This window comes from Nestor notabilis, unplaced genomic scaffold (genome assembly GCF_000696875.1).
Source record: "Nestor notabilis isolate BGI_N333 unplaced genomic scaffold, ASM69687v1 scaffold7640, whole genome shotgun sequence".
Lineage (NCBI taxonomy): Eukaryota > Metazoa > Chordata > Aves > Psittaciformes > Psittacidae > Nestor > Nestor notabilis.
The window spans coordinates 9,421-80,672 of NW_009909672.1; the positions used below are offsets into that span (position 1 = coordinate 9,421).

Consider the following 71,252-nt stretch of genomic DNA (forward strand, 5'->3'; position numbering starts at 1 on the left):
CAGGGTAGAGATGCTATTTCATCAAGGGTACAGAACTTGTGTCCACTCCACCCTAGGGCATAATGTCTTTGCCTTTGTACAGTATCTGAGAGATTTTGGATTATTTGCACTCATTGAGATGATTTGCTTGAAAATTATTTTAAACTCTTCTGTCTTGCTGCAGTGTGCAAATACTGGAATAACATCAGGATAGTTCGGAATGATTTACACTTCTCTTGTAAAAAGTAAATAATGCACAGTCCTGTGGCTAGATTTTATACAAAAGACACTGGGGGTGGTCTGAGGATTGTTGACTGTCATGAAGTGAGCAACAGATTGAGGCAGATGAGCACACCCCCGCCCCCCATTGTTCTTTTCTATAGATTATGCTGTCCAGATTTTCCACGATGCCATGAAGACTGGCAAATTTCAGTGCTACCTAAAGCCAGGCACTCGTCTCCCGATGATGTACATTGATGACTGTCTGAAAGCAACTTTAGAAGTCATGGAGGCCCCTGCAGAGGCACTGAGCATGAGGACATACAACATCAGTGCCATGAGCTTCGTTCCTGAAGAGCTGGTGCAAGAGGTGCAGAAGCATGTTCCTGAGCTCCAAGTTACCTACAAAGTGGATGAAGTAAGGCAGGCCATAGGTTAGTATTGGCTTCTTTGGCAGTGGGTAAGAAATAAACATTAGACTGCTATAGGTTAAGGGCGGAACAAAGTTTCTTTTCTTTGTAGGCGCTTGCAAATTGCTTCTGTACAGTTCAAGTCTTACGGATTGAAATTCAGCTTTAGTAGTTCAAGTGGCCAGTGATGAAATATCTTAAAGTTTAAAGAAATTCTTCTTAAACCTCATGCTCCTTGTTTCTTCTCTCTTTTCACTGCAGCTGACAGCTGGCCAATGAACTTTGATGACAGGAACGCCCGGAGGGATTGGGGTTGGAAACATGATTATGATCTCCCCGAGCTGGTGACTACGATGTTTAGCTTCCTTGGGTCTGACTCCAGGATTGCTCAAGTTAACTGAAATACTTCATAAGATGTTTCCAGATTTCCACGGAGGACCGGGAAGAAATGGCTAAATTAGTTTATATTTTTCTGAGTCTTAGAGCATGTCAGATATTAGTTTTCATAAGCAGCAATAGAGTTGGGCAGAAACATGCTGTAGCTGGAATGTACTATTAGATAAACAGCATCGTTTGGTACTCTCTGCAAGTAGTCAGCACTGAAGACAAACACAGATTTCTTGAACTTTCACACTTAAGCAGCTATCAAAAAAGGAAAAAAAAAAAAGGCACTTACTCCTGGCTCATGACTCTTCAATCATGTGTTTTTGGCAAACAATATGGGGCAGTACTTTCAAACCTGGTGTGCTGGGCATATCCCGCCAAGTTAACGATAGGTTTCTCATGTTTCCTGGTGGAGGATGTTAGATCTTAGTAAGATACAATCCTTTCTACTCTTTGCTTACAAAAGAGAGCTCAGAAGAGCTACTTCATGTTTCCAAATTGCAGGGGTTGTTGCAATTTTAGTTTGAATTCAAACTTTGCTCATAGTTCCTTTATATATATGTGTGTATATACTGCTGTAAACATTTTTCTATAGGGCATGCAAGGTAACATTATTCTTATAATGCTTATAAATGTTAAGGGGAATAGGGCTTGAATTCTCATTATGCTTTTATAAAACACAGAGTTTACAAGCTAAGTTTTGTCCTACTCTGAAAGTGCTGCTGCCTCCAGTTTAACCTCAGAGGAGCTGTTATGTGTATGTGAATCTGGGGCATATTTCAAGCAGGCAATGCCTACGTATGGGTTTATTACTAATTAGCAACACTTTTGGTCTCCCAGTTGTTTGCTGTGCTAGCACGATGACATACTGCTTGGAGCAAGTTTTCAGGGTGGGCTGATGACGGAACCTTATGGTGGAGTCCTGTCAGTTGTTGTAATCTGTTTGAGTTCACTACATTTTCTGCGTACACTGTAAGTGTATTTGTAGATGCTATTTATGTCTAACTGTCATACGCTTTTATTCTTTAGAGAGGGATCCAGAAGATGAAACCACCTTCTAGCTACAGTTAAGGGCTGTTCTGCTCATTGAGTTTCATGCACAACAGATTCTGGGATTAACAAGGGAATCTTAGTAGATATGCAAGGAAGATATGTCGATTCGAAAGCTACTTAGGAGACATTGAGAAATGACAAACTGGAGAGACAGAAAAGCCAGTTTAGGTAAAATATCCATTTCCATGGATGTGAATCTGAGCCATCAGCTACTGTAGCTGTAGCACACCTTGAGAAACAGTATCTGGGAACTTTGGATTTTATTTTTTTCAAAGTAAGAATACCTTTCATTTTCGAAATGACTGGAAATTCCCTGTATGAAGCTCTCCATCTTTTTTGTCTTGTATACTCCAATAGTGTGTGTAGGTAAATGTATTCAAGTCTTGTTTTTTGCCTACAACTTGTTTGCTGTGTTTTCTGTGACAATGCTTTGGTAGTTGCGAGTCTTAGTCTCTCTGTAACCCTGAGGTGTTTCCTCGGTAAGTGGATAACTGACATGACCAGATTTCTGTCTCTGTGTGAAGGAGTCTGCATGCTGCAGGGAATATGTTTTCTCACGAAGGGAACCTTCAAATGAAGATCTGTGGTGAAACCCAGTTATTTCAAACGTTTGTTAAGCTTGTTTCTCTGGGGTTTGTTATGTATTTTACTGTTTCATCCACTGGCAAAGTATGTGTTTACCAGGTCCTTAAGCTCAAAAACCTCTAGGGTTTTGGCCTGTTACTGAAACGTTTTTATATTGTTTACATTTCTGAAATGACAAGTTTTTAAACTTTGGCTGTTGTAACTATCACATTGTTCAAGCATAGTAGTTGGCTCAATGGGCCAGCAATATTGTGGCCCTCCATTTGTACCCTACCAGGAAAGACTCGCTCAGGTTTTGTCCTCTGCCCTGCCAAACCTTTCCTGGTGAACCTTACACTGAGCTGTCAGGTGAAGAGCTTTATGAGGTCAAGTGTCTTGTCCATTCCAGCCTTTCATAATTCACACCCTGAGGACTCCTCATTGTCTCCATTCCACAAGATGTGCAAAATAGTCACTGATGAGTCTCACTCCATTTTGTTACTTCACTTAGTTGGTTTAGGAGCAGCCATTTAAGAAACTTATATTTTGCAAATCTGAAATAAACCATATTACAATAGACAGTCGTTTGGAGGTAACAGTGTGGTGTTAATCAGGAATGTGATTACATGTGTCTAAATAGTCTGGAAGGTCTGATTCCTGTTTGAAATCCTGTTTTTCAACCTGTGATGCATGTGTTTTTTTCCACATCTTCCCCATTAACTTCTGTTGTAACAGAGTCTTGGGTGACATGGTCTAGGGTGAAGCATCCCTGCTCATGTCAGGGGGGTGGAACTAGAGGATCTTAAGGTCCTTTCCAACCCAAACCATTCTGTGATTCTATGATACAGTATTTTCTGTATTACACAAATTTGATGTGGTATGAAACGTCTAACTTTTGCTACCAGTTTGAAGTTTGACTTCTGGGTAGAGACTTCTCTCATGACACTTGAGCACTGTAGCTGTTAAATTACCTATTCGGGGAAAAAAAAGTTGTTTAAAATATTTTTTTTCCCAAATATTGTCAGTTGTGGATGATGCCTACTTTAATAAAATCCTATGCAGATGTATCCTTGTTTTGCCATCCTTGTTTAGAGCACATAAGAGAGTGATGAAGGATGTCAGTGCTGAAGCCTTTTAATCAGCTGCAGAAGCAATGCATGATTTTAAGCAGAGAGAAAGATACAGCCCTCCCAGTCTGTGTAGTGACTCTCAACCATTTGTATGACCCACCTGCCTTGTTAATCTATAAATTAACACTTCCTTCAGGTTAAACAAGGCCTTTTCCTCCTCCCACACCTCAGCTTTCTAATGATGGGAAACCTTCTGTTGGAGGAAACATTCCAGGTGACCATGGTTTTATGACTAATGCAACCATTGTTTCTTGCAGAGCAAGTGAGGGTGTTACAGCACCGTGCTCTTCCCAGCTGCTTAGCTTTGATAATGAGTTGGACTCTTGTTTGTACATGCTTAGCCTGGCTTCTGTAAGTGCTATAGGTGATGGTGCTTCATCCACAGCTGCTGTAGCTGGGGAGAGGACCAACATTACCTACCAGGTCCTTAAATCCCTACAAAAAACAATTATTCTACTTTTCACATTTTCTCTCCACCCTGTTCTTCAAATTTATAGTATTTTACCCTGTAATCATATTGATGCAGCAGAAACAAAAGCCTCCTAACCTGTTTGCTTTTAATCCTCAGATTTACATCTTGCTGGCTTGCCTTGGAGTCAGCAATGGGCTTTGTTGTCCTCACCTTGCTGTTCTCATGTAAGAGGGAACGCCCAGAGCTGAAGCAATGCTGATGCCATGGTTATCAGTAGGCGCACACTAAAAAGCTTTAAGGGAAGGTGCTCTGCTTCTTTTCAAGGTCCCAGTGCTGATGGAGCATGCACAGCACTGTGCAGACAGAGGTTGGAAAGATCTTTATGGCCTTAGAGTTTTAAAGTCTCATGGCATGACAAGAGGTAGATATGGAGAGATGGAAGAAGAAAGGAAAATGGACTTAGAGTCATGGTTGGAAGCAGATAGAGTTGGATGGTTTGAAGACACATCTCTACATCTCCTCAGCTCTTCTGAAGGTTAATGTAAAGCTGAATGAAAAACATCTGCAGGAGGGGTTGTTTCTTAGCACAGACATAACCTCAGGTTTCTCAGCCAAACTTTCCTAGAGGAGCAAATGAGATTGTGGGGATTGACCCTTGCTGGACACCAGGTGCCCACCAACTCGCTCTGTCACTTCCCTCCTCAGCAGGACAGGGAGGGAAGAAAATAAGATGGAAAAAAACCCCTCATTGGTCAAGATAAAGCAAAAGCAAAGGTTGTGTGTGGAAGCAAAGGAAAACAGAAGATTTTTCTCTCTACTTTCCATCATCAGGCGATGTCTGGCCACTTCCTAGGAAAAAGGACTTCAGTACATGTAGTGGTTGCTCCAGAAGACAAATGTAAATAACAAATGCACCCCCTCCCTTCTCCTTTCTCTTAGCTTTTATTGCTGAGCAGAATAGGAATAGGTCAGGGTTTAGCCCAGAACAAAACCATACCCAGCAGGCAATTTTGGTGCTATGACCCTGTTTTGGAGAGCAAACAAATCCAATATACGTTTACAGCAGGGCTGTGCCAGCCAGAGACGGCTCAGGTTCTGCTCAGGTTGGTCATGCAATCCCTTGTATGGGTGTCTCAATATCTGGCACAAGGACCCAAGAAGCAGGAGAGATGTGGCGCAGCAGTGTGGATCCCTAGTGTGGTCTCACACAAACAGGCCTGGCAACCTCCTTTCCACCAACATCCTGGGACGTGGCCATCCAGCCACACTTGGGAAGAAGCATGAAGAGTTCTTTAATATCTTCTTGTTCTTTAATATCTTCAATATCTTCCTGTAATCAAATTGTATGTCCTCTGACCCTCTTCAGTTCAATGGATGTGTCCTCCACTTTGCTGCTGGTTCCTCAGCATGTCTCTGCCTTTGTTCCTGGTCCTGTCGGCCCCATTGGCCCCCTTCTTGTCCAGGGAAAAAGACTGGACCATGCTCCTGGCAGGATAAATCCATCCCCAGTAATTTCTCTCCTGCAGCGAGGTCACAGAGTGTTGTTGGATGTGCGGGATAACCTTTAGACCAATCCTCAATAGAGGAGGTTCTTGGCAGGAGATGCTAGACTGCAGCTCCAAGGGCACCAGCAAACTGATCATTTTTTGGCAAAAAAAGAGCATTGCTGCAAGGATGATCTCTCCCCACCTGTCTGGTGCAATAGGTCCCTAATCTCCCCAGCCTTTACGTAATGCCAGGGTAAAGACCCAATATCATCAGAGCTTTTGCCAAAGCAATGTGTCAGAGGAGAAAAAGCAAAGTCCAGAGTTCATCCATTGACCATCCACTTGCCCTTCAAGCAACGCTCCTGGTTCTTTGCATCTGACACCAAAGGTTCGTGAGATTTGGTGCATTTTTTTAAAGCTCTACCTCCTGGAGTCTTGTGATTCTGAGAGTCTCATACGAGGTTCCGAAACAATCCGTATCTTTCTAATCCTAATAATTTAAAGAAAAAAAAATAATCTTCTGAAACTGAATATGAGCTGTAGGAGCTCAAAAACCTGCAAGTAATTTGTAGAAGTGCAGAGTTTTAATATTTTATTACTATTTTGTTTACAATAATTGTTTATACTTTTATTATCTTGCTTAATTTCACAGACTCACAGTTTTTCCCTTTATGGCCACAGCAATATTCATACATTTCTTTGGTAAATCCAGGAATTACACTGTTATTGCTCAGGTATGGCTTGCCAACATTTCCTAAATTGTGATAAATTGCTAAAATCACATTTTCTCTAAGAGTGTCTTATATGGAGCTCATCACAGCGTGTCTGAGTGTGTTTAGTTACACAGAAACACCACCCCAAGGATGCCATTTCAGGCAATAAGTGGTTTACTGAGCTCCAGCTCTTGGGAAACCTGGTTTGGTATGGATTTGTGTCTTGCAGCTGACTGATGTGAGTGTCTAATAATGAAATAAGAAGTGTTCTTTTTGCAAATAGATGTTCCTTCCCACTGCCTGAGGGACCTGCTCATGGTCAAACACAACACGACTCGCCATGCTCTTCCCCACTGCACTTGCCTTTGAGGAATGCAAAGGGAGGAAGGGTCAATAAATGAGCAATTTCCTTTTCTTCCTATCGCTCCTGTTTCACATCGTCTCTCCCCCTTTCACATCTGCTTGCTTTTTTCCATGGTTATGTGTGGGTTAATCAGGTTTGAAGTTGTGTCAGGGTCCATAAGGTGTCATAGCTGGCCCTATTGAAGCCAAATGTGCTTTGGAAACCGGGAGTAAGTCCAATTCCTCCTGCGATCTCTTCCCCACTTGAAGATGAAAACTGGCATATAAATAAGAAAACTCCAAACCCTCCCAGTCAGGTAATGGCTATCTTTACCAGTGCTGAGGGCAGGAGGAGAATGAGTCAGTGAGGTGCAGATCCTGCTTGTCCAAGGTCAGACAGATGATCTCCTGGTTTCCCCACCAGACCAGGCAGTAGAGGACCTGCTACCGCTCGAGTGTGCTGATGAGGTCCAGAGGGGTCATATAGCATGTGGGTAGATAACGAACTCTGGCAAAATCTAAGCTTTTGCCGGGAACAACAGGCTGGCAAACAGTCCCTAGTGTTCACTAGGGACTCAGCATGACCTCATCACTCCAGGGCACTGCATGCTCAAACTTCCCTGTGGACATCAGCTCCCCGTGTCCAATTACTAAGGTTCATCCCTTGATTTGCACTGTGGCACCATCTCCTCAGCACTTGTCCGTGAATATTGCTTCCTCCATTAATCACAGAGGACTCGCAAAGCAGAGGACAGGGTCTACCCAGACGTTTGCTCAGCTACTTTGCTGGCTGGCTGATCAGCTGCCAAGGAGACAGTAACACCTTTGTTTCTTCATCCAGCTGATCCTGAGGCTTGCTGTCTTCTCGAGAGGTGCCCAATCTACGCACAAGAGCAGCAAAGTCTCACTCAAGACATGCACTGTAGATGGTAGAGCTGATGTTTGAACTGCCAATGACCTGTGGCTGCCCGGGGGTATTTGCTCTGTTGGCAGAGTGTCCCAGGATCAGTGCCAGGAGCACATATTCCACCTCCAGCCTCCCCTCCTGGCAACAGGAGCTGGGACATTTGCCTAAGATAACACAGAGCTTTGGGACAGAGAGGGGTATGCTTCCCACCCATCCCCAGGCATGTATGCCTATTGGTGACCTCAGCTGAGGGGCCAGCAAGATCTGCATTGCATGGGAATTGTGGTACCTCGGTCCCTGGGGACACACCATGGCCCCATCCAGACCCTGTGTCTGTGCAAGGGTCCAGGGCAGTTTGGAGAGGGATTGATTCCCTAGAGATTGCAACAGAGCTGCAGCCGCTGTGTTGAAGGGGATTGTGATGGAGAAGAGCAGCTGCACAGGAGAAAAATGCATCATTGGGCTGGGAATACAAGGAAGATGAGGGACCCTAGTCCCCAGACCCTAAGCTGTTTGGTGAAGGCTGCCACACACCACCATTGGATTGCCCTTAGCTGACCCTTTTGGGGCTCAGACGTAACCCTGGTGTGCATCAATTTGCCACCTCATTTGAAAGAAACCCAGTAACCAAAGTTTTTCAATTGCTTGAACCTACAGGGGACAAGCTCTCTGTAAACCATTCAATACCCAGTGGACCACCCTTTAGGTCCACTCTAACACCAAGTGGAGAAGATGTGTAGGCCCCATGTAGCCTGGACAATGTGAAATCCTGAAGGTGGCCACAACTGAAATGGGTGTGCAGTGGGGAGTGTAGAGGGGAATGCAAAGGGGTGAGAAGAGGACGTGAAATTTGGTTGTCTGCCCCTGCCCTGGTATTCTGGATTTCCCTTGGAATGCTGTCTAGAGAAAACATAAGGATTTGGCTTTAAACTAGAACTAGAAGAGGGCAGATTTAGATTAGACATTAGGAAGTTGTTCCCTGTGAGGGTGCTGAGGCACTGGCACAGGGTGCCCAGAGAAGCTGTGGCTGCCCCATCCCTGGCAGTGTTCAAGGCCAGATTGGACACAGGGGCTTGGAGCAACCTGGTCTAGTGGAAGGTGTCCCTGCTCATGGCAGGGGGGTGGAACTATAAGAGCTTTAAGGTCTCTTCCAATCCAAACCAATCTATGATTCTATTATTCTATGATTTGAGACCTTCTCAAATGGAGTTTCTGGGACTTCAGGTGACCAGTGGTACGGGGTGATTAGAGCTCTCCGACTGATATCCTTCCCAAAAAACCAGCCACACGCAGTGTCCCAGCTCCACCACACATGCCACATGATGTTGGTGCTGGCTCGTTTCTGTTTTCTTTTCAGTTCTCTGGTGTTACATATTTACTTCAAAATTTGGAATTTAAATAAACAAATAAACAAGGTTTGGGATTTAATCTTTTCCTCTTAAAAATAAGAAATGAAGGGTCTTACTAAGTTAATAAGTAAAAATTTTCAGGGATGGTCTTTCTTCTTAAAAAGTACTCCCATCTCAATTCAGGACCAGGCAGCACTTTTAAAACAAAGGCCCTATTTAAACTCCTTGAATGCAGTGACAGGAGTGCCACTCACAGAGGTGCCAATGCTGCTGGCAGCCCCACTTGGAAAACTCAAAACTCAGATGCTCTTCCAACACCTTGCAGTTCCTGTGAAGATGTTTCTGCTCATTGCTCTGGGTGATGTTTCTTCACAATGGCTCTTTTTCTCAGGGATGGTGATTAGGAACTTGCTGAGCTAAGGCATGAGTTGCTCGCATGCCAGTTTCCAAATCCCTTCCCACCGCAGCCACCTGCCATGCCCCAAGAAGCAATGTCTCCATCTCTTCCAAGACATGTGGAGCTTGTCGCAGCTTTATTTGCCGTCTGGCCAGGGCAGGGGTCTCCATCCCTGCTGAGGAGCCCATTGAAGCGGAAAGTTTAATTTAAGGCTTGACTTGTCCTCTCCCCAGAAGCCATTAGTTAATTAGTGCTGGTTTTGGCCAGGAGACAGAAGCAGAGGTGGTAAATGCTGCTGCTCCTCTAAGCAATGGAGACACTCGGGCGTGCAGCGATTGCCCCGATTTGGGGTGTGCATGAGTCAAGCAACACTGCTGGAGCAGGGGAGGTATTTGGAAAGGGTTTTTCCATGGCCATGGCTGGTGTCAGAGGTACATCTGACCCAGGTTTCTTCTCTCACCCTAGAGAAGTTGCTCAAGGAGCAATTTTGGGGAAGCAGGAAGGTGGGGGATTCTCCATCCTCAGACAGCCCAGGCCAAAAACACTGCTTTGCATTGCCACATGCTCTCCCCTCTCCACCTGGATTTTGAAGGCCTTGTGCATAATGTATTGCAGGGGCTGATAATGAAAAATTTCCCAAATATTGGATTTTGTTTGGTTGGTTTGGGTTTTTTTTAAGGGAAACTGATGGTAATGCACAAGTGGGATGTGCGTGTTTATGTGAAAACAGCTCTTCCCTTCCCAACAACTTTTTGAAGTGAACTTTACCAAGATATTCCCTGCCTAACTGTGAATCAGCATTTCAGGGTGAATCCAACATTATCCTATAACCTGAGCAGTGCAGTTATTCTGCAGCACAATGCATTTTGCTTTAAGCTTTCCTTCCCCGCTATTATCTCTCCTACATGTCGGTGAGGTTAAACACGGATGTCTGATAAGGTCCATGTGCACGGTGATAACTTGGGGAGCTTCAGTCACACCGTGGCTCCTGCAGCCCCCAAAGTGACTCCAAGCACTGTTAGGGAAGAGCAAGTGCCACACTGCTGCTGGGCTGGGAGAGGTTAACAGCATGGTCCCTGGCCCTGGGGAGAAGGGGTTTCCTGCTCTTAACCATCCATGATGCCTCAGAAACCCATGTGGCCCCATAAGCAGGAAGGCAGGACAGGAAACTTATGGAAAGAGGAAAGTTGCCCCTGGAATAAATCCCAGGTGTATTAAAAATTGGAACTAGGAGTGAGTGAACTAAGTCTCCCAAGAAGGCCAAATTCAGGCAGGGAACACAACCAGGCAATTTGCAAGGGGGTTTGCACAGGGCTAGCACTGCTTTTTCAGTTATATTCTAAAGTACTTGAAATCCATCCATTCTCCCTTGCTCTTCCCCAGACTCCAGTGCCATAGGCGTTTTTTAGCTTACTTCCTAAGGAAATGAAGAAATATGCTGGACTGTTTGCCTGCCTGTCAGCGCTTCCCCAACAATTGCATCCCATGATTGATTTCAACCAGGCTGCACCAAGAGCTAGAAAGACAAGTGCCAAGTCTGTAGAAATCTGGGTGCTGGGACTGCTGGAAGGAGAAAGAGTTGCCACAGGGTGAGCTGAACCCCATATTAGACACTAGAGAAGCCCCATCCTTGCATAAGTCCCTCTCCCTGGGTCTCATGGCTGCTGTCACCCCAAACGTGGGCTTGTCTTGCCATCTACTGGTGGGAGCCCGTCAGAGGAGCAGGGGCAGAGGCCAGCCAGAAGCAGCAGGTTGGGAGGGGCGAGCCCTGCGCTGATGCTGGCAGCCCAAGGGGTGGGCAGCTGGACCAAGAGGCAACCAAGCACAGGATTGCAAGTTAATTTCTTGCTTTGCAGAGGGCTTTCCTTGCTTCTGTTGGCTACTGATATCATAGAATCATGGAATGGGCACCCTGTGCCAGCGCCTCAGCACCCTCACAGGGAAGAACTTCTTCCTAAGGGCTCATCTCAATCTCCCCTCTGTCAGGTTAAAGCCATTCCCCTTGTCCTGTCCCTACAGGCCCTTGTTCAAAGCCTCTCTCCAGCTTTCCTGTAGCTCCTTTAGGCACTGGAAGCTGCTCTAAGGTCTCCCTGGACCCTTCTCTTCTCCAGGCTGAACAAGCCCAGCTCTCTCAGCCTGTCTCCACAGGAGAGGTGCTCCAGCCCTTCGAGCATCTTTGTGTCCTCCTCTGGACTCGCCCCAACAGCTCCATGTCCTTCTTACATCGCAGCCCCAAGCCAGATGCAGGACTGCAGGGGGGTCTCACCAGAGCAGGGTAGGGGGGGACATGTGTATCGGATATGCCCATGCTTGGCACGGTGCTGGTGGTGCTTTGGTTTGGTTCAACACCTTAATACGGTTTTCTGGAAGAAGTTCACTGCTGCACATTGCACCCAATAATTCCTTCAAAGGTTTCTGTGGGTGAACCACCAACACAATTGAATTTTGGGGGATGCCTGAGCAACTCAGTGATTTTGTTCATGCCTGTGGCCCAGTGCTGATGGGCAATAAGCAACCCCAGTGCCTTCCCCGCCGGCTTTCGTGAGGGTGGTTGGGCCAGCAAAAGCTGTCAGCAGAGGGAGCCAGAGCCTCAGCTCAGAGCTGCGAGAGCTGCGGGAGGGCTGCTCACCCCCAGCCTGCACAGACAGCCCCACTTTGGAGCTGGTCCCTGCGCATTTCAGGATGCTCAGGGCAAGTCCAGCACGTCAGGTCCTTCAGGGCCCTAATTTCGGGAGTCTGTCCTGGTTTCATCTGGGATAGAGTTAATTTTCTTCCTAGTGGTTGATACAGTTCTGTGTGCGTGGTTAAATGACATCAGAGATGCATCCTGGTGTAGTCGTAGAATCATACAATGGTTTGGGCTGGAAAGGACCTCAAAGCTCATCCAGTCCCAACCCCCTGCCACAGGCAGGGACACCTTCCACTAGACCAGGGTGCTCCAAGCCCCTGTGTCCAACCTGGCCTTGAACACTGCCAGGGATGGGGCAGCCACAGCTTCTCTGGGCAACCTGTGCCAAGGACTCAGCACCCTCACAGGGAACAACTGCTAATATTTGAATCTCCCCTCTGTCAGGTTAAAGCCATTCCCCTTGTCCTGTCCCTACAGGTCCTTGTCAAAAGCCCCTCTCCAGGTTTCTTGTAGCCCCTTTAGGCACTGGAAGCTGCTCTAAGGTCTCCTGGAGCCTTCTCTTCTCCAGGCTGGACAAGTCTGGACAAATCAGCAAAAGGGACCAGTGGTGTGGGACAGCAGTTTTAAGCCCTGTGAGAGTTTTTCCTTGAATTTTAATTGCACTGCGTGCTGTGAGTGCAGTGTGCTCTGGGTGGGATTTCTCTTTGCCTCCTCTTCTGCAGTGTTAGGAACCTACATCCAGCTGCCCATAAATACATTCTGCATATTTGAACATGTTGGTGTATTCTTCTGTGTGTGTCAGCGCATGGTGCTGTGGCTGTGTATGCACTGGTACACACATATGGCTGTGGGGCCACGTTTAGACATGCACTAAGAAGGGTGTGATTGAGAGCTCACCCAGGTGTGTATGTGTGGTGTCTGCATGAGACAAGTAGAAGACACTTGGTCTGTGTTTTCAGGGTGTGCTGATATCAAAATTGCTTGGATTTTTCTACCTTAACCCTCTGTTTTGCTGAAGCTAAGAGGAGGTGGGCACATGTCGTTCCAGGAACTGAGCTGGTGAGAAAAGCACCCAAGGGTAGATGGAATTCCTAATTTAGCAAAAGATGCCCCCTGTGCTGTTGTGTTAGCTTCAGCTTCAGGCTTTTACCTTCCAGTTTTCCTTCTCCTTACTCTTTCTGGATTTAAGGGATGCTCAGAAAGATATGACAGCCCCATCCCAGCATCTCAAGGATGGTAAGAGTGGAGCATTTCTGCAGTGCCATAAAATGCACTGTGCTGTACGGATACCCTAACCCCAACCTCACATATAAAACCCTGTTCCCACAAGCTCCAAACCTTACTCAGGATACAGAAAAGCACAGAGGTGAGTGTGGGAACAGGTGATAAATTAGACTTGTGTCTTTTTTAGGAGGGAGAGCCTAACAGCAAGCTGAAGCCTGGCTGCTTGAAGCCTGGAGAGAAGCAGGATCCTACCACCTTCATTTGTCGGTGTAACAGAAGAAAGGCTGGGGAGCCTGAGTTTGGTGTCTACCCCGTGAAATGCATAGGTGACACTGCATCCCATGTGCTTGCCCATGGCTTGGCTACCCTGATCCCAGGGACAGAGCAGCACTGGGTGCTGCAGGGGCTGAACAAGCACTGTCCCGTGTCTCATCTCCAGCTCAGCTTCAGAGCTTCCTGAATTATTGATGGCTCTGATGCATTGATCTATAATTAGCTCCCCAGACCTTTTCCCCATGGGCTGGAGCTTGGAACACATTTTCTTTCTCTTTCTGTGGTTTTACTCTGACTTGGGCAGACTGGGGAGGGAGGCGGGAAGCAAGGGATGGTCAGGGCCCTTGGGGAATGTCAAGGGAGGACCAGGATAGCTTTGAATGCATGGGGTGGTTTAACAGGATGGCCACCCTCATTGCAGTCTATCAGGGAAAGGGGCTTGGGGAGGGACTGGGATATCTGAGGGGTCTTAAACCAGCTTGTACAGGTTGGAGGCTGTGCCAGGAGCCAGGAGAAGGCAACGGGTCTTCTTCGTGTTTTTTTCGTCTTTGGGGCCTCCAAAGCCACAGTGGGGGGGTCCTGCAGGTTAGAGGGAGAAAAACACTGAGCCCTGGCTGCTAAGAGAAAGCCAGACTTCATCTTAAGAGGACAAAGGGCAATGTTTGTATGTGCTTTGATATAGAAAAGGGTGGGTTAGAGGCACAGTGAGGCAGCAGAGGGGCTCTCCCACTAGCAGAGAGCAGTTCAGTGTTAATGGGCTCTGCTTTAAGAGCTATTCATGGCCTAGAACAGCTTCAGTGATTTCCAGGAGTTCTGGGTGCGTTAATACTCATTCCTTAAAACGTTAAGTCCCAGTCAAAACAGGAGCACAAATTCCCTATGGCCTGGAGTTCAGAGGCACTAGCCCTCAAATTTAACTCTATGTACTGCTTTCTGAAAAACACACAGTTTGAGCTGCAGCAAATAATGTTACCTGCAAACTGTCTTAGCTCCCACAACCCTAACTCAGGGTCTCTGCAATTATGCTATAAAGATGTTTTGCTTATAAAGGGAAGCAGAGCATAAGGCCCTGCTGCTCTCCTCTGCTTTGCTCTCCCTTTTGAGCTATGGAAGGAGCCCTTCGTTCCCACTGACCCAGTGCCATCAGCTGGGTGGATGGGAGATGTGAGTCTTTGCATGAAGGCCAAGTGGACCCCAGCCTGGGGTGCAAACCAGGAGTAAAGGAGCTGTTAAATAATCCATTTCACATATGCAGCTTGGGCTGGGTTTATGGGAAGGGATTGTTGCACTAGCTTGGCCAAAGGTCCTTTCCAGCATGAGGTCTCCCTTTTTCAGCTGGTGGAAGTCCCACTCCACAGTGTCAGTGAGAAGGACCAGCAGGTAAATGAGGGCAGGATGGTTCTGATTGCAAGATGGACTCTGAGACTGAGTCTGAGCACACTGATCTCCCCTTCCAACCCTGGAACCTGTGATCACCGCAGCTGAGCATGGCATAGATCTTCCTGCAAACCCTTCCTGCAAACACTGTATGCATGGGGCAGAGATTAGGGCCAAGGCCAGCAGCAGGAAGGACTCACAGTGCGATTTCTTCTATTGCTGCAAATGCTGTTTTGGGTCTGGGGGTGATGACAGCATCAAAGACTTGGCAGGAGAGCTCCCATTCCCACCCCTTTGCTCCAAGGTAGGATCACGTCATCTAAACTCATCCTGGCAATTATTTCTCTGGGCTACTTTAAGAAAAACGCATGGAGATTAAGGAATTTCCCTTCTTGAATGAGCTGTCTGGTGAGAAACCCTTTCCCAATCTCTAATCCTCACCAAAGAGCTTGTCATTTCAACAGGGCTCACGTCGCAGGGAGGTGCAGCAGATCAAAGGAAGTCACGGCAAGGAGGTGGCTCACTAACAAGGAGGAGGTGAGTTGACTTCAACCCTAAAAACTCTTGGGCACCCATTTCCCTGGCCACAGTATGGTGACAGAGGCTCTGCCTGGGTGAAAAGTTGGTGCTGGGTCAGCTGTGCTGAGGACCACTCTTGACAGCAACAGCACATCCTTCACTCTCCTCGGCTTCATGGGGACTTCAGCTTTAAGACCTAGCTCAGACCTTTAAAATAGCAGCAAACTGCATCTATTTATAGCACATGTGCATAGTTTGTGGCAGGGCCTGACCCATGGCTGTCCCTTGTATCCCTTTCATGGGGCAAGCTGAGCAAGAGGCAGATCCGACTTTTCTACCACCACCACCAAGGACCCACCCTGCCCAGGTCCCATCCCCTTGGAGATGCCTCACTTGGCACTGTGAGGTCTCACTGTGCCCACCACACAGCCTGCCTTGCTGTAAGTGCTTGCTTCAGGGTGTACATTAAACATATATTTAAGCACATTCCCTAGAAAATTGTCCCTTTTTTGAGAAACCTGGCATAATTAAAAAGTTGACTTAGTTTCAGCTGCATGGGAAAGGCTGCAGGCAGGCTCAGAGCTATATTCCAAAAAAAACACTCACCCGCTTGGCTGTGGGCATAGGTTTGGTTGGGATGAGTCCTACTGACCCAAACATGCACTGTACATGTGTGCGTGGTGGTGGTGGACTGAGAAAATGGGCTTTTTGGAGAAAGAAGGATTTTCCAGAAGACACCAGCAGGACTTGGATGGAGATGAAGAACGCTGCTACTATCCTCTCTATGTCATAAGCATCATCCTGGGGTCAAAAGACAAAGCTAAGGGATGGAGTAGGGTCACTGGGGCATGCAGAGCCATGGGACCAAGCAGGGACAAAGGGCAATCTATGGCAGAGAAAAACCCAGGGCAAATGGGACACAAGGTGATGTACACAACCTAGATGATATTTGATGAGACCATCAGATAGATGCTGTCAGCACTGATTTACGTGTAGTTTCTCCTCCTATAGGGCAGGGCAATGATCTGAATAACCTCTCAAGGAACTTTCCAGATCTACAATCTGCATTTCCTGAGGAACAAGCAAGCTTGCTAACCAACAGACTGACCTTCCCTTTCACCCAGTGATGCAAAAACCCAGAGATGAGTGGATAAGAGAGCAAAGGGGAACATTTAAGTTCAGGTCATGGGAGCCTGTCATAAATAAAGAAGTCTTATTTAAGAGATGATATATGCTGCTCTAATACTGTTCCCAGTCTCCCTCTCATCACTGCAAGCTAATTACACTTCCTGGAGCCATCAAACTTTCCTTTGCATCTCATATGCATAGAGCAAGGACCTGAATACAACCTAGTAGCTTGGGGTTGGGGCTGGCCCTTCTGTGTAGGTTTCTTTTAACTTTTCTGCTGTAATTGGTCGTGTAATTACACAATAATGAACTGTGCCCTGGCCCCTGAGGAATTCCGGGTCCCTGTCATGTTCCCTCGAAAGAACATGGGGTTAATATGAGGTGAAGTGCCACATCAATCTCACATAAGGCTTTGTGAAAAGGGATGCAGACTGAAGCGGGTTTCATTAGCTGCATTTGTGCCAGCAAACAGGCTCCCTGCAGGACGCACTCACTGGACCATGGCCATCTCCACAAGGTTCTCATCCTCACAGTTTTGGCCCACTGCTTACAAAATTAAGAATTTCTATCTCAAATCTGGAAGAGAAAGGATTAATGGTAGGATGGCGGAGAGGCTGCAAACAGTGACTTCTTTCCCAGTGTTTTTATGTATGATCTATGAGAGACAGAGGTCCTTCTGCCAGGGGTCTGCATGCTCGCCAAGCCAAGAGCTCTTAGAATCACAGAATGGTTTAGGTTGGAAAGAACCTCATAGCTTCTGGGAGGGAGCTTTGAAACATGTCCTTGAGGACTGCAGTCCTGAAGGCCGATTCAGAGGTGTCTTGGCTTTGGGTGGTGAGTGCTGTGAAGTGCCCCTTGGCCCTCACCAAGGGTTCAGGACTGCTACTGAGATGTGTGTGATCTTGTCATCTTTAAAATACAGCATGCAACCTCAAGCTTCAGCAGCACCCTACAAAAAGTGGAAAGGATGTCCAACAAAGCAGGGGATGGATAAATTAGGGGTCACTCCCTCTCTGAGAGGAGTGGAAGGTGCTGCCAACTAATTTACCAAAGGATGAGCCCCATGCCAGGGCTGGCCCCAGGCGCACCCCTGCCCAGATCAGGTTGGCTGTGTGATGCTGGGGTTCAGCCCACTCTGCTGCTCCCTATCTCCTTGTGAAATGCCTGAGTGGCTCACACTGCAAATCCCACAGGTCTTTTTTCCTCCTCCTGCCCCATCTTGCATGCGTAATTGATCAGCAACGCTAATTCTGTCACCCTGAAACTGTGCCCAGGCAAAGTGAGCTGGAGCAGTTAGTATATCAGTATATCTGTCGTTGCTCTGACCCACTGTGTCAATGATGTTTTGAAAACCAACTTGCTGTATAGTAAGTAGGATGCAACAGCTGGGCACAAATGTCTTGATTCCCTATAGTGTCCAGAAGCTGATGCCTAGAGAATACCATGAGGGTAAGGCAAACCTAAAGAACCCTTCCCCATAGTACTCTTTCAAATTCAGCTGTGCCTCAGGGTATTCCTGAATTTGTCTGTGGTTTCTGTCTTTTCATTTACCAACACTGAATTTCACTGTCACAACTTAATCTGGTCTCCACCAACTTCACGCCAACTTTTAGCAGCAACAATGTCTTGCAGCAAGGAGTTCCCCCGTTCTGGTAACCAAATCTATTTTTAAGCACTTTCCAAATTGAATTGAGCCTGGGTGGAAAACAGAGTAACAGTCTCTCAGAAATACAGACACCTCCTCCAACTTCTGGGCACTTGCATTGGCTTCTGTCTGTAGAAAATGCTACTGCCTTTGAAGCAGAGATGGGGATAAGAGATCCTTTCATACCTCAGTGAAGAAAGGAGCAGGGCCACAAAGCAAAAGACCCAGATTTTCCATGATTCTGGGCCAGACAGGTGGAAAACAGGACTGCCAACAAAGCAAAGAGGGAAACAAAACACCTTAGGTGCAATATTCCATGGTGCTCCACTCAAATTTGAAATTCTGCCTCCTGAAGGTTTCAAGATTGCTCTTCCTGAGGCTGAAGATTGATGGGCTCATTCCTTCCTTTCCCAAGAGTCATTTCTCTTATTCTGACCTTATTCTTAACAGCTCCAAGTGTTTAACGTCTGGGATATGTTCCAAATAGTTTAAACACCAGCTTCAATGGCTGACCTGATGGTTTCCTGCTTTAGTGCATGCTGCGGTTGGATGTCATACTGGATGCAGGTGATTTCTGGTCGGCTTTCTCCATAGACCAGCAGCTTCCACGGGACAATGTCAAATTGCCTCTCCTCAGAGTCTGGCTTACCCTTTCCACATGTAACACCTGCTTTGCTGTTTGAAAATTGCTCCAATATGCAGAATCTGAACAACCCCCAGGAGATCCCCATTCCCACCTTTGAAGATCCACCTGCAGGGCTCTGTTGTGACATTTCTGGATGAGTGGTTCACATCTATTGCAGGGATTGGTCTCGCTCATGTCCAAAAACTATCTGGAAAAGTTCATTTTAAAAAAACCCAAGCAAACAAAACCCATCAGATGTAGCCCTCAGGGGTGAAACTTACTCCTGGCCCGGTGACTGGTAGTAGTTAGTTTGTTAGCACAGATTTCAGCAGAAATTTAAGATCATGGAATAATTCTGGTTGGAAGGGACTTCTGTAGCTCATCTCATGCTATGTCCTGCTCAGTGCAGGTCTGATTAAATCAGGTCACTCAGGGCCATGTTCAGCTGAGTCTTGAATGCCTCTGAGGATGGAGATCCCACAACCTCTCTGGGAATTTGTTTCTGCTCCTTTTCCATAAGCTACTGCCTTGTAGCAAAGCCAATAGTTCCCTTTCACAGCCTGTCACAGCAGCAGCAACCTGCCTACGGGCCAGGCTGAGACAGGGCTTGGCACGGGTCTGCACTTGTGCCCTCTGCTTTGGGAGGCATTTTGCTAAGTGGTGTCCACACTGTGGCTGTTTCAGAGTCACAACTAGGGTGAGCATGATGTGAGATGCTTGTCCCAGAGCTGTGAGTGTTATTTACACCATGCTCAGGCCCTTGGCAAATGCCTGGAGAAACCTTCAAGCACCCACCCTGTGTCACTCCCCAGTCTTACCAACACAGAACAACCTGTTGCAACGTCTGCCTTCCCTTTCTGGCTTATGCACAGTGCTTGTTGGCTATAGCTAATTTTTGTATGGGGTACTGAGTAGGTAGCAATGTGCTGGTTATGAGTACTCAAAGCCCATGTTGCCATGCTTTGGTGCTTGGAGGTCAAGAAGGGCCTGGCCATGTTGTGTAAAGCTTTGAGGCAGGATGAGAGCCTTTTCCCCTTGTATGAAATAGTCTCCAAATCACATGGAGGGCTCATCTGGCATTGCAACAGACTTCTGCAATCACTTCATCTCCCAGAGATGAACCCGAGCTGCGTCAGGCACCATGAGCTGGCATGAACCTGCCTCCAGGAATCACCATGGCCATAGCTGAAACTATAGGTGTTAAAAGTGCTTTGAAGCTTAGCTGGGTCTGTAAATGAGTTGAATGAATTGTGAGCTTGCACAAGGGCAGTGGAAGGATAAAGCAGAGCCTTGCACTCACACCCAGCCTGGTTTTGCAGTAGCCACCCAAAGTGGTCCTGCACTGGCTGGAAACCTGTCAGCAGCATGGGACAGAGCCTTTCCCGTCCCTGGGGCATTTCACCTTGGAGTTGGCCCCCAAGGTGGATATATGCTCCATGGGAAATATTCCCTAGTCTTTAGCCAGCCAGGGGCTGGACAACCTGGCCCAGAGCTCTCTCCCAACAGGAGGGAAATCCAAGAGCTATGGGGGAGGAAGGGGTGTGAGCTGCATGTTTTGGATGGGAGCCACCGACCTCCAGCCAAAGGACACTTTCTGCTCCACAAATCTGTTCCCTCTTTCTCCTCATTAATGCTACTGCCATGCTCGACAGTTGTGATTTGAATAATTTGGACTGATTAGTGTTTACATAGCAACATTTGGAGGAAATGAAACCACAGCACAGCCAACAGCCAACTCAGGGCTCTGAAACGCTGTTTTGTTCAGGTTTCTAAAGAAAGGGGTTTGCATGACCATGCAGATCTACGCCACCTACTTGTCTGCAACGTTAGTCAACCTTGCAATACATGACGAATCACAGTCACGTCTGATCTAGGCGTGCAGGTCTCAAAGAGATTTGGTTCTTGCACGTTTTTAGTTTGCTGGCTGGAGGACAGGAGATGCGCTACTGTTGGCACTGAAGGAAGAGCAGGGGTGACAGAGCCTCACACTGGTTGGTATCCACTAGAGCACAGACACAGCAACCAGGTAGTGCCTCTGCCCTCTTGCTCAGCACCTGTATAGCTCCAAACAAAGCCAAGACATGGTGTAGCCACAGCCAGAGAGCCAAGGATGGGTATGAGACAGGGTGATGAGGTAGAGAAGGAAGTGGAATTATAGAACCTGGGAGATCAAGGGGACATAGGAAGGAGAAATGAGGGTTATGGGATTGTCTGGAAGTCTTGTGCAAGTGGGTGAAAAAAGCCTAGGAGCTGTGGGACACAAACCTGAACGCTGTAAATATGCATCCATTGCATGGTGCTTCTTTGCCTTTTTTCCTGATCAAAGACCATTTTCAAAGGTTGCTGGGGATGCAGAAACCCTTCCAGTGAATCCTCTGCCTTCATCTCTGCAGGCAGAGGCCCTTTATCTGATCTGTTTCTGGGAATGGATGTCTTGCTGCCTTCTTCAAAGGTGCTGGTGGAAACTGTGATCCTTGAAAATGTTATGTGTAAAGCCAGGAAGGTTCCTCCTCCCCAGACTGTTTTTGGCAATGGCCATCTCAGCTTTTTACTTGTCTTCTTGGGGCTCACCAGTTTGCTTGAGCTGACTCAGATTATTCCAGGAGCGTCCTGGTACCTCCAAATTCCCTGGAGGGACAGTTGTAAGAGGGATATCAATGCAGGGGAAGATCTGAATGACTTCAGTGGGGCTATAAAGCTCTCCCAGTTACCAGGGGAGATCTTGAGTGCAGCAACACTGGAGAGAAATGGGATTCCCCACCACAGAGGAATGAGACTAGCATTAGGTTTTAGGGATCCTTTTGTGCTTTGGTCACTGTAGTATTTACCCCTCCCTTCCAGCCTGCAAGTGCCCACACTGGCATTCGCCTGATGGGAGCATTTCCCACCACCATCCCTCTCCAATTAGCCCTTAAGCAAATAGGAAAATGAGAGGACTTAACAGAAACTGAAATAATCAAGTCCTAAAGCCCTTCTCCAAAGCTGATCTTTTACCCGAGGAAGGGAGCTGCTCCCGAGCCCCCTTGATACCTGCTGGGAGTTCAAGCTGAGAACTGATTTTATTCACGACATGTTCTGGTCTCCAGCAGTGAGCTGAGGGTAAAGCCCTAGAAGAACTGAAGCAACCTTCCTGTATTTACTTATTTATTTGACACTGCATGCGTGCACATGTTTGTTTGCTTGTATAGGGATTTCTAAATTAACACAGGGTTGAATTTCCCTGCTGGTTGGTTTTGGGTTGGTTTGGTTGTTTTTCCATTGGAAAGGCTAAAATACACCCACTCTAATTTAGGTAGACCTGAGTGTCAGCCATGAATGCACACATTCCATGTGCTTCCTCAATGTATTTGTGGATGGTTGAGAAGAGCTGGGTGTCCATGTGCTCTCTAAATGTGGGAAGAGCTGATATTTCTGCCTTTCCATTTCCTGCCAGCACATGATACTGCCAAGGAAATGCAAATACATCTCCAGTTTATTGAGACAAATGACACTAACCTCTCCATGTTCACGGCTCAGCAAAACCCGATGCTCAGCTCTCTGGCACTCACAGCTTTGCTCTGCATGTGACACAGATGGAGATGGAGAGCTGCTCCCAGAGGAAAATCACCTCTCCCAAGACCCCAGTTTTCCATGGTGTCTGTCCTTGCAGGACCTCTGGGGACTGTGGCTCTCTGCCTCCTCATCTGTTTCCCTGCTTCACAGCTGGACTGTGGGCTCCCTCCGGGTGTGTTTGCACAGCACTTTGGGCAGGAGGCATCAATCCGAAGAGGAACTGTGAGGGTCTGGGTGGTACAAGCAGAGGTGGACATAGGAAATATCTCCAGGGGTCACAGCATGGTCCCTAGAGACAATGCAGACCAAAGAGATCCTTTTTAGGGAGAGCTCCTGAACCCAGCAACTCTCCATGCGCCTTGAGTACTTCCTCAGCATCCTCTCCCCCTGATGTTAGGGACACTAGGGAGGACATCCCAGCCTAGTCTTTAATATCCATCCATGCCCTGCTGCCCACATCTATTTCATAGAATCATGAACAGTTAGGGTTGGAAAGGACCTTAAGATCATCTAGTTCCAACCCCCTGCCATGAGCAGGGACACCTCGCACTAAACCATGTCTCCCAAGGCTCTGTCCAACCTGGCCTTGAACACCACCAGGGTTGGAGCATTCACAGCTTCCTTGGGCAACCTATTCCAGTGCCTCACCACCCTCACTGTGAAGAACTTCTGCCTTAGATCTAACCTAAACTTCCCCTGTTTAAGTTTGAAGCAATTCCCCCTTGTCCTACCGCTACAGTCCCTAATGAAGAGTCCCTCCCCAGCACCCTTGTAGGCCCCCTTCAGATATTGGAAGGCTGCTATAAGGTCTCCACGCAGCCTTCTCTTCTCCAGGCTGAACAGTCTCAACTTTCTCAGCCTGTCTCAAAGCCGATTTGTGCATCAACAATCAGAACTGATACCGAGAGAAGGAAGATCAGAACAAATGGGGATATTTTACAAGCTGTAATTAATCAGATCGACTAAATAAAGCACAGCTTTGCCTCTGAGGAAGCTGGAGAAGCAGAGAGGCAGAAAATGAGGCTGAGCCATTCTCTCTCTCCCTACAGCCACCGTGCAAATCCACCCTGAGCAAACTCTGGAGCAGCAGCAGGTCAGTAATTGATTTGGAGACCCGAGTTTCTGACTACATCACAATGCAGATGTGCTTCCCAGCCTGGCTGGCGGCCGCACAGCTCCCACTGCAGCAAATGAGCTTGGAATATGAATAGAGAGAAGGGGAAGGAGCATGCTCTTCCCTTGACAAGCGAGCAACAGGGAGACAAAAAACCCTTCCACGCTGAATTAACCCAGTTTTGTGTCAATCTGCAATCCCCCCTAGCTGCCTCCCTTTGCTCCCCAGAGCAAGACCCCTGGTCAAGGTTGTCTTGTGGGAGTGAAAGGAGGCAGGAGGAGGAAGAGGAGGCGATTTGCCTGGGGTTGGTTTTTACTTGAACTGGAAGCTCCTTGCTTTTGAAATGGTGTTAGAGTTTCAATAGGCAGAGTAGTTCAGATCCTCCTCCCAGCTCAGGCATCATTTTGGAAGGACTGATAGTGCAATGAACCTCATCCTGGGGCTGAAACCATGATGGTGCAGTGGGGAATGGCTACTCCTGCCCATGCATGTGCAACAGAGACATCTCCCAGCCTGAACGCGAGCATAAGTCTTTGGGAGCCCTCAAAAACCTCCTGACTCCCAGGCTACTGCATCCTCTCCTGCTAAGCCCAGGAGGTATGGTGGATTCAAGGAGGGGATAAGAGAAATTCATGGGGCCTTGAGCCATCCATAGCAATTGAACACAATCTCACTCAGGAAAACCTTACACTGGTAGCAGAAGCTTGAAAGTGTGGCCCAGGATGAAGATGCATCCTCAAAGTGAGATCCTGACGATGGTGGGTGCCTTCATTCTTTCCCAGTAAAATCCTGTGCCCACTTGGCCCTTGCTATGGTAACGATAGCCACTGCCACTGACTGGACCAATGGGCCCATAAGGGCTCTTGGTGTGATGATACCCATTCTTTAGGGCCTGGACGGGGCACCATGGCTTTGTTTAGGGCATGTTGCAGTTCCAAACCAACTACACCTCTGCTTTATGGGCTCTGGTACCTGAACACCACAACCTCGGAGTATAAAGCAAATGCCCACAGAAGTGACTGTGTTGGGAGCCTTTGCTGTGGCTTTAGAAAGTTCAGAGGTCCTCTAAGCTCAGGTTTGCAGATTTTAAGCCCATCTCATGTGCTTATGAGCTCTGAATTCTGCAACAGTGGAGCTGGGCAAGTATCTCAAGAGTCACCACGAAAAACCCAGGAAAACAAGGAATTTTTCTGGAAGTGGTGCCCAGAAGAGCTCTAGAAGCAGTGCATGCATGGATTTAGCCCCAGCCTACCAAGACCTCCTGAGGTGGACATGCTGAACCAGCTCCATCCAGAAAGGGACACACCACCAGGAGGGCAGCTGGGGCTCCATCTCATCATCCTTGAGGAGCAGTGGAAAGATCAGCTCCTGCCTGCAGCAGACTTGAGATTTGCTTGTATATAGTGCTCCAAGCCCCACAGAAGTCAAGAGGAGGGGTCCCTTGGATACAGCCAGTGCAGGATGAGCACTAACAACTGGGCACAAAAATATCTGGGAACACAACTAAACAGTAAAGCAGGACAAACAGGGATTTTATTTATCTCTTCTTTAATTATGTCCTCTCTTTTAATGAGACCTACACTGCTACAGGGGACAGATGGGCTGGGTGAGCCAAGGCCATTTTCTTCCCCTCCTCCCTTGTTTCTACAAAGAGATGCTGCAAGGAAAGGCAAATATTTGACTGTTCAGAATGTGAGGGAAGGAGAAACTGAAACGTGAGCCAGCAAATGGCTCCTTATTCATCTTATGGCACTGTTGCTACCCTTTATGTATTGAAGGGGCTGGAGTAGGAGATGCTGGCAGCCAGCTGGAAGGCAAGACTGAATAAAGAACATCTGCATTCTTTTCAAGTGGTGCCCTTATCTCAGTCCCACAAACGAGGGCATTTCAGGGAAACAAAGGTTGTTGGAGGGGATGCTGAGGAGGGGAGAGGAGCTGGAGAATAGCAATGAAAGGAGCAGGCTCAGGAGACTGGTGTGGAGGAGGACAGGTTTGCAGCCCCATGCATTGGTGTGTTCAGCTCTGGATCCCAGCTCTGCCCCTCAGAGCTCTCCAAGGAAACATCCTGAAAACGAAGGTTAAAACGAGTTACCATGAGCCACATGCACAGTACCAGCCCTATGCTGTGCTCACACAGTGCACCACGGGGCACACACACATCTGCACACGCAATGGCACACATGCAAGGTCATGTGAATGTTGTGCACATGCTGTGTGGTCTACGTGTATCACATGTAAATAGTTTTCACACACTGCTGTGTTCAAAAAGAGAGTGATACATACACGTGCACAAGCACTGTGGTAAACACACATTGTTTGTTACCACTTTATTATGTTCTGAACATGTCACCTGTATGCACACACACATGCAAGAGTCTGTTACACATGAGCATGTTTAGCATGGTCAATGGGCAAGAACATACCTGTGCCACACACACGTGCCACACACACATGCCAACACATACATGCACATCAGCACGCATGAATACCGATGCATCACTCTCCTGGAAGCTGATCTGCAGCCAGAGATCTCTTTACATGTCTAAGGCTAATTAATGGGATTTGGCAGCCACGTTAATAAATTATAATCCCTTCACAACAGTACAGGGAGCCCTCAAAACCCCAGGCTCTGTGGCACGTGATTGCCTTTCTGAATGCTTGATGCCAGCTCTGACTCCTCATACTTCACTGCGAGCATCCTCACCTGTGCTGGCAAAGGCAGCTGCACTCTCAGGGAAGCCAGCATTGCATTTAGCTTTAGTGGAATGGCTTTCCTGATACTCTCAAACCCAGGGCTTAACAAAAAGCAATCACTTGGAGGAAGTGAGGTTTAGCAGAGATGTGACATCCTCTTCCTGGTACAGGTAGATGACAGCATCCTGGATGTCAAGGTGAGAAATGTACTTGTGAACATACGTAACCCTGTGACTTGGGGACAGATGAAATCTGAGGAGGGATGTTTTCATGTAGGGAGGAGTGTTAATGTCTGCACTGCAGGGGAACAGAATGGCTCTGGAGGTGTGTCTGGGGTCTGGACATGTCCTGCAGCTCACATGGGCACCTGAAAATCCCAGCCCCCCATCCGCTCCTGCAAGTCTCCCCTTCCCATCACTTGCACTGCAAACACAGTGTGATCCAGAGCACGCAGGCTGCTGGAGAGCACGGCCAGGTCTGACTGCAGCCAGGAGCTCAGAAGTGTGCTGTGGAGCAGGGACATCACCTCCTTATTTCCTTATATATCCTATACCTGCAAATTTGGCCCTTTAGCTTGGCACAGCCACTGGACAGATGGTCACAGAGGACAGCCCAGGTATGAAGGCAGCTCCTCCATGCACAAAACTCTCCTTTTTCCTCTGCTTCCAGGCGAGGAAAGTGACGATTAGCACAAAATCCATGGCAACCTGGCCGGCAGCTTTGGAGCCAGCTCCTCGCTCCCTCCCCTCTCCTCAGTGCCTTTGTCTGCTGCTGGCACATCCCTCAAGCCCTCATTTTTTGCTCTCCTCCTTGATTTCAGGGGGAGCAGCTTTGCTTTCCTCTTCCCCCCGGGCAGTGCTGGCCAGGGACGGAAAATGAAGGTTTTCCTATCCTGTAAAAGACTTACCTGCAGGAGACAGCTTTGCTCCTTTTCCCACTCCACCAGCATTCCAAAACCCACCAGCAGCATGCACAGGCACTTGCTGGGAACAAGCTGGCATGAGCAAGCGATACAAGTGCACATAAGCCAGCAAATCTCCTGGGGAACCTCTCTGAGAGAAGCTAAGCAAGGGCTTATGCTATCAAGATTCAAGGTTTGTTCTGGAGGTGGGTAAATAACCTTGACTGCCATCCCCCAGCTGGTCATTTCCACCTGCAAACAGCCCAATGGGAAAAAAATCAGGTTGTGACAGCACAAATCTTGACAGTAGCAACCTGGCAATTACAAATTAGGGTGCTCCCCATAGAAAAGACCCTACAATAACACACAGGTGTGGTCTTCTTTGAGGTTAAGGGTATTATTGCATCAGTGAAGCAGTGTGTTTTCCTCTCTGGCACCCACAGAAAGGAGCAGAAAGAGCCTGTACTCAGTTTGCTGTTTGTGAGCAGCCCTGCTAAAACAAGCCTGGAGTCAGTGACTTGCACACTTGTCTGCAACTGCAGCCTAGTGAGGAGAAACCAGGAGGAATGGGGAATTTGCCACCTTTCCAAGCAAAAACAGGCTGGAGTGAATCCCCCAAACCCCTCTCCGAAACCCCTCTTAGTGAGCCCACTCGAAATATGAAAACCATTTTGCCCTTTTTAAGAGCAGCCCTTGAATCCACCCATCCCCTTCACTTCTCAGACAGCTTTCCCCAGGGAAACAGCCTCCACCAGCATGTATGAAAACCCTGCAGGTACCTGGATGTCATGAATTGAATCTTTGCATCCCCAGAGGGGTGTTGGCATTGTGCTGTTGCCAGAGATTCCTGCAGTTCTCCTTGCCCCCTTCACAATCACCCTGGGAGACTGGAGTGAGCCCCCTGAGGAATCCTGGGTTGGCAAGAGCCCCCCCAAACCCTGGCCAAGCAGCCCAGCATCTTGCTGGCTGGTGCCAGTAAGCAATGGCAGATGTAACAGCAGAATCATCATCCCCTTTGCATCGCCTTGCTTGGAGGCCTCATGTTCCCGACCCCAAGAGCAGCATGGAAAAGGGGTGACTGGTTGCACTGTGCGTTGGGGCAGGGCATCTCTGGAGTGCTGCAGGAGGAGCTGAGACGCCTGGCACGATGCACTCCTCGTCTCGGTATGCAAGCGGTCCGGATGAAGCCGGTAACGCTGCTTCTGCTTAAAGATAACCATGTGCTTGCAGCCCGGGCTGGCTGGAACCCAGCGCCAGCACAAAGAGGGCTTTGTATGAGCAGGATGCACAAGGGGATGGGGCAGAGCTGCTCTCTGAGAGTGTTGGAGGCCCATAGACAAAACGAGTCCCCAGGGAGAAGCTAAAAGGGGACCTTTCTTCCTTTGTTTTTTGCAGAGGAGGAGGAGAGCTGGGCATCGCAATTAATAAGCCGCAGGTGATCAAACCCCTGCAGCCGCTGAGCATTGAAAGGGAAACAAAGCGGTGCAGCAGGGAGCGGGAAGGCAGGAGTAAACACTCCGCAGGGTACCACTGGGAAAGAAAGGAGAGCTAAGCTTGGAGGGGTGGGAGGCTGTGCATCTCGGATCCACTGGGATTGAATTCATCCACAGCCTTATTTCCTATGGGCCATAACACTGGCAGCCAGGCTTGACATGATAGACTCTCGCACCGGTTAGAGCAAGGGGAGAGGAAGGCAGCATGATATCAGGGGAAAAGCATGCCCCTGTGCTTTTACAGGACTTAAGGGCTTGGGCAGGCCCGGCTGTATGTCTGGCCAAGCTGAGGAAACACAGGCTGGTCTGGTGCTTGGGGAGAGTGCATCTGCAAATCCCACTTGGTGCAAGCACTGGCTGAAGCACTGCAGCTGAACCTAATGCAAGACCTTGGATTCAGGCTCTGTAACTACGTCTATACTAGAAAGTAAAACAGGTCAGGAACTACACTCTGTCCCCAAGAACCATACGGCGTGGTACAGATGATGCCATCCATGCGATGACATCCATACCATAGCTAAACATCCTTCCTCCCCCAGCAGGGCAGTTGTATCAGACTGCTGCTGGAGATGAGCCAGTGCTACCATCAGCTCTGAGGTGGTGTTTGGGAAAGGGCTGCTGGTACACTCCAGGGAGCACGGGGCTGATGCTATGGGGCTCATCCTTAGTTGTGCTTCTTTGCAAGATAGGCAGAGTGTGTAGCTCTACCAACAGCACAAGCTGGTGCTGAGGAGTTGTGGGCTCCTGCCCTTGTCATCTCCTTCCTAACCCTCTCATGTGTGCTGGCAGACGCATTTGTGCAGCCATATGCAGAGCTGCAGTGACGAACCCATGTACATTTTAACTAACGTGGCTAAACCATGCAGAAAAACTGAAGCATAAAGTCAACCCAGGGTACTTTGCCATGCTTGGGTCATGTTAGGGGAGACAAGGAAATAAGGGTGGAGAGTAGTAAGCAAGCAGGTAGGTTGGCACCTGGAAGAGATCCAGGCCAGTTCCAGCGAGAGCAGGACTGTCCCTGTTTCTAACCCAGTTTTCCAGGAAAGAAAAACTTGCACCGTCAGGGTCTATCATCCGCCTTTAACTACTACCCTTGCCTTCCTCTTGCTAGTTTTGAGATGTCCTTGATTGGTGCCTGTCCACATCCACCAATGTGCCTGACCTGCTGCTCATAAATATGGAAGAGCAGAGCGCAATGGTGCTCAGGGGCAGCAGCTTGATTTCTTGTAGCTGTGAGATGACTGGGCTCTGGAGATGTCATGTGAGATGACACGACTCTCCAGATAATGTATCTCTTCATCTGGAGAGAGGCTTGAGAAGACAAGCTGTAGACTGAGGAGTGGACCTCAGGAGAGTTGACTTCAGCTCATTTGGGGAACTGGGAGGTTGCTGTGAGAGGAGAAGGTGTCCAAGACAGCTGGCTGGTTTTTTTTTAAAGAGAACTTATTCAGAGCTTGGGAACAAACCCTGCTCATGAAAATCAGGAATTTCAGCACAAAGCCTGTTGGCTAATTAAGACACTTCTTAGTGAAAGGAGCTGTTCAAAGGGAGCATACAGGAAATGGAAATAAGGAGGGAAAATGAAAGAAGTGTGCAAATGCATAGCTGGGGTACTTAGGGATGAAAGCAGAAGGGCTAAAACCAGCTGGAGCAAAGACTGGTTGGACATGCTAAGAGTAACAAAAAGGGGGTTTGTAGGTATTTCAACAGCATACTTCAGGGAAAATGTGGGTTGATTGTTGGGTGGGGGGATAGCCTAAGAATGGGTCATTATGGAAAAGGTTGAATGACTTTTTTGCTGCAGTTTATATATGGTAGACTTGCTCCAAGCTTTTGTACATAGCAACAGCGTTTGGGAAGGAGAACAGCCAGCAGTGGGGAAAAGAAAAGGTGAAGAACTACTTAGTGAAATTAAATGTATTTACATCCATGAGACTGGCTGACATTTATTCTAGTGCTCTGATAGAGCTCCCTGATGTGATCGTGAGGCTGTTGCCTGTCATCTCCAAGAACCCCACAGTGTCCAGCCTCTGTCCATCCATCAGGTGTCTCTAAGCATTATACACATCTTAAGAAAGGGGAAAAGGAGGATGTGGAGAGCTATAAAGGACATCCTCACCCTGAGCCCTAGAAAGATCATGGAGCATGTCCTCTGGGGATTATTTTCTGGATAAATGAAGAGCAAGAAGACAGGGACCCAGGGACTCCAAGCTACAGGGCATGGTTCTGTGGAGGCTGGTGTACAAGATACTCTGCAGAAACAGATGTGAGACTTCAGGGTGAGAGAAAGCATACAGAGGAATCTGCTTTTCTTCTTCGGTGGTAATGATTTAAATTGATGCCAGGAAGAAGGCTTGCCTTTCAGGGGTACAAAGAAACCGCTTGGTGCTGAAGGTCTGGTACTAAATCCTTTTCCTCTCTGCAAGAAACCTGAAAAAAGTAAGAAACCACAAACAGTGGGAGCTTGCATGGTCCAGGGACCTTTCCTAAGTTGTAGTTTGGCTGTGGCCGCTCTGTTTCGTAGTTAATAATAAGGATGTGGCCAGATTTGTCACTTGGCCTTAGGTCAGAGAGTGGGTCCTGGTTGCTGGTGGAGATGTAGCTCTTGGTGTTCTCCTCCAAACAAGTGATTCTGTCTCTGGGTAGGAGGTTTGTATGGCATGAATCAAGAAAACTTTGTCTCCACAGCCAAGGCTTAAAAGTGCACTAGGGAACTGTCCATTTACAAGACTTACGAGTCATGAGTGAGTGCTGCTTTAAAAGAAAGGCTTATTGCACTCTGTCCTGACTGTGATCCTTCATGCAGTTGTTGCAACTCGGTGAACTGAACAGCACCAGGTCCCTCTTCTGTCCATGAGACCAAATGGTATGGCCCAGACATGTTCATATGGTTAAATCCTCATACCCCAAATCCTCATACCCCAAAAGCAGTAGCTGCATCTAGAATGTCCATTTGGGGCTTACATTAACTCCTGAGCCATGCCTGCTGGTTGCTTGGGTCAGTGCAGCTGGACTGGACCCACACCATGCCCGGAGCCATGCTGACAACTGAGCAAGCAGAGATAACCCTTGGGAAACCACATGCCAAAGCCAAAGCTTTCACTGGAATTGGCAGGATGGGAAGGGGGACAGGGCAGTCTAACAAGCTGCTGGTTTCACAGGAGGATTTAATAGCATTAAGAACTTAATCCCTCTGATTTGTTAGAAGCCTTGCAATTCCGACTTCCAATTTTAATTCACCTGCAGGACAGGCTTTCTTCCAAAAGCCCAGTCCCTGCAGCTTCCAGGGTGGCAAAGGACATGTTGAGCATGTCAAGGTGTTCACATCTGAAAGTCCAGAAGGTCCTTGGCTGTATCTCAGCCTGGACACGCACAGCATAGGGCATCCTGCATCTCATTTTCCATCTTATAATCAGAGGATAATTGTTTTAACTACCTTTCTGGGGTGGTAGGAAGGAGCTGACCTTTGCAGATCTCTGCAGAGCACTGTTAGCAGCATTCCTGCTTCCTATTGAGTTGCCTCCCTGGCTACCCAGGCTGCAAGCTAAAGCAGCTCGAGGAAACTCCTTCTGCCTCCCTGAGCAATCCCCATCCTAAAGAAATCCCTTGTAGCACATGGCATTTTTGGAGCAACTCTTTCCTACCCTTATTGTTCCCAGGGAGGAGAGACAATGATCTAAGAATGCAAAGCTGCTGAAACCCCTCCAGAAACTGCGATTTATGAGTAGCCTGTTCCAACTGGCAAAGGGAAATCATCAGTGGAACAAAAACATTGTGTAATAACCCTCCTCCTCCTGCTCCCCCTCCAAGAGGCAGGCAGGGAAGAGGGGCTGAGACAGACACCGAGTGAAGGGGCAGCAGTGAATCATTGGGAATCTTCCACCACCACCTCAGGGTTTGGGCACTGCAGACCTCTCACAGTGGCTGACATGGACTGTTTTGAAGCACATTGAGATGCTGAAGGCAGTGACCAGGTTGGTTTGGCTGCCCCAAGGATTGGACCACAGGGACTTTGCACCATTTGCCTTTTCAAGGATGGGGCAAGTCCAGATCTTGGCTGCTCTGAATGATGGGTGCATGGAGCAGGTCTCCTGGCCCTTTTTCATAAAATAGGTTGGAAATATGAGAGGTGAAAGCCTGAAATCATGAGTTTGCCCCAAATCTGATCACTGATTACCTTAAAATCCACATCCAACCATTGCAGGTTGGGACACAGCTTCACATGAGTGAGTGGTCATCCGAGGCTCAGGGCTGTTCCCCGCTTGGAGAGGGGAGGTAGGTGCTGGTGTTTGCAGCTCTACAGGTTTCTCAGGTAGCATAGAGACCAGTGAGGATTCCAGGAGCGGTTTGCACATCTTTCAGTGCTGCTCCTCCTTTGGGCTGCTGCTTGGCTCTTCTGGATGCTGGCTGGGTTATAAGCAATACCTGAGACATGATTTCACTCCAAGACTTTGGGATGCTTTGCTCCCTTGTATCTCCTCAGACACAGCACTTGGCTGTAAAATGTGCAGTGAGGGAAGCGAATCTGATTCTGGTTTTGGTGTTTAGCCTGCCACTTCCTCTTTGCAATCCTTTTTTATTCTCCGCCACCACCACCCCCTTCTGTCTTCCTGATCTAAAATAAAACCCACTAACAGACAGTGTCAGTCTGTGAAAAAAACCCACAAGGCGCTGGGAATACTCCAGCTGGGATTTTTTCCATACATATATATATATATGGAAATATACATGTATTTTAAATATATATAAAAAGAGGCCAAACCATGATAGTTTAAATACTGTGTAGCACAGGCAGTCTGAAAATTCTGCCTTTAAGTCCTTAAACATGTAATTCCCCAGCTTTCCTGCTGTAAGTGTGACGTGTCGGGGCATTTCTGCAATGATATCTCTATTGAACTTCATGAAGGGTTATATGGAGGCAACTGTGGGGGATGTCAAAATGCAAATCACTCCCTGATTATACGATAGCACTTCCCAGTGCCGAAAGAGTGAGAAATGAGACACTCTTCTAGGAACAATGACCCTTTTCACTGTTGCTGCAGTAGGGCTCTGACATTCGAGCGAGGTCTTGCCCATTAGTAGAAGGAGGCAGATCGTGCCTGGGAGAGGGGCCAGTTGACCCTAAGTTAAAATTTGTGAAATTGTTTTCTGCTTCCTCTTAATTGACCCAAAGGAAGTCAGAAATCAATCTGGGCCAATTCACATTCATCTGAATTCTTCATGCTGAATAATAGAGGCTTGGGTTAACTAAAACTTCAGGGATTTGGTCTAGCTGGATAAATGTCTGATACGCACTGAAAAAGAGGAAGTGGGAAAGTTTCATTAAGGCTGTTTAAGGGAAAATATTTTGACTGTTCATTACAAAACAAGACATGAACAAAAATAAGGTGTTAATGGTTTCAGTTTCAATTTAAAAGTTTTAGAACTGTTTTAAGTAAAAGCAAAATGTGACCAATTAAAATGCCAGACTGACTCCCGACATCCAAAATTTCCATTGAGCTTTTTGAGGCAAGAAATATCTGAAATTTGGTCTTCTAGGTAGCATGGAGAAATCTGTGGTCTTCCAGTGTAGCCATCTGAAATAACAATGCAGTTCATTATTCACATGGACTGGTCTCAAACATGGTCTTTAATTTCAGAGAGGAACATCTCTCATTGCCAGGTGGCTGTGGACAACCCTTGAATCAATGTCCAGCAGATCCATGCTTCAAATAGATGGATCAGCAGCCACTGGTACTCCAGATGGGGATACCATAGTCTTGATTCGTGGTCCCACACATGTGGCCACATTATAGGGTATTTTCAGGATGGACCCCAGAAGCATCAACCTTAATTGCCACCAGCCTTTCACTGCAGGCATTGCAGGAAAGGGGATGTGGCTGTAAGCCACTTGTACAAGGGCAGGCACTCAAGCGCATGAATCATCTCATTGCAGGCTGCTGAGACTGGGAAGCTCCTTTCTGTGAACTTTGTGGTGGGACCAGTGACCTGTATTCATGTTTCTCAAGGCCCACACAACCTTTGGATGGTTTGTTTGTTTTAAACAAAGTTCAGCAAAAATCAGACATACTTCTATTTATATTTTTCCCTAGCCTGATATATTTTTAAGTGCCTGGACCCACTTTTGACTCAGTGGCCAACTAAGAGAACAGCACCTCACGTAAAACAGTAGCTTTCTTGTCATTCTTTCCCATGCATTTTTGCCCAAATACATAATAAATGCTTCCACCTTAATTTCTCCCTATCATCTCCTCCAGACTGCAAATACTAGATAGAAGAACTTGACCGGAAACCTTGCACATGTGTAAGCCTTGAGCACACCTGATTTGTGCTTCCCTGACCACTCTCCAGGCAGAGCTGGGGCCACTGAACACAGTGAGAGACAAGAGGCAGAAATCAGTACAGACATAATTTTATAATTAAAAAATTGTGCATTTGGACAAACAGCTGGCAGATATAACCACCCCTCATCCCACTCAATGCAGAAAATACATGTCTGGAACCCAGACGTCTGATATTTCTAATGCCACGTATAATGACCTTCTAAGACTGTGCTTGTACTAACCTCCTGTATTCAACTACCTGACAAGTGCCCAAAGGCAGGCCCACCCTATAGTTGACTCTAACTGATCCTAGAGAGAACTAGTGTCCCTCTTCCAAGGCATTATTTTCACTGAAGAGTTGTCATTGCTGTCTTTTAAGCAAAAATGCCTCTGAAAATCAACGTGGGACATAAACTGATTTTTTTTCATTTAAAAAGTAATCAAAGAAGAATTTTAATGAGATTTTCTTTTTCAAGATGTCCATGGAGAAATAAGGCTATTTCTCTACTACTGTAAACACAACAACATTGTGGCTGTTTATCTTGTCCAGAGGCCAACTGACACTTTGGCCATAACCCTATTAAACCTTTGCTACCTGGGCAGCACAAGATTCAGCACCCAGGCATGGCACTAATTAACTTACTGGTATAGGCAGAGCTGCTGTGTCCCAAATACCTCCTTCCTTAGAAATGATACTCAGTAAGCTTTGGAGTGGAAGGGGAGGCATCACTACATGGTTACATACTATGGGAGACAGAGGACTGAACTCAGCACCAGAGTCCTCTGTCAGTTCCCCAGCCCCATGTGGCTATGAACTCCTTCATGATGTTAATGTGTTCCTCCTGTGGAGTCAGACAAATTATTTGTCTTCTCTGCATCGACCTAAGCTCCTTGTGAAAATCCCAAGTCTTGATGCTTTATTGATCTTCCCAGGCACAGCAGAGTCTCATCAGATTCTGGTTCATATCACATTTGGGAACAAAGACATGGGTCCACCACTCAGCCTTCTGAGAGAGGTGTCCTGTGGGCTCACATGCACACACACAAGAACTTAGGCACACACACAGCTTACAGACACAGTCCTGTACAGGCACATCAACACAGCCACACAGTCTTCCTCTCAGTGCTGGCTTGCATCTCCTGCTCATCCCCACGCCTGGGGCTGCGTGGACACAGTCACGTTCACTCAGCCGCAGAGCTCTCTGCTCGGGCACGTGGAGGGGAGCAGAGCCGGGCTGGGGCGATGGGTTGAGAGATTGTACCACTCTGACACGGTCAGGAGTGGTGCTGGCACAGGAGGAAGAGCCTAGAGGCACCCAGGCTTGGTCTAGACAGACTGCTTTGGGTGCCAGGTGCCCCAGGATTGCCATGGCTAGACCTCTTGAGTCCCTGCCCTTGCTGGGCTGCACCACGGGTGTCTCTGCCCTCTGTGCCAGGCACAGGCAGGTGTGCAGCTGTGTGCACAAAAGGCAAAAATCTTTATCATCCATCTGACATACTGCCAAGCAGGGAGGAATCCCGGGGGTTTGCTGCAGGTCCAAAGCTCATCGCAGCAATATTTCTCCCTTTAATTTTATAGTCACACTCATGTTCATCACAGAAAAGTCCCTTTTCTCCTCTTCTCTTCTGATGGATGTGTGTTGCTACAGAATATCCAGGATTTGCTGGTGCTGCTGTTGGGGTAATGTCAGCCTGGGGTGATTTCTCTCATATGAGATGTCTTGGGTGTAAGCTACCTCCTTTGCCTTACTGCAGGGGTAACCACACGGTGTCTTGTGGCCACTGCTGACAAGAAGATCATAATCACATATTGCTCTGGGTATAACTTCTACAGCACACAAATGACTTCTGGCTGGCTGGAGTCTCTGTATAAACGTGTCCATGATCTGCCCATAATCTATACCACAGGCAAAATGAAGCTAGAGTACACTGGACTCAATGGACTAAGTCAATAAACATATCTTCTCACCACTTCTTGGGGCTGCATGCCATTTTACCTATTGTCCCTTCCCTGCTGGAGAGGGCTCCTTTCCACTGGCAATAAGCTTCCCACCTGAAATAGCCTCACAGACCCTGTGCTTGGGCCAGCAGAGGCTGAGGATTGTTGCCTAAGGTGACATTCATGGAGGAGAGTGACTTAGTTTCTGAAGAAGCAGCTCTAGCCTGGGGGAAGGTAAAAGGAAAGGCAAAAGAGATTTTGCTTTGCTTTGTGGCTGATCTTTGATTCCCTCCTTTGATTTTTGGCTACAACCAACCACACTGGAGCTGCATCATCTTTTAGTTACTGTTGGGGGAAGAGAAGGAGAACGGACTTTGCAAAGGAGCAGGATAAATGCACACGTTGGGTTCAGATGCTCTCCACGCTTTCTTCATGCAGGTTCTGTCTTCTCAATGAGCATCTCTGGGCCATCCCAGCGTGCAGCTCCACTGCTCTACCCTGCCACCAAGACCAGCTGTGGGTACCCTGTTTTCTCCTGTTCCCTCTGTTCCTCTTTGGCCTCTTTTCACCCAGCTGTCAGGCAGAGAGAGCCCTGGCCCTGCCCAGCCCTCTCTTTCTCCCCCATCCTTCCCTCTTCTTCCCCCCTTCAGCACAGCGAGAAGCGCCGGGAGTTGATGTTCATCTTGGTGACCCCGATGAGCTTGAGCGGCGTGGAGAGGCTGAAGGAGCTCACGAGGGGGAAGTCACAGAAGAGGTCGGCGAGCTCGTCCCTCTCCTCTAGCTCGTACGTGGCATCGTTGAGCATGCGCTGGTGGAGGTGGCAGGTCTGCTCGATCTTCAGCTTGTTGATGTCGCTGCGGAGGCGCATGAGCTGCCTCGCCAGCTGCTGGTCCTGCAGGCGCATTTCTGCCTGGAACACAAGACGGAGGGTGGGGAGGGAAGAGGCTGTTGGCAAGGGCACAGCAAATTTGGTTATCATGATATCATGACACCAGGTCCCTGACAGCGGCTGCACTAAATAACTGGAAATGAAACTCATCGGGAGAAGCTACACCACTGGAAAGAACTGGGAGAGAGAGAAGCATCTTCCAAGCCAGCAATGCATCCCAGTCAAATACCGGACCAGGATGGTGAATTTTTACCTTTCAGGAAGTCTGCGCCTGCTCAAGACTTCAGGAATACCAGGAAACTGGAATTAAAGCCAGCAATGCCAAGACTGCTGGCTTGGGTATCCATCAGAGCAGGCTTTAGAGCTTCCATCTCAACCTTAAGCAAAGCCAAAATTAATTTTGCTCATAAGGGAGCAGCCACAGCAAGAAGGAGCAATTAGAGGTGGAAAGGACCAATTAAAAGAACCCCAGAGAACTGATCCCCAAATACTTGGCCTGGGTTTCCAGCCTGCATAAACCAGAGCTGGTTCATGACAGCTGGGAACAGAGGCCTCCATGTCCCCCATGGCTTATCTCACTGTTGTGAAGTAGCTCTAGGGATGGGACCTCCATTCCACACAGGAGAGAGAACAACTATCCTGTAGGCTAATGAGCTCAGTGTTCTGGAAGGTTTTTACCTCCCTTGGCACCCACCTTTGGAAGGTGGAAGATTCAGAAGTGATGAAAGTAAAGAGCTTTTTTTTTTTTTTAATTCCAACTTACAATAGAGCAGAAATTTTATGACCACAGGATATTGGGGGTGGTGAAGAACAGAGGTGAATGCTTGGTGCAAGAATCAGCCTTCGTCTGGGGAACAGAAGCAGACAGAGCTAGAACAACAGATGCAAAAGGACAATCCCCAATTCTCACCCCACATCCCTCCTCACAGAAAAGCACAAAGCACAAAAGCTGCAAAGCAAAGAAGGTGGTGGGAGAGAGGCCGAACAGCTCTGAGCAAACCTTGTGGCTTAAATCTCTCTGTAACTGCTGGAAATGAGGAGGGAAAAAGCCTGGAATACAGTCCTACATCTTCCCTGATGTGATATCCTACGTCTTTCCCTGGTGTTGCCTCCATCACAGGACATGAACTGGCACTGGAAGAAGCCTCTTGGCTTCTATTTTAGGTTTGGGTTTTTTTTCCTCCCAGTGGCTTCCTGGGTAAGTCCTGTCCTCGCTGACTTCTCAGTGCACAAGATGACGCCCTGAGCTCATCAGTTGCACAGTGGAGCTGCCCTAACTCCATATCCAATATTTACCTCACTCCTTTGACTTGCATTACTGATTTCTCACCAACCTGTGGTTTGAAAGAGAAGCTCAGGAACAGATCCAGACTACATCAATATTAACATATTAATATTAATATATTTAATATATTATACATTATATATTATTTGATTATGTATTGTATGTTATTTAATATATTAATATATTAAATAGTACATTGCATCAAAGTCTTCCTCTCTACTCAATTGTGAGCAAGGTCCTGGCATCCTTTGAGCTGAGGTCAGCTCTCACAGTCCCAAGCAATTCCACACTGGCACTCTTCAGGAGTTAATACAGATGGATTCATCCTCAGCAGGCTTTTGGGATACAGCCCCCTTGTCTGGATTTTAACAGTGTGGATTCAAGTACAGATGTAGCTCTAGGGGTAGGGGGTAAATTTATTCCTGATCTGGTGACTCATACATAAAGCTGCAAGAAGGGAAGGGAGGAGGGAAAATTCCCCTTGAGAGGCTCCACAAGTGGCCCTATTTCTACGTAAGACTTTTCTGATGCCTGACGCATGGGCTGCTACAACAAGGATGTGAACCAGAGCAACGTCAGGGTTGCTCTAACTTGTGGCATAATCCCTCCTCCTCCAGGCAATGCCTCCAAAGACATTTGGATCACCCCTTGCAGCATTTCCAGTCTCACAGCGAGGTGAAGCAGTCACCTTAGGAGGCTGAAGAGCTTGGAGGAAAGCCTGGCTCTGCTCCAGCTGTTTTCTGCAGCTGTCAGAAAGCCCCTTAAAACGCTGTACTTGGAGCCTAACCTCAGAGCTGACGTGAGCATCGTGAAAATTAATCCAAGCCAAGCGAGGCTTTTCTCAATCCTGGACCATGGAAACATCCTGTAGGACCTTGCGCAGAGCTCTCAGGCAGTGACTGGAGTCCAGCTCAGTTGCTTGGAGAGGATAGGGTCACCTTTTTACCAGTTCCTGAGTGAATCTCTTTCTTTCCCTTGGGAAGTCTCAAATTGTTGGCAGGGTTGTGCCTATTTACCTTCCTAATAAAACCCACTATTTCCTTGCAAACCTCTTAGCCCATGCCTCCAGCAGAGCAATGCCACTGGGCAGGTTTTTCTCCCACCTCAGCGGCAATGAAAAAAACTCCTTATTTTGTTGATACCTTTCCCTGTTTCACAACCAGTGCTGTGCTGTGAGATTTTATCAGGAAGGCGATCGTGGGCATTATTGAACTGACCCTTGGCCATTCTTTCTTGTCAGTTTATCAAGCTATATAAGAAATGTCAACAAATTCTTTCAAGAATGTGGGATTAAAAAAGCCACCACTGCCACAAAGGGTTTAAAAATTAATTACGAGGCCATTGTGGAGAGGGATGTGAGTTGGTGGTTGCTATTTTTCCCATGCGAGCTAGCTTTCCTCTTTTTGACCAGTTCTTGCTTGCCCTGTCTTTCAATGAAGCTGTTTTGATTTCATGCAAGCTGGAAGATAAAACCCCTTCAGTGCATGTCTTTTGGGTGCTCCATCTCCACTCACCCTTCCTTCCCTCCATCAGACTTACTGACACTGATGTCTACCAAGCCAGCCACATGGCCTTCTGGTCTACCTGTAGGATGGGGACAACATGGTACAGAGCAAAGCCACCACCCATCTACGCTGATCACCTAGGCTGTGACACTGTCTCGGATATAACCGTTTGTGGGACTGAACAGGGAAGCAAGGGTGACCTGTCAGATGTGCACTATCAGTCTCTCACTCTTCCCACTCATCACTGGGGCTTGGCTTGAGATGCAAATACCCTGTCCTCCCTCCATGGACCTGTCCCATTGAATCCTGCTTTGTTCAAAACCACCCAGAATATTAGCATAATTTGGGTCAGAATCCAGAAATCTTCATTTTCCTTCCCTTTCCCAGAGGCTCCTCAAGAGCACTAGAAACATCCAATCTGTCCCACACTGAGGAGCCAGCCACCGCTAGAAATTATGAATGATCATTTTTTGGAAGGAGCACTGTCAGGTCAGCAGCGCTCCACAAAGCTTCCTGAAAAGAAATAATGAGATTACAGGGCCCGCATCACAGGGAGCCATGGAGTTTTCAGTTTACACAGTTCATCTACAGGGCCAGTCATCACAAAGTAACTCAGTGAACCAGTTAATGTGTGTAGGATGACAGCATGATCCCACACACTCTGCGTCATGTCCTGAGGAAACCCACAGGGAGCACCCAGCAGAAGCCATGCATTTTGCTTCCTTCAAGTCACACATGTCAAGTGAGGGAAGAGCTTGTCTTGCTCTTCCAACCATCAAGAGGGTATGTCTTGCTCACATCAACCACTTTTTAGTCCAGGCAAAGAGCTGCCTTTCATCTGCATGGTTGGAGATAACAGCACAGTTCCTTCTATTTATTTTCCTTCTAATATTTAGACTAGATCTCAGGCAGAAGTTCTTCCCTGTGAGGGTGGTGAGTCCCTGGCACAGGTTGCCCAGAGAAGCTGTGGCTGCCCCATCCCTGGCAGTGTTCAAGGCCAGGTTGGACAGGGCTTGGAGCAACCTCATCTAGTGGAAGATGTCCCGGCCCATGACAGCAGGTTGGAACCAGGTCCCTTCTGACCCAAACTATTCTCTGATTCTGTGAATTTAACAGTAGAGCTGACCTTGCTCTGATCCTTTCGTTACTTTAAATACAAACACAGACAAATCCCTCATGGATCTGCTATGTAACAGAGGACTCCCAATACAGGCCAGTCCCCATCACCATATCCATTCCCTAAAGTCCTTCTCCTCCTCTCCACCTCCCAACAACCACAAAGCAATCTGCAGTGAGGCTCATGTCAGAGCTGTCTTGGTGCTGCATCATTAAGTTAATTTAAGTACTTATTCAGCCAATATCAGTATCGCAAAAGGAGATAATAGTGGTTAGTACTTAATATTAAATGTCTGATGAACAAGGCATGGGTGTTCTATGTTTTCCCAGGAGAACGCATCAGGCATTTGTGTCCCTTTTCAAGAGTCTTCCCTGCATTCTGGCTCACACACCTCAGATTTCAATGCCAAACGCTGGTGAATTTGAGATGGAAAAAGTATTTTCCTTGTGGGACAAAGAAACAACTGTTCCAAGATACCCCAATTCACAGCTTTGTTCTTTAACCACATTTAAGAGGAAGAGGACTTTAAGGGCTTAATTTTAGAACTCGTAAAACCTGTCAAATTTCAAGAACAAAGAGAAAAGTACAATCCGACCACTCTGATCCTTGGGTCTGTCACCATACCCTGGCTGGTGACGGCTCTGCTTTCAGCACTGACAAAGAGCAGCCACACTTGACAGTGGAAAGGCAAACGCAAGGGTGAAGAAGAGGCAGGAGGAGTTGGGGAGGGAAGTAAGCACATGCTGAGTGCTGCAATTTGCTTCTACACCTACACAGAGCCTCTCGGCGCAAAAACAAGAGCAGGAATTTGCATGGCTGAATAAATCAGCTTCTCAGGGCCAGATTCTCAGCAGATCCCATCTGACACGGCTGGCTGGAGCTCAGTGGGCATATGTCAGTCTTATAAACCAGGGCCAGCACTCGACGTGCAGAATCAGGTCCTGGGACAGGTCATGTGGGGTGAAAGACCAAGAACAGCAGATGCACAGTAAGACCTTGGGTTTGTCCTTCATTTCTGAACGTGAGGAGCCTCAACCTGCCTGAAGCTGAAGTAGAGCAGACCCTGGAGACACGGAGGTGAATTCCTTGCAGCACAGAATCATGGAATTATAGAACACCAGGTTGGAAGCGACCTCAAGGGCCATCTGGTCCAACCCTTCTAGGCAAAGCATGACCTGGACTAGATGATGCCTTTTGCATGGAATGGGAGTAATGCTTCAGATTTAACAGGTAACTTTAATTTTAAAGCTAATAACTCCTGGACTATTAATTCACCACACAACTAACCCATGCCATAGCCTGTTCTATACCGCCCTGGCCAGGGGAAGTATGGGCATACACATACTACTGAATTCACTTTGCCACCAGTAGAGGTTTTGGCTGGGATAGAGTTAATTCCAAAATTGGGTGGTCCTGTACAAATTGCCTGTTGGGAACAGTCCCCTGCATGTGCAAACTCCTGAAGCTCTAACTGTTTGGCATGGTGCTACCTGGTACAAGCCAAAACCACGCTGGGGCCATGCTGTTGAAATAACCCAGCCTAAACATGCTGGTAGCTGCGACAAGGGTTGCACAGTGCAGGTGATGGAGCTGCACACCCCGTATTGCTGCATTTCATTCAGTAAGGGCACAGGCTGGTGTACTTCTTTCTTTGATAGAAATCTCTACATTCACCAGCTTTTGCCATTTCATTGGATAGATGAATCCTACATATGTTAAATTGACTTCTCATGAAGGACTGTGTAGAGTGGGGGAGAATTCACCCTGCAGCAGAGGACAGCATGGTAGAGGCAGATTTCAGCTCAATTATGACTACTGGATAATTTAGGATGATCTTCAGGAAGCCTCGCAGGATATTCAACACTTGCTTGGGTTGTGTGGTGGTCCCAGGTCTGTGGTCTCCTATGTTAAATCAGACCAGAACGACTGATTGATTGCCAGCTTGGGGTGACCTTACCCAAGGTGTAGGGTGGTGGTGTCCTGCCTGGCTGCCCCAAGCAGGGTGCTGCCTGAGGGATGCTGCCCTTTCTTGCCTTGGCTCCTGCCTTCAATAAATGTATACACTTAGACATAACCATACCCTGCTGGAAAGCCTTCCTGATTGCTTTACAATCACAACACATGGATAAACAAGGGGAGAAAAAAGGGATGTGTGGAAGCTTGTTCGCTTATTTGAAAAGAAACTGGGTTTCACCCTTGAAATGTAATGTGAAATGCATCTTTCTGTTCCAGCATCCTGTGATGCGCTGGCCTCACTGTGTTCTTACTGTTCGCTGGCAGGTCTTACCCAACAATAGTGCCTCCAACATAGCAATTTAGCTGTGTGGTCAGTCAAATACATCCTCTCTTTTTTGGGCAAATTGTTCTAAATTACATGAGTCACGTCCAGATCCAGAAAAGACTGGTATAATTATGAGGCAGGAAAATAGAAAGTGATGAACAATTAGGGTTTGCTTCACCCTTTTTCTTCTTTAATTTAAACTTTCAGTTTTTGTGAGACAGTGGTTTATATACCACACCCCAGTCAAAAGGGTAGAATCAGCCTCTGAGACAATAGAATCATAGAATCATAGAATACTTCCATCATGGACAGAAGCTGAAAGAACAAATCTTTTCAAATCCAGGGCTCTGAGAAGGAAAATCTGCTTCTTACTGTCTTTGGGCATCTTGAGATCTGGGGTTTACATCAAGTGCACTGTGAATTTAAGATTGCATCACAGATGCAAGTACGGACTCAGATCTGGAGCTGAGATTCTCTAGAGTGCTGAGTGATTTTAGGAGATCAACTCAAAACTCTTCCTAATGGTTCTGGATTCCTGAAAGCACTGCAGCCCCTTCTGAAAGCCATGGTCCTGAGAAATAGCTCAAATACCACAACTGTGACATCCTGAACCACCTCTGTAAATAACTTCCAGAGATCTATCTAGCTGGATGAATACAGTAAGAGCACCAAAAAGCAGAAAATACTATTATCTGAAGCAAAAGTTGCCAAATTATTATTCATTGTTGTGCACAAGTTTTCCTTGAAGACTTTCGGTGCTTACCAGAAGCAAAACGTGCACAGGAACATTTTCACAAGTGCATCTGAACCATGAGTGATGTCCCAGACCCTGGGGATGCTGCTGCAAATGATGCCACTGTCAATAGTTGCAAATGCTGGTGGGACTTGTAGGGAAGCCACCAGAAACAAAGCCAAGTGACATAGAATCATAGAATATTTTGGGTTGGAAGGGACTTTAAAGCTCATATAGTTCCAACCCCCTGCCACGGGCAGGGACACCTTCCACCAGAGCAGGTTGCTCCAAGCCCCGGTGTCCAACCTGGCCTTGACACTGCCAGGGATGGGGCAGCCACAGCTTCTCTGGGCATAGAATCATAGAATAGTTAGGGTTGGAAAGGACCTTAAGATCATCTAGTTCCAACCCCCCTGCCATGAGGGCACCTTGCACTAAACCATGTTGCCCAAGCCTCTGTCCAGCCTGGCCTTAAATGCCTCCAGGGTTGGAGCATTCACAGCTTCCTTGGGCAACCCATTCCAGTGCCTCACCACCCTCACTGTGAAGAACTTCTTCCTTATATCTAACCTAAAGTTCCCCTGTTTAAGTTTAAACCCATTACCCCTTGTCCTACCACTAGAGTCCCTAATGAAGAGGCATGAGTATTTTCCAGTCATGTGGGTCAAATAATAAGGACTTTTCATTTCAGTGAGGAGAAGGGAAAGATCACTGGGAAGTGTGGTCCTGGTGTCTGCTTGCTCCTACACTGGAAGATCACTGAGGCCCATTCTCCAGTCCTAAAAGTAGCTGCCCTGATCCAGTCCTGTCCATCCTATTGACCTCCTGTGCCCTCCAGAGAAGATGTGCTGCATCCACACTTCCTCCTGAGAATGATCCCCATGCTGTGTTGACTCCTGAGCTGGATTGGAAGCTGCTTGGGTCAGCACTTGTTGGCCCAGGCCAGATTTGTGCCAAAGAAAGCAACACAACATATAGAAGATGAATTCCAGCACCCATGTCCTGGCTCTGTGCGTTTTCCTAGCGCAAGTGCAGCATTTTTATCTTTTCTTCCTCTTTGTGAAACTACCAGTTCATAATTACCAGAAATAAACATATGTGTAAGGCAAGACCCAAGGCTGGAATGGGAGGATGACAGAAAGGTGGACCAGCTTCTAATGAAGAAGGAACCAAGAAATCATGAACCCGTAAGAGGTGGGTGAGGAGGAGTCTAAGATAAGGTTCTGGCATCATGCATACAGCAGAAAAAGGAATATTAGTTGTTAGGTATTACATGATCAGCATGAGGGGATGCCACAACAGTTTGGAAAAAAAGGAAGCACTTGGTCTCACCATGCAGCAATTACCTGGGGGAAGCAGAACACAGAGTGTTGTGAGTTAAATAAAGAAAAAAGGGGGAATTAGGCAAACACTGAGGTCAGATTCACTAATGATTGTTAAACACAGTGGTCAGCATACAGGCTCGCACTGAGGGAGTTCCTAAACCACCAACAGCCACAAGCTGCAAGAGCAGATCCAGGGGATGGATCTAGTCATGCTTCCCTCGTACAGCTGTGAAGAAGCACTTAACGTGATACCTACTGGAGAAGTGCTATTACACCAGCAGTGCCCATGTATTCATGCTGTGTTCATACCTGTTGCATTCACCTGAGTGTTGACAGGTAATTAGAGAAGGGGATGGGGAAAACTGCTAACATGTCCTAACCAGTACAAGCAACCATATCTCCCAGGGATGCTGAGACTGGCCCAGCTCCTTCTCGGAGGTAATGGATGCTCTGGCACTCATCTTTTCCCTTCCCTGGGCTGCTCCTGCCAGCCACAGAAAATGCAATGATTGATTGTTGCTTTTTCACCTGGGGCTGAAGGCAGGTAGGAACAAGGAGTCACTTGTTTCCTCATTCTTTTTTCCCCTCTTGATTAAGTCTGCGATCTAACAGGGGCAGGAAACCACTTACCAGTTCCTTCCTGAGCCACGTCAAAGCTTCATCGATGCTCTCAAAGCCACCTATTCTCCCTGAGGTAAGAGTCACCTTGTCCTGGGCAGGGGTCCCATTGAGGTGCAGCTGCACCTTCCTCAAGGGGACAGTCTCTCCCATGGCCTTTTTGGCCTCAGTCGTCTCCTCTTCCTCCTCTCCCGCTGGCTGAGGACTCTTCCATGCCTGCTCCTCCAGCTTTGCCTTCCACTCCAAGTAGGAAGGGCGCCTGGTTTCCAGTCTCAGCTTCTCTGTCAGCGCCTTGAGGGTCCTCAGGTGGTCATCAGGAGGAGCAGCACCTCCAGAGCCAGAATCCATACTGTCCAGCATCTCTTCTATTTGGATTTTGGGTAGAGACATCCTCTCTGGGAGTCAAAAGTCATAGAGGGGGTGCTGCAAAGAATGAGGGATGGGAAACCTTCAGGGTTTGACCAGGTATCACAGTGTGTCAAACACAGCTCCTCAGTGGACAGCCAGAGCAGTGGTAGCTCCCACTCAAGCACCACGTTGGCCTTGGACGAACACCTAGAAGAAAAGCAGAGGGTTGGTTTCCAGTTGGAGAGGGAAAAGAGAGTGAGGAAAGAGAGACAGGAGGGACTGAGGGCTTTGGGAGAGGCATGGTGCCAAGGAGCTCCTGGGGAGTGTTACCTCACCTCACTATCTGAATGCTTTTGCAGCAGGAACAGACAGGCTCTGGCTTTTAGGGAAGCGCTGGTTACCTACATCTCCAATCTTAACTTGGGGGGCCATGGAAGGGTTGCCAGAGAGGCCAGGACACATTCACACAACCAACCATCTTCAGAAGACAGCAATGGCTGCTGCTGGGTGTTGGGATGCCTGTGCACACTATTTTGCTGATTTCCTGGCTGGCAAACCTGCATCTTTCTATTTGGGCAAAACAGGGCCAGATGAAGTTGGATTGAGTCCAGAGGAGACCAAGAAGATGCTCCAAGGGCTGGACCACCTCTGCTATGGAGACAAGCTGAGAGAGCTGGGCTTGTTCAATCTGGAGAAGAGAAGGCTCCAGGGAGACCTTTGACCTTCCAATACCTAAAAGGGCTCTCACATTTTACAAATTTTTTTTTAGGCCTAGGTTTGCTAAAGATGCCAAACTACAGCAGAAAGATTCAGCTCCCTCCTGTCCATCAGGATCAGGGCAGGATCATGGTCCCAGCCAAGTATGGGAGCAACTGGTCTGGGTTCCAATGCTTGTGCTCAGGGAGACTTGAACTTGTGGTTTCCATCACTGGCCACGTCCTGTCTGCCCACTGGGAATGGTCACAGTGGTCGCCACCCCCCTGGTAGAGGAGTCAGGAGCTTCCTCACCGCTTCTCCTCCTACTACCATGTGTGGACTCATGGAAGCTGTGCCCAAAGCTGGTCTACCGAACTGCGGACCTGCAGCGACAGAGGACTCAACAGCTCCGCAAGAGAAAGAAACAGCTCATGTTGTTTCTGCATTCATTTGAGGGTAGGATCAGATAAGAGACTTTCTCAAGGTCATATGCTCCTCTATGGTTGAGTTAGGAATAGATCCGTAGCTCTCGTGTACACATCAAACACAAAACAAAATAACTCTTTGCCTGCCTGGTAACATGCCCAGAACGACCAGCCAGGACATACGCAGCTTTCTAGCTGGATGCACTGAACCACGGTACCATGAGTTATTCAGACATTGTTCTCCCTGTTATTTGCACCCACGACGACGCGTGTAACTCTGAAATCCAGACGATAATTATGCCTCTCCAACCTTTTCAGTAAGAAGATTCAATTTAAAACAAACACCAACAGAGAGCAAGATTTAACCCACAGTTGTGAGCAGGCACATGAGCTGAGCGAGGAGTTGATAATATACACACAGACAGTCTGGGGGTGGAGAATTAGTCATGTTGCGGTCTTGTTCCTGCTCTTATTTATGTTAATGAGAGTTGTACGGTGAGTGGGAGCAAACACAGATACTATATCAGGTTGAAGCCAACAGCTGTCATGTCTGTAGCAGCAACAGTTTTCCTTCTTCTGTTGGGAAACAGATTGTATTGGAGGGGAGAGCAGAGGGATGCCCTGTAGGAGAGCCAGGCCCTGCACCAGCTCTTGCATGGATGCTCTGCAGTGCTGAGGGCATGTCGATGAAATTCACTTGTTTCCAGCTACAGAAATCAATAAAGGAAAACACCTAATGGCTTTAAAGACCTCACCTCTGAGCTTTTTTCCTGACCATTGAGGTAGAGATTGCTGGGGATGGCCAAAACCAGAAGCCCAATAGAGTGTGCTGCAGCTCTGAGCTACAGGGTTTGGTAACTCCAGCAAAGATAGTATGTTTATTGTAAAGCTGACTTTCTCCAAATGCCACAGCTACAAAGCAGAGCCCTCACAAACTCTTTTGTGTCATCAGCACGTACAAAATCCTCGGGGTGGAAAAGACTCTTGCTGTTTGAGCCATGGGTACAGCTCAAATAGCATTTATAGAGTGGACCATAAAAAGAGGACAGCAGTTTGGAGCATCCCTTTTGTCATGACGCCACTGCCATCTTGCCCAGCAGCTTTGGAGGGAGTTGATTTTTCTATCCTAACAGTGGCATCGATCCAACTCATCCTTCACTTCTTCCTCCATGTAACAGGAAACTGCTCACTCACTCTGAAGGGACACCCCCTAAATAGTCATGTCTGTTCCCCAGCCTTTCCAAACTCAGAAACAACAGAAAGGAGCCACCCCTAATTTCCTATCAATACCTTGGACTTGGTATCAAAGACCTGCTATAGAAACAGAGATGTGAAAGTGATAAGCATGTGAAAAATGTGTATGTGTAAGGCTGTAATACAAACCTGTTTGCTGCCTGAGAGCTACCTAATTCCCAGGAACAAACCTGGCCTCTGGCTCAAACCAACAGACCCCAGGCTCAGTTTCCCCCTAGGCTGGCCTGTGCAAAGGAATGTAAGTGATTAACCCTTGATTTACCCTCATTATCACACTTGCCAGGCTCAGGGATATGCCTAATTAGGGGAAACAGTTTGGCACTGTGAAGGTCTGCTCCCACCTCACTAACATCCTTTGCTCAGGGGTTCCCCCTCCCCTTGAATGAATCCTAGCAATCCCGAAGGCACAGGACACATCAGGTCACTGCAATGACAAGAAAAACTTTGATTGCTTTCTTGGGTTAGGTTTCCACTGGAGAAGTCAGCTTAACTGACCTACCCTGCAAGCTGTAATACAAAGGGGTTAGCAGAAGCACATGTCCAGGATGGAGAAATAGCAGGATTGTCAACCTGGACTGTGTGTTCTACCATGCTGAGACTCACAGGGTTGGCATGCTCTGAGGCTTGGCTTTTGCATGGCTACAGGTCAGCAGTGCAAATCCTGCTCTCTCCTATGCCAGACACACTTTGCGAAGCTCATGGTGTGCCCTATCCTCTAAGAAACTAGGTCCAGCAGCACAATCTGCCACCACAACTGCAGCCATTCCAATCCTGGAGGAGATGCAGACCTGTTCCCATCTCACCCCTCTGATATCCCTGCCCATGCATTACAGCAGCGGATCAGGAGAGCCATGTGAACATCCCCTGACAAACCATGTGTGATGGGGTAAGGAGGCAAGCAGAGGTGTACAGGGGTGTGAGAAAAGCTTTGTGTTATCATCACTGATGATGGAAAACAATGAATTTAGATGCTGCTTGCTGTCAAAAGGGAGATTGCACAAAATTATGCTAGGCACAACCTTTTACCCTGTGGGGGTTTTATGTGCCTGAGGAGTTTTGTACATGTGTACCTTACCCATCAGCTCTCTGAGCCCTGGTCAGCTTTGCACATAAGGCATTCATGAAACAGCACGGATTGGTGTGTGCTGGGTCAGGGCAGCACAGGTACAGCCTGCTAAATTCAGGGCTATAAATAAGGGTACACAGTGCTTTGGAAGGTCACGCTCTGGAGAGCAAGAGGTCTAGAAGAAGAAAGGAAAAAAAAAGGATGGAGACCACACGAGATGGAAATAGGAGGGACAAAGCAGAATAAATCAATCAGTCAAGGTAGAAGTGTGGGGAGCAAATTGTTCTTCTCCCTTCATTAAGGGAGTTCACTCCCTTCACTAAGCTGGACTTCAGCTTACTGTAACACCATTTTTTACTGCAGAGGAGGAGCAGTGATTGTAAGAATTTATATTACTCTGCTCATCTAGTCTCCAAGAAGAAAAAAAGCCCCAGAACGAGGCAAATCCCAGGCTCAGAGAAGCCCCTTTGCAGGGTAAAGAGGTGCCCATGGATGGCACCTGTGGCATGAGGTAAACAGGCAGCCTGTTTACCAGGGTAAATGGTTCAGCCTGTTAACGACCTTCAAAAAGCCCTTTGGCCACTTTTATGCATCAGTTTCCCTCTCACTGAGTAGGAAATTCATGCAATTGGCCTTCAAGGAAAAAGCACTGAGGATCTTCAGAGATGTACAGAATTCACCTCTGGTATCTTGAGGTCTCTTCATCTCATCTGAGTGCCCATGTTTTTGCTATAGTTGGAACAGGGACACCCTCATTAATCCATGGAATTTGGGATGCAGTTTCCCTGACCATTTGCAGGCATCTGCTCCAAGGGTTTGCATCCTGGAAAAGAAAACCCTTGAGCAAATTACACCTGCTTAACATCATCATTGAGCTCTGCAGGTCCCAGGGAGGGAGGAGGACGCCAAAACAGTGGGCTGAAGAAATACCAAGATGAACCCAGAGGGCGGGGACGGTGCATGTAATGCATATCCCATGCAGACAGAGCTGTGTTTGCTTTCCTTCTCGGCACAGCAAGCAGACAGACGGGGGTGGGGTGGGGAGAGCTGACCTGCTGGAGGTCTGCAGCAGGTTGCCAGTGGGGCAGGGAGGAGGAGATGCCTGTGCGAGGGTGTTGCCATAGCAATGGAGTAAGGGAGGACTCTGTCTGCAGCACGGTGCTGGATGGAGGCTCCAGAGCATCCTCCGGGCAGCAGAGACACCAAGGCCCCGGGAAACAGGTGAGAGGAGAGACTCATCTGGGTCAACACTGCAGCCCCCTGGAGATGGTGGTTCCCTTCTGGGGAGGCTGTACATGAATCACCCCTTTCCCATGCCGAAATGAGTCGGCAGGGAGCTGCTGTGCTGAGTGGGCTCTGGTGAGCGTGGGCTCTTCCTCACCCTGGGGTTCCTTGCCACAGCCTCCCAGGCAGCACGGCTGCAGCATGCTTCTGTGCCTAAGGCAACCTACAGGGACCAAATAGCTCCCCTGGCCAGCCCACTGACTCAGAGGAGAGACGATCTCTCTGGGTTATATTATCCAGCATTTGGCTGCCCAATCCCCTTCTGTAGCACCTGAAACTGCTCCTGAAGACAACTGGTCTTGTTCCCAAATGCTTTTCTCAGCTATCCCAAAGCTACCTTTATCCTCTCTTCAAAAAGAGAAGACTCCAGCAGCCTAACAATCTGCCTGATCCTGAAGCCAGGACTCCCTCCTGAAATGTGATGTCAGGATCAGATGCTCTCTGCCTACTCAGAATGGCTGGGGCAGGAAGGGGATCTGTCCATGCAAGGCTTCAGTGGGTATACCAGAGCCCATGCAGCAGGCTGAGACAGGGGTACAGCACCCAGATTAATGGGATCCTGAGTGCACCTGGGTATTCCTGTCCATTTACTGCCACACACAAATCCCCGTAAGACCTCCCAGACAACTCAGATGCTAAGGTTAGCAGCTGGGAAGCAGCCACTGCTGCTGCTTCAGCCCTTTGGATGTGGAAATGGTGTTCTCAGATATATGGGGGAAAGAGGGAAGAAGTGGGGCTTCCCATTCACTTATGACCTGCTGCAAGGTGAGGGTTCACCCTGGCATGTCCTTCTGCCCAAATGACCTTCAGAAAGACCAGTGAAGGGAGGAGGGGAGAGCAGTGGGGGACTGCAGAAAACCCACCAGGCTGACAAGAGGAGCAGAGCAGAAGCACAGAGATAAGAGAGGACCAGTCTGCACTCCCTGCCCTCAGGTATTTCTCCCTGGCTAACCTCCAGCATCACTAGCAGATGATGAGCAGATGATGAACAGATGATGAAACAACCTGTTTCGAGAAATACATCTGTACATTCCTGCCTGGCTACATCTGATCCCTCCTGCGTCCCCTGCACAAAATCAAGCAGGCTCCTTGTGAGGAAGCAGGACTCACATTGCTGCCTGCTTCAGATGGACCCTAGCAGCTCCATTTTCAAACCAGCTCCACTCCTGCTTTATCAGCATATTTCCAGCAGTTGTGTGGAAATCCTGCATGAAGATGGGCACTGTCAGATATTTGGCATTGCTATGAACCAGTCTTCCAAATGAGTTGGAAATACTTGCAGACTGGGAAGCTGGATGCAGTCAACGGTCTCAGCCCACCAGCTAAAACCAGGTGTGATTACCCTTAGGGATTAAGCAGCAGCAGCAAAGGCAAATTTACATACTCTTGGTGTAGGCACCCCATCCACCCTAGTCATCTTCTGGTAAAGCCTGTTGAGGTGAAGAGAGCTATGGATTATAGGCAAGGGTTGCTTCTCCATGCACTGCCCCAGGATGCTCGCAGGTTTGGGGACCTACTTTTGGAGCTGGCACACCTAACCTGTCCCCAGAGATGCCCCCAGAGGACCTGCAGCTTAGCACAGCCTGTTCCTTCCCTTATTTTCCCCGCTGCCACCCCAAGCACAGCCACAATTCAGCAGAAAAAAAAACCTCTGCCCGTGCAACCAGGGTAACGCGAAGGGCTGGGACTCCCTGGGAATGAGCTGGCCCAGGCTGAGAACTGCTCTCTTCCCAGCAGACGAGCACGGGGAGCTATTTGCCCCTAAATGCAGCATGGAAGGCAGAAGGGTGCGTTTCCAGACAAAAAACAACACCTCTTTCCGCCTTTGCTGGGCTTCATTCTGCGCGGCTCTGAGCTCCCTCCCCGCATGGACAAATGCCAGGGCCAGCTCCCACTGGAGACCACCGGGCTCCAAGTTAAAGTGATCCAGGTAGCGGGGTCAGCCCCACGGTGATCCCCTAATCCCCTTTACACGCTCCATGTCCCATCCAATTACCCGCCCTGGCAGCTGCCCGAGCAGTGATCACCCAACCTCTGTGCTCAGCCCTGCCTTCTCCCAGTGCTGAGCTGCACTTTGTTATTTAACGTTATTTGAGGCGAGCCGGTTGCAGACAGAAAGCCTCAGGAAGGCTGTGTTACTCTGAGGATGCTTGTTTATGCTTTTCCTTTCTGCAGTGTCTCTGCTATGTTTTGCAAACACCTAATGGCTGCGGAGCTGTTGCAAGCCCGGAGAAGCCGAATCCCTCCCATTCTGCTTTATTTCTGTGTTGTCCCCCCATGAAGAGTCACCACTGCAATAGGCACTCGAAAGAGGGGGAGACCTGAGATGCAAATAACAGTGATAGCCCCACTATGCTGAAATGATGGCTGGCACAGAGAAAACCCACAGCAGCCAAAACAGGCTTGTTCCCACTGGAAAGTGGGGAATGCATAGGATATGGGGGAGGAAGAGACAAAGCCAAAGGAATCAGCTGGACACAGCTCCTCACTGGAAACAAGGCACTTGGTTTTCAACCATTTTAGCCCTCCTTCACTCAGGTCCCTGACAGAGAAAAGCTTCAGAGGGCAGAGCCATACCAAATAATACAGGGAGCATCACAGGGAAACAGGGAGGGATCTCCTTAGCCCTGTGCGGGTGTCTCGCAGGGGAGAGGTGTCAGTCTGCATGGGCTGGGGAGGCTGCAGGCTGCGTGATGTGGATGCTGTGGGTGCAGGGGTGTGCATCGCACCAGGGCGTGCTGGTTGGGGCTGCAAGAATGCTTGTGCTGAGAGAGTATTATTTTAGCAAGTAGCCTCAAGCTGTTATAAACGGCTCTGAAGAAGTTCTGGGTGATTTGATTTCCCCCTGCAGCTCAGTGTTAACGTGAGCTGCAAGGGCCAGACCGGAGCAGGTGGAAACCTGCTCTGCTCAGCACACAGTGCCTGCTTCAAAATCCAGAGGTAGCTACGCCCTGCGAGGCCACCACGCTCCATCCCATTATGTCTGCGCTGCACGAGCCACCAAACCTTAACGGGGCTCTCGGGAAGGGGGCAGAGGGAGCAACAGGTGATTGTCTCAGAACCCGGACAGACTCTTCCCTGTTACACCTCATCCACTGCAGGAAAATCCCCCTGAAGGTACCCCCGCACTGCTCCCGGCTGGGAGCAAAATCCGTAAGCCTGATCTTAAAGGAGGGCTCTGCCCTGATTTCCAGCCTGTCCCGATCAACGGGGAGCCACCATGCTGGCCATCTCCAGGGAATTTTGGCAAGGCGGGAGGTTGTAGTTGTGGGGGACCATGCAAGCCCCCAGCCCAGCCATGCTGCAGCCAGCACACCAGACCCCAGCGCTGAACTTCACAGTGCAGGGGGTCCCATCACCCCCACCCCGATGCTCCCCAAGGACCCGGTCTGTGCTGCTACCCCTTTCTGCAGGGCTAGAAAAGCCAGGGTTCCCCTTTAGCACCGGGAATCTCCCAGGCAGCTCCGGTCCTGGTGCAGCGGGGCGCCCCAGGGCGGCTGTGCCCCCCTCCAGCCCCAGCACGGCCAAGCTAACGCGAGCAACAAACTTACCGGGGACCAAGTCAGAGGGAAGACTGCACGGACATCTTGGCTCCCTCCTTCGGCCGCAGGTCCCCAAGTTGGTGTTCGCAGAGCAGTGTCCCCAGTGCCTCCAGCAGACTGCCTCATCCTCCTCCTGTCTCGCTTCAGAAATCTGTGTGTGCCTCTTTTTTTTTATTTAAGGGACTCTTTTTTTTTTTCCCCAGCGGTTGCGTCAGGCCCGTTGCCTGGAGACAGGCGAGCTATTCCAGTTTGAGCTTTTCAGTCCAGAGCTCCTCTCTCTCTTTCATTCATACCACCAAGCCCTCAACCTACCTCCCACCAAGCAATAACCCTGGAGAGACCTGAAAGGGAGGAGCTGCACAGCCTGGGTCCTAAACATCCTCCGACACCGGCACCCAAAGAAGGGAGGAGAGGGGAGCGATGCCCTTGGCGTGGGTAACAGCGATGAAGGGGTGCTGTCGAGGATAGGGACCCAAAAGGCTTTCAGGAGATGCTGTTGTGCTCCCAAAGGAGCCTGTGGTTCTTCCCGACACAGAGCGGGTTGGTGTCCCCCCCGCGGCTGTTCCCGTTGCATGCCATGGAGAGCTATGAGCCCTTCTCCAAGGAGCCTGGGGTCCGCTGGCACTCGGGAGAGCTTTGGGATAACGTTTTCCAGATGCCACGGCTTGCCCAGGGGTCAGCGTGTGTGTGGAGGGGAGTTTTGCAAGAACACTGCATCAGCATCTCCGGGAAGCCCTGGGGTGGGTATCCCGGGGCACGGTGGCCAGTACCCGCTTGCTGGCACCATCCATCTCCAGACAGAAACCAGCTCAGAAACCAGCCTTTGCCTGTCTTTTGGGCTGGGAAAGTGCCTGTTGCTCCCACATCTTCCCCGGTGGGGCTGGAAACCATTTTAACTGCTTCCAGGAAGGGACTGATAGAGACATATGCCCCAACTGCTGGCTGAGCTGGGGCCAGAAGCAAAGGCAGGGGACAGAGGGGTTTTCTTTCCTTCACCAGAAGACGAAGTTTAACCCCTCTATGCCTGGGGACAGCTCTCGAAAGCATCCCCACGTGCAGTTATTGCACATCTGGTGTCTCAGAACCACTGGCCGTGTTTGTGAACCTGGGGGTGTAAAGGGTTAAGTGTTGCCAATCCGTAACGATCCAGGCCCCTTCCTACATTCAGCTTTTGTGAGAGAAATCCCCTCACAGCCTCTGTTTGTGTTTTTTTTACCTTTCCCTTCTCCTGCCTAAGCCATCCCTCGTCTCCCCCCTGGCATCAGGGAGAGATTTACAGCCCTTTCTGGAGTCTGGCATCCCAACAAGGGCCTTACAAACCACAGCGCTTGGTTGGGATTTCCCACCTCCCTTCAAATGCCAGACAGACTGGGGGGTGTCCCAGAACACCCCCCCGCATCCCCCCTAATTTATAGGCTGTGCCTGTACAACACTGAGCGCAGGGGGAGCGGGCACCTGCGAGGTGCAGCAATGCAGGTTCGAAGAGTGAAGAACATCGTTTTTGCATTTCTGATGCAAAAGTAATTTCAGTTTTTTAATTTATGTTTTTTGCTTTGCCAGCACCCTTTTTTGTCAGCTTTCAGATATACATATGCAAACTCAAGTCTGGTGATCAGCTCTCGCTGTGCTGCGGGCAGGCACCCAATGGCTTGCACCCGTCCTTCCTGGGGATGCTGGCAATGGAAAGGCACCAGGGAGATGGAAGAGCTGTTGCCTTCATGCTAAAACCATCTGACGCTGATCTACAGCTGCATTTAAGCTCTTAGCAGCAAACGGGTGGTTCAGCATTTCCTGCAACACCTCATCAAAACAAAATCTGGGTCTGTGCCGATGAATCAGGCAGTGACAGGGAATAGGCATGGGCACAGGATCCTAATGAAACATGGACCCTGGTCTGATTTCGATGTGGGACGAACAATTCCAGGACATGGCTCGAGAATGAGCAAGACCAGGGCCCTTTCCCAAGACACAAGTTCGATTCAGCCACCCAGATTTGATAGCCAAGAGCCATTTGATTGCATGGATGTGGCCAGACAGGGTCAGGGACCAGGTCTAGCATGGGTTAGTTTACTAGCAGAGGTGTCACTTCCGAGGCTGGACATCTATCTCTTTGCAGTAACAGACCACACACTGTCACCCACTCCCTCTTCTGTAGACGTTTATTTTTAATTTAGTTGTGTAATGGATTTCAAATGAGCTGCCATGAGACACCAGTGAAAGGCTGGAGCCAGGTCCTTCTGAGGTCTCTTCATGGGTTTTGAGTGGTTTTTTTGGCCTGAATTTATCTTCTTGAAGTTGTCTTCACCCAAAAAAACTGTGGTGGGGAAGCGTTGAAAAGCCGTGATGCTCCCACTGATGAGGCTGTAACCCCAACCTGTGGGCACCTGAGGTGGGGTGCAATGATTTAAAATAAACCTATGCAACACCAACAATGTTATAGCTCAGACTTCTTTCTTTTGCTCAGATATAGGGAGGCCTTTCTGTTGCACTCAGAGCTCCAGTTCCCAGGGCTACATCCCACAGCATCTTTGGGCACAACACCTTTCCCAGCAGACTCCTGAATCCTTGGGAACACATGGATCCAAGACTGGGTCCTTGCTGGGATGTGGTTTTGCAAAGCCCAAGCTGGGAATTGCTTGTTGTAGTGGTAATTCCCTCTAGGTATTTTTGGGAACCCAAATCTCCTGTGCCAATCTGAGCACCACAAGCGCTATAAATGTAGATGTGCCTTATAGCCAGCAAAATCTCATCTGGACTTTCTGAGCTGCTTATGTATCACCTGAAATGGGCAGAAATGTCCATTCCTCTGCCATAATGGTAGCGGTTCAACACAGCTTGGATTTGAACCAGCTGATTCTTGCCCTGGCTCCTGGTTTTGGGTGATTTCTCCTTGCAGGCATCCTGTCAACAGAGCATGGAAGACCTGGACCTCCTGTCAGGGCTGTGTGGCCATTCTGTGGGACCATGTGCTGGGAACATCTTGCATCCATGGTTGCTTCTCAGTTGGTTACTAAATAAATGCATTTGCCCCAAAGCAAAGTCCCTGGGGCTCAGTCTGCTCAGGCTGGGATGGGTAGGTCTCAACCATCACCATCATTTCATAGTCAGTGAAGCCTCCATTCCATACATAGGGACTTGTACCAGGAAAGTCCTCTGGCATGGTTGGAGGGCCACTTGGGAGCCCATCAGTCTGGAAATGTGGCAGAGGCACCTACAGAGGGCAGCAGGTCTCCAGCTAATACCGTTCCCTGGTCACCCCAAGAGAACTGATGCAAGCACAGAAGACCTGCAGAAGGTTGTGGTCACCTGGCTGCTCATGATTATGGGTGACCAAGGGACCTGGGACTGGCCTTTTTCAGTATTGCTCTGTTGTTTAGTCCGTGTCAGCTTGTTTAAGAGCTGAAGCTGTCTTTTCTCAGCTGGGAGGTTTCTGAGCAACACAGGGGAAGTAGCCCACTGCAAGGACAAGCCCCTGCACCCATGTGTTTGATGCCGCTCTGCTTCTGGATGATGCTGAGCATCCACCACTCACCCTGGCAAAATGATGTGCATACTGGGACTGAGGAATTGCTTTTCCTATGGGACAGGTTGTCTGTCTCCACCTTCAGGCTGAGCCTGGAGCGTGGTGCAGATTAGTTGTCAATTACTAGGATGGGGCACGGGGAGGAATAGGGTTGTGGGAACCTAGAATAAAGTGTCAGGAAGTGCTGGGGCTGTTTCAGCACAATATGGGTTCCAGCAAGAGGGAAACTGGCTTTTGGACCATATATCCTGCAGGAAGGCGGAGGAAAAGTAGCGATGTAGGGATGCAGGGGAAAGACAGTGGTATGTGAAATACTTCAAGAGCAAGGCGAGGGACTGTAAATATTTCGCCACTACTTGACCCTCCTCATGCACATACCACGCCTGTGAGCTGTTAGGCTTCTTTCTTATATATCTTCAGAGGTGGGTATTTTGTTTTCCTATGAAGTTCCAAACCGTTTTATTGTTGGTCCATTCATCAACCCCTCCCACCAGATAATTTGTAAACTTTCAGGTGAATTCTAGCTGAGTTTGGTAAAGAAGGAAATGTTTCAAAGAGGCAAAGAGGTGGCCGAGAAAAGGCGTGAGAAGACTAAGTCCATTAGCGGAAAAGCTTTATGGTGAGCACCACCAGGGTGTTAAACACCAAAGCATCAACAGGAAATCAGATTTCGTAAGTGTCACCACCATGGAACATCGTGATGTTTTTTTGCGTTGTTTGTTGCCTTGGGGTATCAGCAATATTTTCTCTATGGGTTTCTCCCAGGTGAGGCAACATCAAAGGCAAAAGCAAAGGACAATTGAGCCTGAAGTCCTATCGAAATTATGGTGGGAATTTTCAGCCCATCTGTTCTTTCATAGGTAAAAAGAAATACATTTCCTGAATCCAGAACTAGTTTTACAAGTGTGTATTGTTAGCGGATTATTCCTCCCTCCCACACCAACGAAATTCCCAAGCCCTGAAGAACTAGGAATCCTTTCCAAAGAAAATCAAAACCTTTTTGAAGGCTTGAAGTGGCTCATCTGTAATGATTGTCCTTTGATAAACCTGCTAATCCAATTCATTGCAGTAACCCATAGAAGTAAAGAGCATTTAAAATCTCAGGACTGATCTGTAGTATTTATCACCTCTCTACTTTGCTGGGAAAAGGATTTGAGTTCCACTTTTACCCAAAATATTTGTTGTAAATTATTTTCCAGAACTGCTAGTGAAGCAAAAATTCCTCTTCCAGCCTTGCCTGGCTACCTAGTAAAGGCATCTCCACTGAAAAGCGCAAGAGTGGAGGGATCTTGTGTGCACACCATCTCCTCAAACTTCAGTTAAAAAAATTCTGTGATTACCCTCAATTTATTTCCTTGGCTTCCTGAGCCAAGGAAGGGAAAGATAAGGAGATCCCATTTCAGATACCTGCTTTAAGTTGGGATGAATGAACAGTGAAATGGCAAGCTGAAGCAGCCCTGTCCTTGTCATCCCCTTTGGTGCCAGAGTCAGCTTCTGCTCACTTTCATGACAAATTTACTGGATTTGTAACTGACTGTCAGAAAACAGAGTTTCACTTCAACACTTTGTGGCCTGACAGACTTAATCTGGACAACAGCTTCAGCTCAGGGCAAAAAATGAAAGACAAATTATTTGGTTTGACCTTTTGTTTCAGTGCAGCAGTTTGTTTTTTCGTCTTCCTGGATCAAACTGACCCGTTCTGGGGACATTCAAATGAAAACAACTAAATCGTTGTTGCTTGTTATATTCTTCTGCTTTGCTGTTTTTTCAGACTAGTGAATGGGCCATTAAATCAGACTTCTGCAGAGCACTTCCAGTGACCACTATTCCAAAGAGATTCATGTTTTGGAGGTTGTCTCCGTGCCCTAGAAAGCCAACAGCAGTAGGCCATTATCTCAGCCAGCGATGCTACCTGGAACTGTAGGACCGAGACCCAAGATTCAGACTTCTCTTACATAAAGTTGCCATCACCCATCTCAAAAAAGAGTTGATAAATGGCCTTTTGGTCAAACAGCCTCAGGCAGGATCCCTGTTGTCCTGTTTGATGAAGCTTGTCTTTCTGCTTGTCCCAACATCCAGAGGCTCTATCCAAAATCCAGCAGGATCAGTAGGTGACACACACCAGCTTCCTGGCCTTCAGGTGGATTGGTGGGTCTGAAATCCTGCTGATGAGAGTGGGAAAGAGAATGATGGAGTATTGTGTGGTGCTCAAAGACCCTTGGGGACAGCAGGCACCATAGGACACCTGAATAGTGAGATCTGAGCTGGTATCTGCCCTCAGCAGGTCCAGGTGGGCACTGGGAGCTCAGCACAGGCAAAGCTTTTTGCAATACATCAAGTAGCTGATTGCACAAAACAGAGAGAAGGCAGATCTTACAAGATATTACATACAAGTGATAAAGAGATATGAGGATGTGCTGTCACTTCTCTCCTGTAACTCTTTTCCCCCCATGCCCTAAATGGCATCAGCTGTCTTGTACTCATTACCGAAAGGCAGCCAGCTCTGCAACTTAACCTGAGAGTGAGATTAAGTTGCTTTTTAGGTGAGATTTTAAGCAGAAATAGAACCTCAGAATGGAAAGTGAGTGAGATTACAGCACCGTAACCTAGCTGACTACAAAAGGGGAAACTGCTCAGACTAAAACCTGGCTGGAGATAAACTCTCCCAAAGCTTAAGCGCATGCAACAAGTACCTTCACCCCTGCTATTGGCCCAGGCTGCTCTTAGCTGTGAATGGGCCAATCTAAAAAAGCCAAAGACACATATTTCTCCTCCCCTCCACAGACCAGTTTTACACCCTGTGGCTCAAGGGGATGGCTTTCAACTCACACCAGCCTGAATGAGAGTGATTCAGGGCATCATTTGTAGCAGGACAGTACTTTTTATAGCCTACCAAGCCTTTGTGGTTAACTACTCTTCTAAGGTGGACACCATTCTAACATTAGCGCTAAATGAGTAGTGTGGTTATACTACCAGCTCGTAATTGCTATAAGTGTAACAAACCAGTTCGATTTGTCATTCAGCTGTTGTCGACAGGAAACCACTAACAGCAGTCAACTGATGTCACCAAGAAGAATTAGGGTTTCTCTTTGTACATGCTCTAAGGATTAAAACTTATCAAGACATTGCTTATGTTCTTAAGTACACAACCTGAGAGGGATTTTTTAACTCTGGTGGACAGCTAGGATCAAGCGGGATATGATTTAATCGGAACATAGCACTCGCCAGGTAAGTGCAAACAGTTTTCCAGCAATTTTGCTTCATTCCTGCTGCCTGTTTATTGCTCGGCTCTCCATTGCTTGCATCCTCTTAAAGCATTTAAATATTTGGCCCATCTATGGGCCAGTGGTAATGAAACCCTTAAAGATTGGGTGTGGGATGTTCAATGGGCCACACTGCTGCCGCAGATCGGGCATCTTTCTTTCCTTCTGGCAGTGTCTCAGTGCTGAAATCAGGGTGCTCGCTGAGGTGGGACTGATGCTCTAAGTCATCCACTGACCCCACGAGTCCTCTCTTGGGCTCAGATAAACCTCTGTCTCTTAAAAAAATGAAAGTAGATGAATAAATAGCAAGGGGTGAATGAGTTTCTTCCAGCTGAATTTGTTGGAATGGTGAGAGAGAGGAGAGAAAGTGAAAGCAGGGACCCAATTTTGAATTTAAGGGGAGGGGGAAGTTTGGATGCTCAGGCTCCAACTTAGCAGCCTTTGCTGAGTTGAAGGCATGCGTGCTGGGTATGATGGAAAGAAGGGCTAAAGCTTTAATTCCTTTCCTGCCAAGAGGCACATCTGGGGCTGAGGATCCTTGCTTTCTTTTGCCCTGCTAACGGATTGGATGTTCTTCTTGGATGTAATATTTGGTATCTACCAGCTCCTCCGTTCAAGCTGATAAAACCATTGACAGGTTAATGTGGTTGTGGACAAAGCTTCTGGCAAGTTGGATACCTCCAATGGAGTTATGGAAAGGATGGACCTTCTAGTTTTCTCCTTGGTCAGTTCCCATCCCCACACATGCAGAGTCTACACTAAGTTAATAACACTCATTCTTGATTTAAAGTTTAACTAGACTCAAAATTCCACAGTACTCTAACTTGGAGCCTGAGTATCTCGGAAGCCTCCTTGCTTGCTGTGCCACTTCTGGGAAGGAAGAGCAGTTGCAATGTTGTGGGGTATTTGCATCTCAAACCTCCTTTGGTATTCACTCTGTGCTTTGTGGCCAGTGGTGCCTGCCAAGGCAATGCTCTTCAAGGTGTTTCAGTTATCCCACTAGAGAAATGGGGGCATTTCTTGACTTTCTAGCAGGGATGCTGCGATGCTTAATTGATTATGGATGTTCGATAGTGCAGAGTCAGGACAAGGTTCATACACTGTCAGTAGCGAGGGTTCCTGCTGCACGCAGAGCACGCACACTGTCCCTGCTCTGGTATGTGCTGGAAAAGAGATGGCAGATGGAAATGAAGACCAAAAAAAGGACAGCTTAGGGCACCAAAGGCACCCTCAGTAATATGATCCATTAGTCATTCTGTCAAGGTTTAAATAATTTTTATCAGAAGATTTGAGGGCTGCAGAGCTTCTAATTTCTTGACCCCATTACGTTTTTTCTCCCAGACCTCCCTCCTGAAGCATTATTGAAGAGGAATGTTTTACAAGGGCATGTAATGACAGGACAAGGGGGAATGGCTTTAAACTAAAAGAGGAGAGATTTAGACAAGACATTAGAAAGAAGTTCTTCCCTGTGAGGGTGCTGAGGCCCTGGCACAGGGTGCCCAGAGAAGCTGTGGCTGCCCCATCCCTGGCAGGGTTCAAGGGCAGCTTGGACGGGGCTTGGAGCAACCTGCTCTAGTGGAAGGTGTCCCTGCCCATGGCAGAGGGTTGGAACTAGATGAGCTTTAAGGCTTGAAGCTGTATTTAAGTGCAAACAAGGCTTTTTGTCATCTTGGTCAGGTCACCATGGACTTCATGGGGGTCACAGCAATATGTTGGGCAGAGTAGGAACATCTTGGCACATTATTACTTCATCATTATTTGTCTTCCTTCCTTTCCCTCATTCTTTCCATTCTCTCTGTGTTAAAAAGGGAGTTTCCTTTCTGCTTTTCCATGGTTGACAAGACTCTGGAGGCAACCAAGCATTGACTCCATGTGGATGAGCTCCCTGGTAGTCAATCATTTCCTGCAGGCCCACAGGGTTTAATCATGGGCAAGAATTTACCAAGATACCTGGGCCTAAAGCCCACTGAAGCCCTTTGCAGCCCCGAAGTTTCCATTCATATCTTCATTTTATGTGGTGCAAGTCAGCTTTCTCATTTGGCCCACACCATATTTCAAGACTAGAAGTAGCTGGGGGGATGAAAAAGGATGCAATTCCCTCTTGGCAGAGGTTTTCATAACAAATTACAGCCTCAGGCTACTGCTGCTCACTGTGGAAGAAATGGTTGCACTGCTGGACATCACTGTGATGCTCAAAAGAAAGTACATCACTGTATGAAACAGGATACACAGGGTCATGGTTATTGCTTAAAAATAAATGCTGAGGGGCAACATACGCAACACAAATGTAAACCAGCCCTCCAGTATTTCATGCTGGATAAGCCATTTACTTCTCACAGGTCAGCCTGTCTTCTACATCAGAGGTTAGATCCATTTGAATTCATTTCACTGGCCAACCAAAAAAAATCCACCTCTCCCTTAACCCTAACTCAAATCACAGCAGATCCTTGTGTTGAAATAAAAAATAGGTCTCCTTGTGTTGAAATAAAAAGTAGGTCTCTAATTATAATTGTTTCCAAGAAAAAGTTGCAGCTGAGCAGGAGAACAATGTTTCTGTGGTTTTACAGAGCAATTTTGCCTTTGCTAATGTTGGTAGTTTTAATTTGGAAAACATTCTGGGCTTGCCTATTCAAACTTCCAAACCCAGTTATGAATGCCTGAAGGAGAGGGACACAGCTGAGCAAAGGTGTGGAAAGTGTGATCAATGAGGAATTTTTGGAAGAAGTCTTGTTTCATTTGCTGAAGCCACTGCAAAGAAGGAGAGAATAAATGTCATAGACCATGGGCAAAACAAGCAGTTGCAGGTCTTTCAGTGAAGGAGATTAGTGCTGATCTTTAGGAAGTCATTTTAAGGCTATGGGAATTAGAGGGGTAGGATAGACTGATGGGGAGCAGTAGGAATCTCCATTATTGAAAGCTTTGAAGTGCAAGTTAGGTAGTGTCTCAGATGCAATGCAGGTCCACCAGACTGACCTTCAAGGGGCCAGTCATACATTTCTGCCATCCTGAATAATATATGTGGCTTCTGAAGTGAAAGGTGCTTTTCAAAATCTTTCTCCTTCATTTCCCCCTCTTTATTTATTTATGTATTTACAAAATTATTCCCCAGATTTGACGATTTCTGCTCTTCTGGAAATCATAAAAAGTGCTACTGATCAAAAAGCAGCATGCAGGCCCCCTCCAGTCCTGAGTCTTAGGCACGCAGGAGACTGAGCATAAGTAGAAAACACATGGTTTACAAATTAATCCTTTGCTACCTAATGAATGAAGTGTCAAAAATTCTTCCACTGCTCAGGATGGCTGCCTTACTGATGGTTGAATATACAACACTTCTGGTAGATGAAGGTTGGTTGAAAAAACTCTTTGTGCCATCTGCTTAAGGGTCCTTATGGCCAAGAGGCAAAAGAGGCAATTAGTCCTGTGACCCAGGTCACTGAGGTCCCAATTTACTACATTACAGTGTATCTTTGTACACAGAAGGTCACAGCTTCCCTGTTTCTCAGATCTCTGTGCTTCCCCAGGTTATGGCGGCTAGAGGTAAAGGACTGTTAGGTCACATGAGGGGTCCTCATAAGAAGATTACCCTCTTCTTCATGAAACCCTGGGGTGGGAAATTAAAACCTTGACAAAATCCTGCAAGCAGAGGAGCTGCAGGACTTCTTTCAGCCCAGCCGGTTGTTTGCCCAGCACCCAAGCCATCACAGAATCATAGAATCCCAGGTTGGAAGGTACCTCAAGGATCATCTGGTCCAACCTTTCTCGGAAAAGCATGATGTAGACTAAATGTCCCAACACGCTGCCCAGCTGAATCTTGTGTCCAATGTTAAGGAGTCCACCACTTCCCTGGAGAGATTATTCCAGTGGCTGATTGTAATGATGGCATTCACATTTACGTGAATAGCTGCTAACGGTGAATGGCTTGGAACCATGAAAATTTAGAGCAGAACATTTCAGAATATGTATATAGGAGGATGATGCTTGAGAACTGGGCTTCGAATAAAGGTTAAATTTGATCTACGGAAAAATAAAGGTGTCACCTGCAGTACGTGATGGAAGGAGGGAGAGCAAAAGTCATACTAAGCAAATGGAGAAATTGATATAAAAACTTTAACTTGACTTTTATCTCAAGACTTTTTCCTGGCTGTGTCTTACGTATTTAGCCTTCACCATTTTAGAAGCACAGGAAGAAGACCGCAGCTGCTCGAGACATTAATACAGCAAACTTGCATGAGGAATCATTCTTTTTCCAGTGGAAGATGCCAATATGCATGGTGTTTTTGCGACAGAAACATTTTAACAGTGGCAATTTCCCATGGAATGCTTTTTTCCCTGGAAATTTTGGGGAAAAAACGTTCTGTGTAAAAGTCATTGGGTGGGCTGCCAATGAATAACAACTGTGCACAGAAGGGAATCATGAATGTAGGGATCTGTATGAGAAAGGTCGTAGCTGGGACCAGGAAGAAATCCTGGCTGTTTAAATGCAACACTGTTGATGCTAGTGAGATTATGGACACTGGCACAGCAAGAAACCCGAGGAAATAAGATTTCTTCTGGCTCTGATGCAATAGAATTAGACCAGATTAAAGATGAGGAAACCTGAGGGTGGACCAGCCCCATCACTTCTGTGCCATAAATGACGACTTCTGCAATAGGCCTGGCTGCAGCGTTTGGCCTTGTTCTGCTGCATTTCTGTCTCCTTCAAGCTCCATTGGGAAGTTTAAATGTTCTTCTAATTCTGAAAGTTAAGCTCATTTAATTTTGAATAAGGTTTTAAAAAATGGTATAGGGGGTTGTTTGGTTTTTGTTTGTTTGTTTGATTGTTTTTTTCTTTACTAGCATCAAAAGGGAAATAATATTGAGGCAGGGTCTTGGCTGCTGCAAGTAGCCAAGAATAGGCATGGTGTGAGCAGTGTAGAAGCAGCCTGGCAGGGAGGACTGGTCTGGGTAGGACAGAATAATCAGCACTGTCATGTCTAGCATGGTCAGGCTCTTGGGAGCAAGGGCCACACACTCCTCCAGCAAGGTTTTGTGAGGGCTGATCCTGCCTCAGGGCAGAGGACTGTGCAAGGTGCTTCTCCAGCGGCTATTTTCTGTAAGCAGTTGCACTGGTTCTGGGCAGTGGAAATTCGCACTTCCATGAGGTCACCAGAAAGGTATTTGTTTTAAACCATTTTCATTTCTCCTCATTAGTTCTCTTATTTATTTACATGTGAGAAGACAAAGAAAAGAAGTCACTTCCTCCATCCAAAAAGACTTTTCCTAACCAGGGCCAGATAAAACCTCTTTGTGGCTCCTACTAGCAGAATATCCCCCAGTTACCATCAGCCAAAGCCACTGCTGCATTTTCATCCCAGTCCCTCAAGATAGTCCATGGGATTTGACAATAAATAACAATAGTGAAAGAAAGAGGGAGCCCATCACCACCCTGAACTTGGGATGGTTTGGAGCCTGGGACTACACAACATGCCTGTGTCTGACTGTCACCCCAAACACAGTGATGTGTTTGGGATAGTCAATCAGGGGAAAAGGGACAGCCTATCTTTTGGAAAGCAGATATCCAACAGGTAGGCAGTGCAACCTGAGCAATCAGGCTGGACTTTCCTAAGCAGAAGGAGGCTATGCAGTGGGAAACCAGTGTAGGTGTCTGGCTGTGAGGTCATCCAAGTGGGCTGTGGGTCATCTGGATGGAGGCTTCCACGTTTTCTAGTCCCTTTCTACATCCTGTGGAGTGGTGGGTCCTAGAAGTCTTTCTTACGGGCAAGCCTAAGAGCCCTTGAGCATTCACGACATGGGCTGGACCTCAGATATTCATGAATGTCTTGTAGAGAACTGCAAAAGATAGCAGAGACAAGCCAGCCTCAGGATTGCACACTTGTGTAGAGGCCTGAAAAGATACTGGAGAACATCTGGGGACTGACATATGAAAGCAAGTTGGAAACCACTACCAGACAGACCCTACTCTCTGGGTGACATTACAGTGTGTGCTTTCAGGTTGGGGAAGCGGGGGCAGATGGAGCCCATCTGGAGTGGCCCAGGAGATGCACATGAGAGACTTTCTTTTTAGTGCCCTTTCACATTTTTTCTCAGTGGCCTCCCTCCAGCTGCTCTCAAAGGACATCCCTGGGCTGTTGCTTCATGTTCTATGAGTAAGCAAATTGCATAAGGGCACTCTCAGCCTAGGCTTCTTGACACTGGGTCTCATATTATGGCCATGAGGTGTCCAGCCTGGAGGACACAGAGGAGGCACAAGCATGAATGTTTTTGCCCCAAAAACATGCAGGGGCACAGCCACTGTGTCTTAGATACCAGAAATCCTCCCTGGGATGCAATGGGCAAACCACACCATATCTAATCCTTTTTATTTTTATTTCTTCTTGTGGCTGTCGCTGGAAGGGTCTTTGCAGCAGCTTGGCTGCAGCTGCTGGGTTTCCCCGCTGTCAGCATTGGGAACATGTCTCAAATCAGAAGCAGGTTTCTGTCTGGAGCCATCACGCTATTGCCCTGTTTCCCAAGATGTCTAGGCAGCCACTATCTTACTTCTAAGCCTTTGCTGCACCTCACAGTAGCTCCTCCTTCTACCTCAGCAGTGGATGACAAGCAGCTTTCTAAAAAAGCAACTTCCCTTTTCACAGAAATAGGAAGTGAAGCTCACTTAGAGGCCAGGTACCTCAGATGTGCTCTTCACCAAAGGACGACCTGCTGCTCTAAAGCTCAAAGTGCTCCAGCTAACCCTGGAACTGTCCTCTCCTTCCCCAACCCAACCTGAACACCTCCATGTCTCTCCCCTCCCATTAACTGGAGGAGAATTGAGTAGGTAAAACGCAAGTTTGATGAATCTTCAAGGGCTTCCTCATTTCTGTATCTTTTTGGTGTGCAAACAGCAGGCCTGACTTTACCGCTCACCTGGTTGAGGGGTGATGGGGTGGATGTCTGTCCTGGTTGCCTTCAGAGTCACCCTGTGCTGACCCTCTAGGATAAGAGGCATGATGTGACCCCCAACCAATAGCAGACCCCTGCTTATGGCCCAGTCAGCCTTGCAACCCTCCATGAGGATTTCCCCCTTTGCCAGGAGCACAGAACAGTTGCAGAGCCAAGGCTGATCTCCATGACACGTGTATGGTAGGGGTTTACCAGGGAGGGCACTTCACAGCCCCATGAGCAGTGCTGAGGCACTAGGCACATGCATCCTGGAGCTCCCATCCCGCACAGCATCATGTCCTCAGCCAGCCTCATCTTGTCCTTGGGTCTTGTGTCTGATAAAGGTCCTCTGCCTTGACCACAGCTTACATGTGCTCCACAAAGCCTTTATTCCTGTAAACATGAGCAGCGTGCAGGCGACATTTAGGTTGTGCGTCACACTCAGTGGGTGACGGTTTGTGTTTGTCCTTCTCAGTGCAAACTAAGTGAGGTCACTCCAGCCTCGAGCTGGCTCCCACCAAGCGTCCCTCCCCTCCTGCTGCCACATATAACGCAAAAATGATGTCATGCAGTTACCCACAGAAGTTTACACAGTGTTTTTTGGGGGCCTCGTCTCTGCAACAGCAGAAGGAAATACATTGAAAACACCAGAGAGAAACCAGCTCTTTATGCAGTCTATGGGAAACCTCAGGAGTCTATAGAATCAAATCCTGCTTCTTTTATAACATTCATCTCCTAAGACAGAGGCATTTCAGTCTCCCTATTGAACACACTGAGGCAGAGTGAGAAAGTCACTTCCTCAGAGTCGCCCACAAGTCCCTGCCCAGGTCTTCATTCGTTAGACCATGCTGCTATGGTTGAGTAGGTTCATAGAGGGTTGGGGCTCACTGGAACAAGATGCGTTTCATCTGAAAAGGGTCTTTTTCTAATCAGAGAAAGGAAGGAGCATTGCAGAGCCAGTTTGTTCAGCTGCTTCCTAAAATTTGGTGGTTTGCATAGTGGAAACACTATCCATTCACAATCACTGTAGCTGTTTTTAATGAGAGCTGTTAATAGCTTGTGGGTTTTGCTGGGTTTTGTGTCTGGATGCTCTTTGGGTTTCTCGCCTTCCTCACTGCTATTTTCATTGGCCAGGTTGTCTGGGAAATGCAATTCCCACCCCCTCCCAGATGATCAGTTTTATATTCAAAATAGAGCAAGGAATCCTTGGGGGGGAGAAGAGAGCCAGTTCTGACACAAAGACCTGATTAAAAAAAGAAAGCCCATTAAATGCATTTGCAAAATCAGGCTGCTCCTGCAATCCAGGGGGGTAACTTTCAAAGCTGCTGGTCCCACGGATGGTGTGGATGCGGTGGGAGCCAGAGGTCTCTAACTGAGAAATACTGCAAGGGTCCTCAGCCCCATGGAGCATCTGTCATGGGTCGGACCGGTGGTTCGGCCGTCCTCGGATCGTGTCTCCCGGAGCAGCTGCGTAGGAAGCAGGCAAGTAGGGAACATCCCACCCAGATCCACATTCCCCTGAGGGTGGGGAGAAGCCCAGCAGGTTTTTCTCAGTCCTCTTCCTCTCTCCCATCCCTCCTTCATGTGATGCCCTCCTGCCCTGTTTCCCTTCCCTAAGATCTGTGTGGTAGAGAGATGACAGGGGCACTACCCAGTGGCTGCTAAGATCCAGCCCCGAGGGATGTTTTGCAAGGATGCTGTTCCCTTGGTTTATTGCAAAAGGAGAGGAAGACAAATAAGTGCCAGGCGTGCACACACATCTTCCCCTATCCCCCCAGGGCCTTGGGGAAGAGACCATATATGTGTGGGGAAGGCTGGCTGGATCTGGACACAGCTGTGATGAGTAGGGGAAGTGCTCTGGCATCCAGCAGCTATTTCTGACATGCATTTGGAGGTGTTCAGGTGGGGAATTGGAGATGTCCGTCCCTTTGCCTCATCTGAGGATGGTTGGAGGGAGCACCATTCCCTCCGAGACCTGGCCCAAGGAGGGGATCTCTGACAGCACCGAATGCCTGAGCACCAACCTGCTGCCAGCTTCACTGCTCCCCTTGGGACATAGCTAAAGGGTCCTATGAAATGATGTCCTCTTGCTAGGAAAAGGCAGCCTCTGGGATGCAGACCTCCAGTAAGGGCCTTTTCCAGGGGCAGGAATGTGTAGAGATGTGGAGGAACATCCCATCCACCTCCTCAATATTCCCAGGGCTGTGAGGGCCAAGACCTTCTCACACCCCTACAGAGCCCTTAAATAACTATGAAACAGAGCATCAGAGATTCTGGCCAAGTGAACATGGCCTGTGCCCACTTCCATAGGACTTAGATATCATGTAGGGGTGGCCTGCAGAGGGGATTTCTCCCTACTGTGGTCCAACTCACCCATAGCCCATCCATAAGCGTGGCC

General features: G+C 48.0%; 2 protein-coding genes across 2 annotated transcripts in view; one reads left to right on the forward strand and one right to left on the reverse strand.

The window, feature by feature from the left end:
* The window catches only part of LOC104399912 (L-threonine 3-dehydrogenase, mitochondrial-like), a 5,215-nt gene extending 4,036 nt beyond the window's left edge, over positions 1–1,179 (forward strand). The window contains exons 7-8 of the mRNA XM_010017181.1: positions 363–632; positions 870–1,179. Of these exons, the coding sequence (XP_010015483.1) occupies positions 363–632; positions 870–1,009 (410 nt within the window). The 3' untranslated portion in view covers positions 1,010–1,179. The remainder of the gene's footprint in view (positions 1–362; positions 633–869) is intronic.
* Positions 1,180–37,398: 36,219 nt separating this feature from the next.
* On the reverse strand, positions 37,399–46,925 carry FAM167A (family with sequence similarity 167, member A). The gene is made up of 2 exons (XM_010017293.1): positions 46,548–46,925; positions 37,399–37,692 (listed from the first exon to the last, which is right to left on the reverse strand). Exons 1-2 carry the CDS (start codon positions 46,923–46,925, stop codon positions 37,429–37,431), a joined length of 642 nt encoding a protein of 213 aa, XP_010015595.1. The 3' UTR covers positions 37,399–37,428.
* Between the last annotated feature and the right edge of the window lie 24,327 nt (positions 46,926–71,252).

Bases quoted from the DNA above. Each gene is read 5' to 3' on its own strand.
- FAM167A (XM_010017293.1), bottom strand. From the start codon at position 46,925: ATGTCTCTACCCAAAATCCAAATAGAAGAGATGCTGGACAGTATGGAT. The intron at 37,693-46,547 runs GTAAGTGGTTTC...CTTGTGTTCCAG, and splicing joins CGTGGCTCAGGAAGGAACTG to GCAGAAATGCGCCTGCAGGA.